Source organism: Melanaphis sacchari, unplaced genomic scaffold, assembly GCF_002803265.2.
Source record: "Melanaphis sacchari strain LSU unplaced genomic scaffold, SCAv2.0 Contig72_pilon_pilon, whole genome shotgun sequence".
NCBI classification, from domain to species: Eukaryota; Metazoa; Arthropoda; class Insecta; order Hemiptera; family Aphididae; genus Melanaphis; species Melanaphis sacchari.
The window spans coordinates 975387-1047475 of record NW_020271519.1 but is presented as its reverse complement, the minus strand read 5'-3'; the positions used below and the strand labels follow the sequence as shown (position 1 = coordinate 1047475).

Below are 72089 nucleotides of genomic sequence, written 5' to 3'. Positions count from 1 at the left end.
GCACATAACAAGTGAACAACGAATAAAAATTAACAGTAGTCAACAGTTATTTTTGGTTAACAGTTATATTAAATTTTAACATTTTATAAAATGTTTTAGGAATTATGGTTAAACCCATCATCTATATTATGTAATATGTATGTTGTACCGTAATTATTATTAGGTATAGTGTATAGCGGGAACCCCGTCGTATTTATAAATAAACGTTGAAGATAACGATTAAATGCAAATCAATCATTCATTTCAACGTCGTGCTTGGTACTTAATCATTATACTATCTGGCATTTATGAACATAAATTACGAATAATTTATCATAGATTTACTTTGAATTATATAAATATATTGATGTTATTATTTACAAAGTTATAAGGGATTTCTGCACACTACATTACAGCTAACAAAAAAAAGAAAAGATTTCGGGGTGGGGACTTGTCTCACCACCCGTGGTTACGGCGTCGGAAGTGGATGAAAAATGTGCAGTTTGGAGTTGGTTATTTTTCTTTTGGTTTGGAGGTTATTCCAAGATATTTTATTTCGTTTTATACTGACATATTTATGTTATTCTATACAATTTTGGGGCATTCCTCTGGACGAAAAGTATAACTTGAAGTGATTTACGTACTTTTGTTGATTTATAAACAAAAGTTTCTAGGCCAGAGTGCGATAAGGTTGACACGTTCTAACAGAAATTAGGCAGCAGTATTAATTATGTATCAATATAATAATATAGTAATTTCAATTTATTTGGAACCATTTAAATTGTTTTTACGTTAATTTATTAATTAATGCGTTAGTTAAAAAACAAAAATTAATTTTAATGTGCATTTTTCTAAATTGGTAGTTATAAAACTTATTCCCTTTATGGCACATTATCTACTAAAATTTGAGGTAGGTACATTTCGATAAAATTTTTGTTGTTATATGTTTAGGTTCTAACCTACTTTTAGTTTCAGGAAAATTAACCACCGACTGACCTGATTACAATAATTAACAATAAAACATTTAAATAAATTAAAACAATTTCCTAAACTCTAAAAATTTTAGATTTTGATCTGAATGATAAATATGTTGGATTTGGTTGATATAACTATTATTTTTAGCAGTAAAAATGTGGCAATCTTAAACTTCGATGGTGGTTTTTAGTAGAAACTTTGATCTAGTTGGTACTTTAGGTAATTCTTATTCCTAGTATTTTGATAATTTGTAGTCGCTGTGACAGAAGTCTATTACATAACTTTATATTAATCACACAATTATTAGACATCTTATAAGCTTAAATTACATTTTTTTAGAGGGAATTTTTGTTATTCTTTACATCGGCGAATGGGACGATTTGATGCCCACCCTCTAATCTGATTCCTGATTACATAATTCATTATACTATTAATATACGTATATTATATATATATATATATATATATATATATATGTATGTATTATGTAGGTATAGATAATTCCTCTCTTTTTGAATATTTCGCGGTAATATGTATATCGTTGTTACGTGAGTTATTTCAAAATTATTTATTTTGTTTTATAACTTTAACTGATAAAATCATTTATTCAATCCAACTGCTGACGTATCACGTATACACTTTCATAAAGGGGATACTTGTAAGTTATAAAACCGCTTAAAATATAAAATATTGAAATCGTTAACGCAAGTTACTAATTTCATATACAATATACATAATATATGAGATATTACGTCATACAGTACAGGTATACATACAGGCGTGTACCTACGTATGCTGCGCATGTATAATATTGTAGTGTAGAACCATACTATAATATTATAATGAATACAAATAATAATATAATATTTATTCGTTACCTACTTTGGCCATTTTAATTACAAGTCCAAAGATTATTATCATTTAACTGTACTGAAGACGGCAACACTGCGAACATCATTTGAAATTATTGTCCAGTCACACGAATGTCATCTGCATAAAAAATTCTACCTGTTGCGATAATCTATTGATATGTTGTTGCTAATCAAAACTCCCTGTACATACATACATGCATAATATTTATATTACCAATGGTACACCGATAATACGAATAAAACGAATACACTTGTTCTTTGTTCGACAAACAATTGTACAAGGTTTTTGCTGCAACGTGAAATTTCGACCCACGTCGAATATACCAATTCGAATTTAAATGACCCTGTATGATCCTATATACATATAAATGTGCGGGTAATCGTGAAATATAATAAAAAAAAACACGCACACCCATAAAGAGAATATCGTCATTCATCATCATCATCACGACCACATATCACCGAGATGTAATTATTTGTAGCTCAAGTAAATAATGTTTGAGTAGTATAATGCTGAGGGTGGTGGATGCGTTTGTGTATTGCAGGTGTAGATCAGGCCATGTTTAAGCGAATATCTATTGCGTGTCCACACACGGCACACTGTTTTTAAACTTTAAAATAACAGTAGAAAAACCAAACCTCCGCTATAACCACCCCACCATGCGCAGTTACTCGCCACCTTTGTTGCTGTATAGTTATTACATGCAGATATCGAGTGTATTTCGTAATTTGCAGACACGTCTCTTTTTATAAGGATATTTTATACCTAATATATTAGTTATAAATTATAATACTTTAATTAATTATTACCTATAGAAAATAACTTTTGACAATATTATCGAATATATTTTATTATTTATTATTGTAATATTGTATTGTACAATATTATTATTAACTTATACAACTTAATATCTAATTAATAAGACCTCAATAGATGCGGATTTTAGTTTTCTTTATTATTTCAAAAAGTAGATATTTAGAATTTTTTTTTTTTATTGACCTGATTTTTTACCATAAACCATTCTTAAAGTTTTTCATTGAAATATTTTTACTGCTCCAAAAGGCGATGACAGATTGACAGACACAATTATACAAAATAAAACACACATTATCATTGTAACACCAATGCATTCTTAACTCTGCTCAGAATCATAAAAAAAAAAAATTTAATTTTTTCTAGTCATGCAGTAGGCTCTAGGTTTATTAATATTTTGTAATTCTATTGTCATCCCGGTTATTGGTGTACATATAACTTTATGATTATTACTTTCATTGAAAAAATAATATTAGTTATATCATTTTAATGTCATTAGTTTATTATTACTTCTAATGATAAAGTATTCAAAATTAGGAAAAGACAAGAATTTTTGCGCATAACCAGTTTTTGAAAAAATTGATTTTGTTTTATTGTTGAAATTATAAAAACTTGAAATTATTATCAAATGTTTAAAATAAGTATGCATTTAATAAACATGTTATAATTTTCAAAATATTTTATCATTTTTTATGTTATATATATATATTTACAATCATTTTCTTAGGTACCTTTTTCAACGTACACTCCCCCATTTTTGTCACCGAGTTTTTTTTTCATATCATTTTTAAATATTTTTGTTTCTAAGTAAAAAGTATTGATAATTTATTAAAATTTTCACATACGTTTTCTCATAGCAATTAACAAATATAAAAAAAACATATTTACAGTTTTTACTTAAAAGTATTTTCATCAACAAATCCATCAAAACCTAAGGGTTAAAGTTTGAAAATCTTATCCAAGACTTTGAAATGGGGAATCCTAATAAGTTTTATTACTGAAAATTAGAATATTAGTTTAGCGTTGTCATATAATTGTTGTATGAAGAATTGAAGTTCAAATGTTGACAATATTAGATTATATATTCACGTGTATAATAAATAAATTAATAAATTAATATCAGGTAGGTAATAAGTAACGATTAGTTCTCTAATAGTTTTTGCTATTATTTAAAAAATATTAATCGTAATAACTTACAACATGTTATCATTACTTAAATAATCAATTTTTGGACATATTTAGACCATTTTTAAGTTAATTGATAGGTTTACATTTTTTCAAAATTGGATATTTAAACAATAATAACAATATTATAGTTATTTTGTTTAAATTGAAATCGTTATTATTAGCGGAGAATTGAAACTTTTCGCCATTACTATTTATGTATTATTATTTGCTTAACACAATAAATTTATAAAAAAATACTTTGATTCATTTTATGTGATTTATACCTCGAACTTATTCACACCATTCAGTGGTATTGATATATTATAGGTTGATGACAGTCAGTAATATTATAATAATTGACAATTATTATATGGTATATAATATTGTGTGATTTGATCTTGGCAAAACTTAGTTAAACACCCTTATTATTTCACTAATATAAAAATAAATTACTATAATAGCAATATTTAATAAAATATTCTTAGAGATAGGCTAAGAGACGGTTTCAGAATAATTATTTTCTTTGTATATAATTATTTATCAGTGAATTCAAATTTTATACATTTATTATAGTGATCTACCCAATGGTGAAGTAACGTACAACAAAGCGATTTTACTGGTTTTTTTTTCTTCAGTTTATCTAAAAATTACGGCTATAGATACTAGATGCTATAGTAACTATAGCCACGCTTAAAATGTATGTAATAATTTTACATTATAAAGATTACAAATGATATGAGTACTATTTATTATAATTTTAAGCTGACAAAACTATGGGTTCTATATGTACGTGGGCTCCACGGACATCAACCCCCTACCTATACCTCTCTTAGGTCATCCTTAATCCAGGCCCGTAGGCAATTACGTTTTTTGTATATTATAATAAATTATTATGTCATAAAAAGATTGCATAGTAGAGGAGACGACTTTTAATTTTTAAGTTTATCAAGTAAAATATTAAATGCTTTTTGTTATTGAATGTTTGGATATTCAATTATACTTTAAGGTTCTCGGCATTTATATTATCAATGATAAAATAATACAATAACATTGATGAATAATCATTTCATTTTTATGACTTAGTGATCTATGTGTTCGTTAATTCATCGATGTACACGTTCTAAGAATGCTCGCATAGTATATTGACCATTTTGTTATTACATAAAATAATTACTTTTTTATTACATTGTTAAATTATGGTAAGGTTGAATAAACATGAATAGCGGCTTAATAATATAATATAGCGATAGGTACTACCTCTTTACTCACAGATTTCTTCGACCTTGAGCGAAGAACCTCTCGCATTCATTTTATTGAATACATTAAGTTTAATAAATAATAAATATATTTAAACGATTGACTGAGGTGTTTAGTGTGTGTGTGTATTTATATAGGCTAAAATAACATGAGATATAGAATTATATAAAAAATATAATGGAATTTTTTACAAATAGTTATTACATTTTTCTCGACTATTCACACAATAATATCGTGATAATTATCTGATGTACAACATTATACGCGTCGGAGTATATTATACAGTGATTAATGGAGTTAAATAAAAAATTCAGATTAATCTAATCATTTAACTGAATTCAGTGCGTTGTTACTTATTAATTGTTATAAATGTTATAATATACTTAATCTCGTTGTCCACCAGTCGTTGGGGAGTGTGTAATAATACATTACAATTGATAATTTTGCATATCATTATTATATCTCGGGCGTGAGTTTCATCTATTGCGTATTGTTGTTAATTAATTGGTATTGCGTTTTTATAATATATTTATATCGAGTGTGTGTGTGTGTTTAATAACTTGATATAAATATTTATTTTATATAATATTTTATTATCGTTGTTTACTTGTTAGTACATATTATAAATAATAATACTTATACATAGAATAGAATATTTTTTGATTTTCCTGAAATACGATCTAAATGGAAAATAAATTAAATTACTACTTTTTAACTATGAAATGTAATGAATATTTTTCGTTTTCAAAGGTCACTGATAAGTTATACATCGAATCATAGGTAAGCTGGTAAATATGGTATAATATCAGTCACTGAAGGTCTATTAGCCGAAATAATTTTAAAGTTTTAGGAGATCATAATGTAGATATATTGGCAGCAGTAGATAGAAATTGTGTACACTTATTAATAAATTACTTTTTTAAATTTCTTGCTTAATTTCAGATTTACTCAAGGTCATATTATTACTAATTGATTAGCTTCACTATTTTATTAATTATTACTGACTAATTAGATCCATTTTAATATTATTTATTACCAACTGATTATGGCCTCAATATATTGATATGATTACTAATGCAATGTTGTTGAACGTATGACTATTGTTAATTTTAATAATTTTTGTATCATCGATGACCTAGAGATATATAGTTGGTGTGTTAAACAAGAATCAATTTCCTTTAACATATTTAAAATCGATACTGTAAATCAATACAAAGTTTATTCTATAGATATCTGTATTTTTAAATATTTTACAAAGTATGAATCATATTTTAAACATCTACAATAAGTGATAGTTGTACGAAACATAATATGAAGTAAATAAAAAACAATTTATTCATTATTCCATACTTATTGCATTATAAAAAAAGATAATATTGCTATATTTTTGTGTTTTAAAATTAAAATATATTTAAAAGAGTAGACGTTGAGAACAAAACGAACTATGAATTAAAATTGTTGGGTTATAAATTATAATAGTTTGAAACTCATTAAATTTTGCTTTAAGAGATCTAAAAAAAAAAAAAGATCCATTAAATGTATAACAGAATCACCGATTCGAACATGTACAAGACGTCGGATACCCAATCAAAGTTTGCAATACGATTGCGCTTCGGGAGATGCTTACACAACACGTGTAATTAAATTTCAAACAAGTTATACGGACACTTTATTGAAAACAATCAGTTAAAAACACGGATTTCTATTGAGAGTTAAGTTTAAGGACAAAATAAACAGTGGCGTTGAATTTCACAATATTAACGACTATAATATAATAATAATGCTACAACTATAATTTATTTTTTACTATCATATAGATAGGTATAATGTCCATATATTAATAATAATAATTATTATAATATGAGCTTGGCCCTCACACGTGAGTGCGTTTTTGTGTACACATCGTTATTCCAAACTATGTAATATAATTATATAGCTGCAGTCAAAAACCAAATAATTTTGTATTGTTAGCAACAGTCATTTTAACTTTTCACCGATTGTTTGTATTTTCATTACCAATTGTTTCGAATGTATTTAAATACAATTCAATTGTCAATGTCACAACTCGCTCGACACCATGTCCCGAGTTGTGATGTCTCGACGGACGTCGTAATTTTTTCGAATGAAATTCGAGGAAATAAAAACGACGTCGTAAACGTAGCAATGGTGAATGATTTTCGCGTTAATTATTTATATTTAGGCATAATATATCGTAGAGTGTAGACTATATAGTAATATGGCTTTATATAGTTATTTTTGATTCTACGTAACCGTGAACGATTTAACCCGTCGTTAGTACACATATAGTTTGTAACATGATTGTTACACTGTGAGCGTGGCGCTCACACTTCACTTTTTATATTATTATTAATTGATCTATTAACTTAAAAAATCAAACCATATCTAGAATTATGTATATTTTTATCCTTCACTAAATAGTATATAAATACTTTTTATGTACATTTCATAATTTATAAAATAAAAATAAAAAACAGTATATACAAAACTGTGTACGTAATCAACTACGGCGGTGGTGATAAAAATATTGTGCGGTTAGTACAGTGGTAGCGCGACACTCACTTAATAGTTAATCGGTACTGTCGACTTTGTATAACGATAACTGATAGGCAATGACAAATAGCGTAATTATTTATTTTTATAAATATTTATAGACATGTTATTTGAAGGTATTTATAGTATCAGATTAATTCAATAATATTTGTAGGAATAACGCTCAAAATTCTATCTGTGTGAGCGGCGCGCTCACATGTGTACCAACGACGGGTTAAGTTTAATGTTACACTGATAAATAAAGAGAAATAATAATGTATAAAATGTTAATACATTTAATATCTCAATTCAATTGAATTTATAATATTTTAAATTTAAGTTTTAATTTTTGGTATTTTGTGATTATATTGAAAGGGCTTCCCGCTCGTTAAATTCATCAATAAATAAATACAAGCACGCTTATATTACGCATAATATTATGTGATTTCATTTCAATATTATTATTATTAATTATTTTAAAATAATATTGAAATACATTGCGCACGATAGCTGTAATACATATATATATATATATATATATATAATATCGAAAACACGTATCACAATATTATGTATATTGTATATAAGTGGCATAACGTAATATTATATTATATTATTACCTCCTGTTTTATATTTTTAGTTTCAGTAACGAATGTTGTAGTGGGTATACCTTTACACATAGACACGAGTCACGTTATATTATTAATGGTTATTACTATATGGTAATGTGGTTACGGTGCGGGAGACGCGGTAGAGGGGTGTTGGTCCAGGGAAAGTTCTGGTTCGCGCAATAAAACGCGTTTGTATATTATATGTATAAATATATTAATTATATATATATAAATATGCTATATTTACGATAAGTGCAACGCGTATTCACGTTTCTGGTGAAAGAAAGTACACTACGGAGCAAGCCACATACACACACACACACACACATAATCAGTATAATATATTATACATGTATACAGATTACAGAATGAGGAACAAGTCGAATTTTACTTTTTTTTTTTTTCCATACTCGTGTACCTTTATACGTATTACATTATTATTATACAAACATAAAATGGAATAAATGGAATAAACCCAAACTTGTTCGTTTTCCCTTGGCCTTCTCGGTATTCTGTGTGTATTATAATATTATACGTCACGTCTATAATAACAATAATTATTATTATATACACGGCCCTCCCATAAACTTGTACGTAAGGCCGAGCCGATTTTTATAATAATACATCATGTTACAAATTTAATTTTATAATAATTTATCATTATCGTATGATATTATGCGTACGCCTGTGAAATACGCGACGCAATGCATGTTATGCAGTCTAATGCACTATGGTACAATAATTTTGTGTGTATATATTAAAACTAAAAGGTTATGATATATCGGTTATAGCTAGTCAACTGTGTTTCGGAAGTTGTATAGCACCGAAAAGATGTACCGTATTAATATTACGTCTAAAATCTTAAAGTATACTCAATGTGCTTTTATATTGCGTGTAATAAATAATAATCGCTTGCTAACAACTAATAAGCATCAATTGACAATTACTATCAAAAACGGATACATCGAATTTTTTTTATCAACAATTCAAATAAATTGTTATTTAAGTAGTGTTCATTGTTGCAGCAATTAATAATTTGTACAGCAGTAATCATTTGATGTGTAAAGTTACTAAAATGGTTATGAATTATAATGATATTTATACCTACCACAGTTATCACAGAATATTTAAAACACAAGTTAGTTACTTAATACATCGTATTGTTTATTTTTATCCAAAATGAATATTAAACGAAATGTGTTACAGACTTACAGCAGTATATCCGTAACACACTAACGCAGCAAGTAAAGTAATATAATTAATGGATGATGGTGAAGATGATTGTATTGATGATCGCGGTTGGAGGAGGATGGTATTGAACGATCGATTTCATAATAAATGACATACATGCTATTTTATTATATTATTATATCAATATCTATGCATTACTTGAATCGGACATATTTAGACCGTTGTCGTTGTAACGATCGATTTCTTTGAATTTTTATTTTATAATTTCTCATATAATATGTAACTCAAGGTTACTCTACTCTCTTGCACAAAGGAACAATAAATTATAAAAAAAAAATTCTTACAGTGGATGGTGCAGCGTAGGTACATACATGGCATACATAGTATGATATATTATATTGGTAGTATCTACCTAATAATATAATAATATCTGTATTAAAACGCGTATTATATAGATAGGCCACACGTGTATTTGGTGGGCGCCGTATTGTTATCGTTTATAATGGACCGCGCGATTGAGTAATATTACTATAGACTATAGAGGCTTCGTGCTGAGAACACGTAACTACTACGTATATTGATCGCGTTCATAAGAATTTTTTTTTTTAATCGCATATTGATATTTTATTATTATGTGTACCAACCTGGGTATTATTATAGGTAGGTTACCGAAACCTATGGTCGACGACTGCAGTGTACTTATGTCGTATTTGTGCGACATAACGGTTCTGTTTTTCACTAGCGGTAAGAAAAAAAATTATGTTTACACGGAAACTTGAAACATTAGAATCGATTACATGACGTCGTGCTCACACGCGTATTGCCACAATGCATTTGTACAAAAAAAAAAAATTTCCAACTCGTTGTCATCGTTCGCGATTTTTTTTTTTCATAGCAATCCGGTCGCTTGCAGAAACAGAATACAAATCGTTTAAAAACACAATACTTTGAAAGTTTATGTGCTTATCACCTGCTGGTTAGTGATAGACAAAATTTGTATAATGTGTACGCGAATTTTGTGTGGCGATGATAATCGTTTAAACCACAAACCATGATAGGGATAGATAAGTCGTATTAATTTCCTCAAGTTTATAACACCCGTTGTTTATAAATCGTTTGATGATCAACTTTTTATTTTATCCATTTTCTTTGTACAATTACTTTTATTGATTTTATCGGAAGATTGAAGATTATTATTTATTAGTTATTGCATTGTTAAATTTTAGAATAACTAAGAAATTCGCAAAAATATTTTATTATTCTTTTGACTAATTTTTTAATAGGTTATAAGTTAAAAGAGTAGATATTATTATATAACACTTTAGTCCTGGAAATAACTACCAAATTAAATTATAGATTTATCATTTATAGACTATGATATTACATTATATTATGATCATTATTATTTACTTTTGTATAAACATACTCAAAAATAAAAATAAAAATTAGGGAGTACCTAATAATAATTGTTACGCAGAATTTAAAAAATAAATAGATTTTCAGTACAATGCAATGTTATAATTTGTGCGATTTATTCGAGAAATAAATTTGTTACTTTAAGTCCACATACATAAAAATAGGTTTTATTAATTATATTAGTTATTTAATGTTAATGTGCAATGCATTTGTATCATTGTATGAATTATTTTTACTCGAGGTTCATAAATGATTGGATTGTGAATTGTATAGTTGTGTCAAAATAATATAAATACAAGTTGTTCGTTTTAATAAAAATGAAATTGGTGTTATTTTTAGTTTAGATTAAAAACATTACATTTGACTTAGAATATCAATCAATACGTACATAGTGCATTATTTGGACATAAAAATAAATTAGGATTTAAAATAAGCCATCCATTATAAAAGAATTATGAACAGTTTACTTTTAGCGCCAATTGTGGGTCGTAATAAACTCTGATCTTAGGACCTGTCGTACACCTGATGATTGGTAAATATTTATAACATGCATTATATACATCTAACTTATCAATATGTGTGAAATATATTATTATAACGGCCATTGCCCATTAGTACAAATTGATTTAATTTTCCGTGAGGTTTTAGCTCCGAATATTAATACATAGAAAAAAATTGGGCAAGACTCACATACATCTGAACTAATGTTTAACTAATTAGTAATTACTTACCTATATTTTATTTTTATGCAATTGTATATTTTTTAATTTTCAAATTTTTGGATTCTTATCAATAATCTTTACGAATCATAATAGTTTGATGTTAATGGAACTTTTTTTTTACGTATTTAATATTAAGTCTTAATGGAGTGTATGAATATATTTATATTATATCTATTCAGTACTTAAATAATTAATTAAAAATATCTAACATGGTATTAAACTTTGGTACAGATGTTTTATTTTATATTTTTACGTATAAATATAAATTGTTTAGCACAATGATAACATTTTATCTTTTATGAAAAAAGTGTTAAGAACTTTTTCACTGTCAAAAATGTTATTCTGTTCTGTATGTAATATGGATGATTAGTAAATTTAGTCTGTCTCATTGTATATTCTTCAACTAAGTTTTTAACTCAGTGCTTTACCGAAAACTTTTTTCACAAAACGCTGATGACTTGGACAATACAATAGCATCTTTCAAAAGAATATATAGATTTGAATACACATTTTTGCTTATTATTTTTTTTTTAATCGACAAAACCAAAATTTTCGTTTTTGTTAATAACACAGTTTTTACCTACTAATATTTTAGAGTACCAACAACGCTTTAGAACTGATTGAAAATAAATCCTAAAAATTATAATTAACTATACAATAATTTATTATTATTTTTTAATACTTATTATTTACCTTATAGTTGGTCGACAAAGTATAATGCTTCATAATAATCAAGTTTAAAAAATATTCTGTTGAGTTTGCTAAAGTTTGACTCATCAAAAAATCTAGTTTTTAAGTGAATAATAGTCTAGAATAATTTTATCAAAGTGATTATAGCGTAGGTAAATACGTAATGCATTGCATTCATTGACCATCGTGAAAACATTAACGATAAAAGCTTAAATTCTAAAATTAGAATTGGGAAAACAACAGCCGATAACGATAACTATAACAATAATAATAATGACTACGTCATACCATTTCGCTAAAATATGATATGATAAAATTATAGTGTGTTGTAACTTGTAATGTATGAATTATACGAGTTAAAAAAAAAAAAAAATGTAGGTACCTTAATTAAATTAAAAAATGTTGAGTTTTTAATGATTTATGAAATAGTAATAAATTTGTGACGGGAGGGGGCAAAGCCTCCTTAGCTCTTTAACGATTTTGTGTCTATGATAACAAGACTCGCTGTCATTTCCGTTACAGGTATTATTTACAAGTCCACACTCATTATGACAAAAAATATTTTTTTCTACAGTATTAACTTATAAGTCATAAGTATCATCCTTAATATGCGTAGTGCACGTATTGTGTGTTTATATTTTATTATACGTAATAAGATGTATACAAGCACATATCGCGGTAGTTGGAAAACAAATTCTTAGTAAAAAAGGACATCCAATACTAAGGAAAAAAATTCCCCGCAGTATAAAATTGAAGGAAATAATAGAACAGGTACGTTAAATTTAATTAAATACCGAGTTATCATATTATTATCCAAGTCTGTATAATATGTTTTGTATTATTGTTAGTTTTGTTAAGATCAAGAAACGTTAAAAATTACATTAGTTAAACCATTGTTGAATTGACATTTTTGATATTTTTTAGGAGATTTAACCCCGGATCTTGATTATCATTAAGCAATTATATCAATTTTTAATTGATATCAATTGACTAACTTTTATACTGTGGATTTTTTCCGCAATTCCACACACACAACACGTCACTCCGATAATCGTATTATTGAACTGTGTAGATAAACGTGCATTGTGATGTCTTTGACGATTTTCCATTAGAACATAGTCTATAGCTGTAGTATGGAGAGTAGCTAGACACCAATGCAAAGCGTGTAAAGAAATACGAGACGTACACTATTTCGTCGTACCACTGTGTGTATATATCCATCTTCTCGTATGTATTACACTATAGACTATAGTCTATACAATTATAATTTATTTACGTGCGTAGCGTATTAAAAATTTTAAACACCAAAAGTTTTTTTTTTATGAAAGAAAAAATGTAGATATTCACATTTGTTTAATGTAGTACAGACAGTACAGTTATTTAATTGCGGCGATGTTTCATTACACGAGTTTAAAGTTTAAAATTCGCATATTACAGTAGTTATATTGATATTTGTGTGTAATATAATTTACATTTATTATTATATAACAATAATTATTAGAGTTAAATAAGTTCTTTTACGTAAATCAAATATTGCTCAACTAATTAAGTTCATCTACCTTTATGACTTTTTAAATTAGATAAATGTTTGTTTAAAATTCTAATCGTTGTAACTTAAATGTTCTAAAAATGTCGGATCAGCACCATTTTACATTAGAATTTAGTATCAAAATTGAATTATACGTATCTATTGGTACAGTTAGCGTGGTCGGTTATTATTTCGAGTTCGGAGTTCCTGGTTTGAATAATAAATAAACTTAATAAAAGTGGGAAAATTGGTATTATTCTGCTATACAGTAGGTGTCGAGAGGGATACTGTAATAGATTTTTTAAATTTGAATTCAATGATAAATCATTGTACCTATACGAAAAACGATTTTGAGTAGAGACGGTCTGCCAGCCTACATTACTATAGAAAAAAAAATAAAAAAAAATAAGAATATTTTATAATAACTTAATGCTTATTGTAATATTGCTATTAAAGTAATTTATTTTTGTTTTTAGATGAAAACGTTGCATTGGATATAATATTATTAATATTTAATTATTGTTCTAATAATATTTATACTCAATACCACTTTATTGTAAAACGTGTGAACAAATTCATGGTTGGTATAAATGTATAATATTTTAAAACTAATCGAAATATTATGAAAATGCTATTGTGTATACTGTATAATGAAATTCATAATATATATAAGAGTTTCAAGTCCTGGCGAAAATATTTTTTAACTCTAAACAAAATAATTAATCGTTTTCGTCAAACTTTAAATGTATAAAAAATTGAAATTTATAAAAACTCGAAAATTTGAAAACTTAATAATTTGAATAAATACACTATTAAAGGTCACAAGGGTATAATTTGGTTTAGCTTGCTCAATAAATCACCATAAATGTGTGTAAAAAATGTGTATTTTTATCCACCAGCAACAGTAATAACAGGATATTCAGTACGTGTATTGTGTATGTAATGAAATATTGAAATGTAATCTAAAATTAAAGTTCTACGGTAAATATGGCAAAAAAAAAAAATAATAATCATACGAGACGTATTCAATTACATAAACGCGGACGTTCATAGGTATATGTATCACATCGTGGAAACGTACTCGACGTTTTGAGGATTCCAGTGAATAATTGCGTGTAGAGAAAATTCAGTGTAAAATCAGTAGTTAGCGTCAAATAATCAAAAATTAAAATAAAATTTGTGAGCCACGATTTTTTCCGATCATTTCACGCGTGTACGAATAATATAATTCCGTGTTGACAGATAATCGTTAATATTGTCAAAACGATCAATAGTCAAAGACTCGTGTGCTAGGCAGAGTTCATAATAAGTGACATTTATTGGTGCGTGCCGTAAGACGTCAGCGTGTACAACACTGGTATATACCAGATATACGTGATGGCTGCAACCACACCGATTCGCATATATGAGTTGAATTATTACTTTCTAATTAAATATTGATATTCTAAAATTATTATTTTTTTACGTACGAGTATATGCGTAGTATGTACTAATGTACTATACAGTGTATATTATATATTACGATTTGTGTTATTGTGTTATGTATTACATAAAAGTGGTTGTTGAATACAGTGAGTCATGTACGTAGTATTGTAGGTAGGTACCTACGTGTAATCACAAACGATTTCGGCAAAATATTATTATGCCCACAAGACTAATGCTAACATGCGCCCGTTACACCCGTGCACATTTTTCACGCATAATAATTCGGTTAATAATTTGGCTTAAGGACACGTACATGTTTGGGATAACTTACCTATTGTACATTTGTGAGCGTTGTACAATGTTTCGTGTACGCGAATGTATCATTCTCGTATTAATATATTATATATATAGAGAGATTTTTCAGACTTCTCGGTCACACGAACGTCATTGCCAGTGTCTGTACCGATTATATTTGAATAATAAAAGTATATGTGTGCGGCGTGGGATATTACGATAATAATGTTATTATGTCTTATCTATATAGGTATTGTGGTATACAGTCGTCAGATCATTGTGTGTGTCATCGTGTCACTAGGCCGTCCACTGTAGCGACGGAATAACATACTAAATCGTTTTGTATTCGCGCATATTATTATTAAAAAATATGGCACTGGTCCATATGCATTATGCGCGCATACGTTTGTCGTAGATCAGGGACGAGGAATAAATTATTATTATTATTATAATTAATATTGTGATTTTAGTCCATGTCGCTGTAATAACCGTTAATTATTGCAGTAATACTGTGTGTTATTATGCTACTTATGTACAAGCTGTAAACAATTGTTTTTTCATCGTCTATGAATCATATAACGCATTTGTATGGAACAATAATAATTATTATGGTTGTTACGACAGTAACAATATTATCTATGTGAGAACTGAGAATGCTTTTCTTTTTAATTATCATGATACCAAAACTGAAATATACTTTCAATAAGCGTATAAGGAAATAGTCGTATCTACGTAATATTATATTGAGTGACGACTTAACTAAACAAAAAATGAGTAATTTTTTTTTCACGAGAACTATTTGACAGTTTTTCCGGGAATAAAATAAATTGGTGAAAAAAAATTTTGTTTGTTATTCAAAAATTTAGTTGTTCTTGTAGTAATTTCAAAATATCGAAAATGCATATAGGTACAGTTTTTTTTTATGATGTTCCGAAGATGTCTAAGTAACAATATTTTGCAAACTACTTTTTCGCTAGGATTTTAAAATTTAGGCATGTACAGGTTTTAATAATTGGTGTCATAATAATATGTTCAAGATGAATTGGTGTTTTTTTAATAATCAGTAATTCTTTTAATTTTGAGCATGACAAAGTACGCTGAAAGTTTTAGAAACATTAAAGTGCGAAAACCTTGTGTATTGTCATGAAAATAATCGACAGGCACTAATGTACGTGTAGACAAATTATTAAAGCCGAGACGTCCTTGGATCACGTGCGCGGTCACCCGTGTCGCCACCGCTGTAGTCGTCGTTGTGGTGTTATATATGTCTTCTATAATTATAGATATAATATATATACCTACTATTACAACAGTTAATGTTCCGGCCTTTAACAGCAACGCACCGCTCTATAACTCACGAAGCCGCGAGGACGCTATTTCGATAGGGGTTGCAAACAAGTTATTTTGTAAGTGAGGGAAATTTTCACATTGTTTAAAAATTTAACAAACCAGGATTTATATACTAACGGGTGTGAACATGTTTAGTGAATTACATTGTACATCGGTAGTAAATTCTAAACAACAGTACGTTGTTGTTTTAAAACCATTTTTCACAAGACGACTATATAGACCTGTTCAATCCTGTTTAAATTTAAATTTTTCATTCGAATAATATCATGTATTATTATTATAAAGAAAAACATGATAGATATACGGAGTGCTAATATTCTGGCGAGTATGAAAATTATTACGAACAGAGAAAACAGAACCTCCAACAGCCACCACCTCTTTGCTACCTTCGTATACCGAAAATTGGTGTCGCATCTCATCTAAATAAACACACAATGCATTTAAGACTTGAGCTCCGTGTATTATTAACTTTATTCGTTTATGCTATTACTATCGTTGTCGTCGTATTACGTTATTCTCGTACTTATTTGAACGGTTGTGTGATGTAACTATGTAGGTACTAATTCCCTAGGAATGTATGGTCGGCCGGATGATGGATGGACGGAGCAGAGTGCCGCGGCTGACCGGTAAAAGTGACATAATAATGGCCGCGTTCGGCTTGCCCTCCTGCCGCCCAGTGAGTTATTTTTCATTATATTTTTTGAACGCGTACACATATTACGCGGCGACGGCGGCGGAAGAACATCACGCCATGGAACTCCCCAGATACACACGGATATACACTTACATGAGCTTTGCACACATAATATATAGATATCGTTGAGATTGCGCAATAGTCTATAAAAACGCACTCGCGGGCGGCTGCACAAAACCGTACATTATTTTGTGGCAGTGGCTGATGGGTATGGGTATATACATAATGATCATACTATTTGTTCGATAAAGACAATCCACTGCAAAGGGAGGTAGGAATGGAGAAACAGCAGTGCGACAGACGGAGAGGCGTCAGCGCGCGAGAGGTACGGAATGTGTGCGTATGTGTGTATGAGAGAGAGAAAGACTTTGAGAGAGAAAGAGAGAAAGAGACGGACGTGTACACACCACACACTACTGTACCGACAAGACGACGACAGTCTGTACGAGCCCCCGCGATATACTTTCACTATCGTCGACAAACCGATCGCACTCGTCGGCCATAACGTCGCACCGTAACACGTCGCCGTCTTCCGTTCTCATAACATCATAATACAACGCAGTTATTATTCACCGTTGTAACGCCCACCTGTAGAGGTATACATTACTGTCGCGTAAAGAAGGAAAAAAAGCCAAAAGGAGATTCCAGACGAATTCTACGCTCCTTTTCGCGGTCTAAACGCCGTATACCCGTATAATATATATATATATATATATTATATATCCAACGCGCGTAATATCGTCTCTCTTAGTGTTTATTTATTTGTATTGTTGATCAATTCGCTTTTATTTCTGTTAAATCGTTCACAATGAATCGGCCGGCGCATCCATCCATGTGTGCGGGACGATTGGCTTAGAGACGACCGATTTAAGTTAAGACGACCAACATCGCATTACGCACGGCAGCGTCGTAGTTGGCCGAACACTGCAGAGCACGACACGATCAACTGCTAAAAAAGAAAAACAACACGTAAATCCATTAACAAGCCCTATCACGCGTGCAGTTAGGAGGATGGTGACTCAGTCGTACACAGCCACCGCCGATCGTCCGATGTCGCTGACACTTATCATCCGGACGTCTCTGTTGATAACGACAATCGCTACCTTTTCTCGGCCCGTCGAAGCCGTTCTTTCCGTGAACGCCACACGTGAGTACCTTATTACCTGCAATTATTGCAACGATTATCAACAAAATATTGTTTTAATAATTAGCGTGCTATCGTTAATACTATATTTTATCACCACCCATACTGTTTGCGTACTATCGGACTTTTTCCATGCTAAAATTTTGCTCGGACGGATTCAATAGTCTGTGTACATTATTATGATTACACGTATGCACAGGCATACGCGTCAAGTCGTACGGAGTAAAACGCATACGGGTCTGCTGTATCCGGCGGTCCGCGAACATTTTTCATAGAAAGTACTTTATTATACTTACACTTGTCTTACCTAACCTATTGTTGGGATCGGACGGGTTTTCTCATTCTATTTTGTGTACCGCGTTACGTCGTTTGTGCTTTAACATAACATTAATAAATAATAATGTATCGATAAGTACCTAGTACTACTATGTTACTATGTTCGCCGTTCGGTGTCATAAGTCATTACGTCTAAGTAGTTTATTTGTTTAGATTTAGTCTTTATTCTAGTCCACATATGGTGAATAGGTTGAATGTATAAGTAGGTCTGCATACATATTACATAAATCGCTACTGTTCCGTGAAATGATTTGTTTGTTTAATGACAAACAGTAATAATAATTACGTGTTTTTACTTTCATAACATAACATAAAAATATAATATAATAACGGTTCTGCAGTGCACCGGTTATCAAGTATATTATTTCATATGAGTTTTATTGACGATTGCTTTGATACCAAACGCACCTATAAATTATAATTCAGGCTGTTGTTGCATATTGTGTTCACTTATTTTTATTCGACCGATCTATATCGTTTTACGACTCGTAGTAGGATTTAATTCGGAATATACAAAGTAAATAAACTTATAAACTAAGCTATCAGTCGTCAATTGACGAGCGTCAATGAGCATATATGGTAGGTATCTCCTCATAGAGTTCAGTGAAATTATTGTGCTTAATTAATTTCATTAATAATATACACACTATAGGTATGAATCTGCCGGGTTTTATGGAAAATTGATAAATTCAATAGATTAGTGGACCACTAAAATTTTACCACGGATCACTAAATCGTGTTTGAGGACCATAAACTTGCAAGTCACTAGGTATATTGACTTAATTTTTTTATTCATCAAAGTTTAGTGATTGTTTATGCGATTCGCGGGCAGTAGTTTTCATTTTTTTAATGAACCGGTCGATTAGTCTACATATAAATTTTATTTTATATTTCGAGGTTTTACTTTCAGCCTTGTGGCAGAATCAGTATTGACCATAAGCGTCTGATATTAAATTGCTGAGGTTTGGTAGCGATCGCGTGTCATTATCAGTCATCACTAAAACGCCACTGCAGCGAGTCGTAATGTTACATACCTACTTTATTGTACAATTGTTGTGCCTACACCTGTTATATATATAGGTAGGTATCTATCTACCGTTTGGCGGACTCGTTCGAAAAGTTGCGTAAAGAAACAAACGTGTATACCTACGTAAATAATAATGATATTATTGCGGTGTCGGTATTATTAAACGCGTGACGCGCCAGAAATCGAATATATTTGCTATATCATGTATTATCATTGTAAATGCTGCAGAGACGAGTGATTATCCAACAGCGGGCGACAATAATGCGCGCGTTGCTTAATTTTTATTTTTGGCGCGCGTATCCACTTATACCGCATCGATGACGTAATGTATATAATACACAATAACCGTTGGCTTTCGTCTCGCGGTCTCCTCTTTAGCCGGTTGTCCACCGCCGGGTCCGGCCGAACCATTCTCCCTCGGATACGGAGACAAACTAATGTAATCATTATCATAGCTGGGGCTTGAAATCGGAATAAAAAAACTTTCAAATTTGATTCAAATTAGTCTTTTCCGATTTCAATTTCAAAATAATATATTGAATATCAATGTTATGATTTTATGATTTCTATAAATTGCTGCACTAAATCGATTTAATAATTGTGTTCTGGTTATTCTTTCTTTTGTTTTGATTTTAGTTTCAATTTTGATTAGCTAGATATGATCTATAAACATTCTTTGAAGCTTTTAAATTTTGACAAATAACTTAACCTAGTGATGAAACACATTGTAGGCCTGTTCATTATTGTTTAATTTTAACTTTTAATAACATTTTCACATTTTTTTTTAAAATTTAAAATAGATTTGTATGTAATAATAATTTTAAAACATCTATTATTTTTTTTTCAATTCCAATGTACCTAAATTTTGAAGATTTTTTACAAATATATATCTATATTACTGTTGATTTGCTAAAAGATTTTTAACGATTTATCAATATTTAAAATCGAAGTCTTGATCATAAAAATATAAAAATTATATAGCACGACCGCCATCGCAACACCGATGACATCAGGTGACAGCAGAGCCTGTATAGATCCATTTATAAAACGCAGTGTGTGTGTACAAATCTTTCTCTCTCTCTCTACCCGTTTGAAAATCTTCACCGCCGTAACGTGTAAATAATATTATTACATTTATGTACATACGACATATAGAGATGTACATGTAATAATAACGGTCACGACGTTGTTGGCACACACACTATATGTAATACTCGGTGGTATATTATTTATACATTTAAAGTGTATATATTTTTTTATTTTTTTATACTTGACCGAACGGGGTCAAGGGCTCAGCGAGTGAAGTATAAAACCGTTTTTAACCGATCACATTAAAATATGTCAACTGCGTATTAAGCGTACACATATTATAATATTTCACAGTGCTACTTACGTTACCCGTAGCTAGAATTGAGCCCAAAAAGTGCACATCGTTATTATTATTTTAACAGTAGTGGTTAATTACTGTATTTCTTTGATTAAAAATCTCACGATGCCGCTGACCGGAAACACACCGGAAATACGGTCATAGACCGGACATTCGTAAAGTGAAAGCGCGCGCGATTACGATACAGCGTGGTTATTACTTAATACCTGGTGCTGCAGCAATCCGTGGTAAAAGAAACCGACGACCACATAGCGCTGTTGTAGAAATTCGGCGGAGGCGGCGGCGATAGCGTCGGACTGGAGATGTGTGTGATTAACTTACACATGATATCTTTATATACATAATAAATACATTAAATACGTGTATATATATATTATATCTGTTAGTATTATGTACGAACAGGAAAATGCCAATTTTAATAATTATTATTGCGAACACCGCTACCTATATGGATATGTACTTAAAATTACGTGTGTCACTTAATAGATTGATGTTAAATAACCGACTGGATATTTATTGTAGGCGGCAGGCGCTGTGTTAAAAAAAAACCTCAGCCTTTTCCACTTTTGAACACTTCATAAACGCTCATAAAAGAAGAGCTTTTGCATGGTTTCTCATTTCATACGAGTATATTACATGTATATATTGTTGCAAAATCAAATGCTGTATAACGATTGGACTAAAAAAATAATTTTAAAATTGTTATTTTTAATTTAAATGAACACAAAACGTCATGTACTGATTTAGTTTTTATATTATTGATATATACCTAATGTAGATGTTCTAAATTGCTCATATTGGATGGTCACTGGTTATCAGTTTACTAACTGCTTTACCCATAGGCGCAATTTAGATTAAATTTATGGGGGTGCTAGATTTTGTTAACCAAAATGATCTGTGGGTGACTTTTCCTCCACACCACTTTCCTACAGCACCATTCATATATTCTCGTTACGCAACCTTATTATTTATTAATAATTTATAATAAAATAAAATATTAATAAAGAAAATAAAATACAAATTTTAAATATAACTTATAAGTAATTACATTTTTTATTTTTATTTAAATATTATATTAAAGATATACGTCTTGGAGACATACTAAAAATATTTATTATTTTATCTTTACCAATTTTAGTGCTTAGATCTCTTTCAATATAAGTAACTGTTTTCCATTTACCAAACAGTCGAAAGACGTTTTGGTGTAATCGTTATCGACTTATCAATAATCTTTTTATAAAATCTTCTTGTGTAATTAATACATAATAATATTTTATTAATCATAATTCATAATATAAACAATAAATTTACAATAATATTTTATTATTATTATATTATTATGCAGATGAAAAGTTCTAGATCAAATTTATCCTAATGTCTATGACATAATATCAAAATTCATAATTTATAACAATAAAAATTCGATGATGTTATTAAAAATTTGGTGGTACTAATATGAAATTTGAGGGTGCTATGCACGCTCAAGCACCCCCCCCCCCCAATTGCGTTTATCGCTTTACCACACGTCTATTGAGAATTTTTTTGCTGGTAGTCATTGACACCCGGTAAACTGATCCTATAGAGATGTAAACTTTTTAGGATCTTGCTGAAATCACGTAATGTTTCTAGTACACCCCTTTAAAATTATAAAACACACTACAATCATTTGCATAAATAATTATAATAATTGGTCGGTTGTATAATTTTACGTCCTTAATTTATCCTATCTCGTTTATCAACTATGGAGTGTCAAGCACCCTCATAGTCATAAATCATAAGTCATAAGTTTATCTAAGTATATATCTACATTTGCATTTTAAATGATGGTACATGATAGTTCAGAGTTCAAGTTATCCATGGCAATGAAAGTCTTTACTGTAGTTTCTACTTTGATTTTTCGAATTTAATGATTTGCGTCATTTTTGAGTCTTATGATAACTGTAGTCTGCATTGATGTCATTATTTGATGTCATAATTTAACTAATGCTACAAATATTTGAAAGGATAACATACATGTGGTGTATAAAATCATAGTAATAAACACTTAAACCAACTGCTGGAAATGCCCAATAAGTAAATATTATAATTTAATTTAAAGTATGACTAATAGTAAAATTAAAATAACAAGTAATATGCACAATTAATGGGTTATGACTGTATATATAAATAATTGTATAAATTAAAATTAAAAAGATTTATTATTAAGCATACATTTATTTCTAACATTTCATTTATTGAGTAATTTTGTACTGAGTTTCTTAATATTATATTTTCTGTTATTAACGCAAATGCGAAGAGATTATATAGGTTCAAATATAGTTGTAAATCATAAAGATTATTGGAAATTACAGTATTAATGTATTAATGTATAGAGATAAATAAAAACATAATTATACGTTTTAATTCTCGAAGTCATATTTTTTAAGAAATAGAACATTTATAAATAGTTGTTTTCAAACTTTTAAAGCTACTTCAATGTTTGTAGGTACTTAACATGTTCACAAAAAATTATAAGCTACTTTAATTAATTTTTGATTTGTATTTAATTTATATTTTCCAAATTAATCTTCAATTTTGTAAATTTAAATTCAATATTTAAACTGTTGTTTCACAATGTATTTCTAATATCTCTTTTTAGTTAAAGGCAAAATATGGTAAAAGTGATATGATTATTGTTTTTATAGGATATTTTAATTTATTTCTGATTCTAAAATAATGTAACGTATTCTATGAGCTATTTAATTGTTTTATAAATGTGTACGTAGTATAGTATTATTTTTAATTACGTTACCTACGGTATTTGATGTAATATTACTGTTAACGAGCAACGTGTATCACTTTACTATTGATAAGAAAATAAAATAGATATTAATTAGTTTAACTAAACTTTAATACTATGGTTACTATATTTTATTTATCATTATTATTTATTAGAGAATAAATATCAATTCAATTATATTCGTATTAATCTAACGAGAATGAAATGATTAGAACATAATTATTGGTTTCTAATATTTTTGATAAGCTGAAATCTATAAGCAAAAATATTTCGATTTCAGTAAACTTATAGATATTTAATTATAATTGGTCATGAGAGATTACAATCTTAATATTCTAAATAGGTAAACAAAAATATACTATAATAAATTATTATATTAAATATTTAAATTAGATTTCAAGTTCATATTAAATGTATACCTATTTATTAATAGGTTGAAATACCTAACTATATTTATATAAATTCAGTACATATTTGGTTATTCTTTGATCATGTAAAAATATTTTTAGGGAAAAATTGGTTTATATATGCACATACTGTGCATTAGTATAGTAAATTAGTAATACAATTATATTATACTTCGAGTATAAAAAATATGATTTTATTAGGTAGTACTATTTTTTTAAATTTCAACTATAAAAATTAATGGTTAATATTTTAAAACACACTAATAAAATATAATTATATATATTATTTGCATTGTTTCAGCTGAATACATTCATTCATGTCGTAAGGCGGACGTTCAATTCAATAGTTGCATAAAAGAAACGTTCAACCATCTTCGTCCTTATCTCATTAATGGTATATTATAATATCTCTAATATAGTTCATAATTATAAATAATAATAATGCATATTTTTTCACCTATTGTTAGTAAAATAGTTAAATGCACTTTATTGTTGTACGTACGTACATTATACGACTAAAATAATATATTCCTTTACCCGAGAGACATCTAACGCAAACATCCCGTAAATAACGGGGCTTCCTCGAAATCAGACTATAATTTCTGTTCGATTGGTGTTCATGTTATTCAGAGGTCCCAGTCATCACTGTAGGTCGTAAATATTATATTTAAGATTTTTTTTCCTTAGGAATCGAAGAGCTTACCGTGCCACCGATCGAACCATTGGTTATACCAAAAATGCAAATGGAAAACGGTCATGGTGCAGTCAGAGTGAGGGCCATACTCAGTAATATGACTATACACGGCGCGAGCAACTATACAGTTTTAAACGTCAGGTTAGATTTAAAGCTATGTAGTTTTCATACTATACTCGTACAATAATCTTCAATATAGTTCAATACAACTCAATTTTTGGTCATACGAGTGTGATAAATCGGTGAACCAAGCGTTTTGCGAATCTTTTGTTAAAGTTATTTTTTTTAAATGCAATTATTATGTATTGTACAAGATTTAAAGATGATTTTTTAATACTGATTTATTGTGCTAATCTATTTAGTCACGTAAATATAATTAATTTTCGAATTATCGAAATTTTATTATGAATATTAATTTTAGATAATTATTTATAAAATATTATTTGTTTTTCATTATTTAGTATTTACTAAAGATGATTAAATATTTATTCGACGATTCGATGACAATTGTTCATGACAAACGATTGGCTGCTGGGCAATTGTATAGTAACTACAATAATTTTTGACTTGTGTAATAACCTACAAGATTTCATTTAAAAAAATTTTGATGTTAATTGTTGACAATAAAGTTGGTAATATAATATTATAGTAATATATATTTTCATTTTTTCAATGTAGTATGTTATATAGGTATTACGATTACTTAATCAGTTCAAATGTTAAATAAAATGAACTACATAAACCTCAAATTTAATAATTTAATTTATTTTACGTGTAAATCGTATTCTTAAATTAACTGTTTAATTATCTTTTTAAATTTTAATCTAAAATAGAAATTTTTGCGTAACTGATAATAGATTGAATATCATCTTACGCAAAAAAACGTATGAATAAGGTCATTAACATTTATTATCTATATTGATTTTATTATTTGTGTATGATTTGTTAAGCAATTTGTTATAATAAGCGTATGAATATTAATATATTTAATGGAAAATAAATTATTTTCATAGGAGTGATATGAATAAGTACCGCATAGACTTAGGACTTTTTATACCGCACATCGAAGCCACTGGAAACTACGACGTCAATGGAAATGTGTTACTGTTACCCGTTAGAAGTAGAGGAGAATTTTGGGCGTCCTTCGGTCAGATAACATTTAATTATACATTTTACAGCTGATGAATTAATTTGATGCTTATCTATATCATTTTTGCATTTAGAAAACGTAACGGCCTTAGCAAAATTATATGGAGTTGAAGTGAATAAAGAAGGAGTGAAATTCATGAAAACTGAAAGATTAGGAATTGGTTTCAAATTGGAGAAATCTGATTTTAAAATCAAAGATTCCATCAATATGCAAAACGTCATAGGTTAGACTACAGAAATACATGCTTTTAAAATTATTTATAATATAAAATAGATATTAAAATTATGCTTTTATTTAGGCGAAGCAATGAACGTATTTTTGAATGAAAATTCAGCAGAGATTATCGAAGAAATGAAACCCGCCGCTTCGCAAGCCATCGGCAAGCATTTTAAAAATTTCTTGAACAACGCGTTTTTACAAATCCCACTTAAAGTGTGGCTAAAAGACTCTGAATAATTTTCATGTCTATTATTTGTTTTGTAATTTCCTTTACCTTTCCAATACTATAGTGAATAGTTTTATTTTTAAGCATTATATTACGTATAATTTTATTCTCATAATATAATATATACTTTTATACTCGTATAATATTTATTTAAGTTACCACATTCTAAACAAATATTAACATAGAATTTCTATTATGTAGACTATTTACCATTTATATTTGCCATTTTGTATATATAGGTAAATTATGCATAATAATATTATATATTATGTCGTCGTATTTTTTGTACGGGTTATTATTTTAAGTTTTAACACTTTAGAAAAAGTGTTATTGACAATATTACATTAATTATATATTTATAATCTCCTATTGAGTATTATTTTAGTTTTGAACTAATTGTATGTATATTATAAGTAAACATTTTTGAAAATTATAACGCGCTGCCGGGTAACAGTGCAATACTGAAATGGTATGTTTAACATTGCATATAAATAATTGTATGTGCCAAAAGAAAATATAATTCGTTAAATTATAAGGACGAAATTTTTCTCAGGGATTATCACTGATGAGACATTTTATAAATATAATGTTTTTTTTTTATTTTAGTTATGTAGGTTTTTTTTAAACAAAATGTCAAAATTCAGTTAAGATGCTGAAAGAGAAACGTAATACATTAAAACTATTAACACATACTACTATATATAGTTTTAGTTATATTTATGTGTAAATTCAAATAGAATGAATGAAAAATAATTTTGTTTTATTTTATTTTATATTTATATATTTAATAAGATTATCAATATTAAATACTAATAATGTTATAAAAACAAGAATGACCTACTTAAGCAGTTTAATTTCAAAATCTTTATTATATTAGAATACTATAGTACAGATAATTTATGAATGTACACGTTTCAATTTAAAACAATTTGATTTTTTTTTAGTATTATAATATGATGTTTTTACATGATTAAAATACATTTTTTTTTTTAAATAATGGGGTGGTTTTATAAAATATTTGAGAATTGCATACGAATTTCACTGTAATTATCAAAAATACACTAATCTTTGTAAGTGATCACAAGATTTGCTTAAACAATATAAATGCGTGATAAAAAAAAAAAAGAAAAAAAAGAGGAACAAGGTCAGACATAAACAATCTAATCTTGGTCAGGTTACTTACGTGTTGGAAATTTTGTGGTAGCCGGTAAGTAGTTAAAATTAGCCAATTAGTAAAAATAAAGAGAGTAGTTTTAATTAGATCAAATAGTATAATCAAAAGATAAATGATAAGATAGTACGAAATACGTATTTAAAAAAAATATAGTAACTCAATTATTATTACAAATGATTTTTTTTAATTTTAACAAAGAAGATTTTTTTAATTTCTGTTTATCTTTAAAATTATTTTGTTGTGTTCACTGAATTTTTCCACGAAAATAGACAATAGTTTTCAATTTTTATATTTTATAGGCATACTGAATATAGTTTATTGATATCTAATATCGTTTATTCTTAAAAATGATTATAGTTTAGTTGAAGTTGATTTATTATGCAAATTTTATATTACATTATTTTTTAATGTATAATTTATAATATATGATGCATTGATATCTATAAAACTAAAACACTTTTTATGTTATTATAAATCATTAGTTAACCAGGAATATTGAAAATACAAATAAAAATGAATAATTATGTATCATGAAATGTAGTTAGTACAATTTTAAGCTATAGGTATATCTATTCTACGAAGAAATGGATTTTTTTCAATAAGTATATAAGGGGTATATTAAAAAATAAAACTCCGTAAAAATAGGCAAAATATTTTAGCAATATGTAATTTAATAATTTATTTTATCCATTTTATGGTATACAATATCTGTATATATTATACATCGAAATAAAAATATTTAAATTGCGTTTTAGATATCCTTCTGAACGAAGAAGTTATTGGTTTTATTTGAACACTTTTATTACTCTTACTACCATGTGATTTTATGTATCAGAAAACATTTATTGGGCCGCCAATATATGGGAGTTTCAGAAGTTTCATAATGTAGCCACTTTATCGATTGAAATGTGAACAGAGATAACGGAATAATGTGTATGACGCAATACAAGACACATAAGTTGTCCAATACATTCAATCTATTTATCGATTGTCCATTAACTGAGAAGCCATCAATCTTAACGTATTTTTTTAATTATTTCTAGTTTCAGTAAAATAGGCGTTGTTGTAATATTAAAAGATAATAGAGACATTGCATTAATATCATTTTTCAACGATATTATCCATAGAGGGGGGAGAAACGTGAATTTGATAGAAAGGGTACGAAAAACTTTTGTTTGCAGAAAATGAACTGAAGCGGTGTAAATGTGAAAAGTAATTTATCACGGCCTATAATTTTATATTTTAAGTATTTCTGAATGACCATCTACGAGTACGTAAAATCAATACATTTATCGGCCCATTCGAAATCTAAAATATAAACATTTGTTAAAACAATAATATTAATATCAAAATAATTCTTTGATAACTTTGGTTACCTAAAAGTTAGACAGTTTTCGTTTAGAATTGTTTTTCATCAAATAAAACGATTAATCATTAAATTCAAATATATAACACATCCATTACAGACATTAGAGTGGTTGTTCAATAACAAGGTAGGTACACTCGAAAACAGAGCGATTATTTAGTATTTGGATTTTTACTATTGATACCTACTATAAAAATACTAGATACGTTTAATATGTAGTTTAATTATAATGTTATTTAATTTTTATTTAATCAGTACCGTAATTAATTTTAATGTTATTTATTAGTTACTATTAATTATTAAGTAATAAACTGTTTTCATTTTACTTTCTTTAATTGCAAAACATTGATATAATTACCTATTTCTTTTTTCTGTTTAGTTTTTATTTTGTATGCAGTTCCAACGTGCCAATACATTTTTTTTTTCTAGTTACTACTATTGTTTAATCCAATTAAATTTTACTAAGCTACGCATAAATTAACTGCTCTGTAGTTTCTGAGATTTTATTATCGTATGTAAAAACAAATTTTAACCCTTAAAACACTGTTGTTAATTTTATTAAATTATCATTCAACTGATATACATATTAAACGCTGATCTACAAATAATATAGAGCAGTTCCTCATTGCTTACATTGCCTACATTGCTTTAATTTGTAGTTTTATAGATATTGAGTTTGATTATGTAATAATTATTTTAAATTTAAAATAACGCATAGAAATCAGAAACTTTGTATGCTTGAAGAGTGTGATTTTGCATTCCTCATTTCAAATTAAAACTTGTATTTGTCCTTAAAAATTAATACATATTTTTTTTTTATAAAATATAATTTTTAAGTTTTTAAATTTTTTTTTAGAAGTGTTGTACAATTTTTGTTATATAATTATGTAGTACAGAACATTGATAAATGAAAAATATGTTTATTAGTTAAATCGCATAAGTCAATAAACATAAAATTAGGGCAAAAATATTTTTACTTCTTTTAAATTTTTGAAATAGTTTAGATTTGTTAAATCTTAAAAAAAAAACACAACGGTTTTTGATTTTTAACAAAAATTAAGGAATCTATTGGTTCAACATAGATTAAAAAAATCCATTTCAATTGCAACTTTTTTGGGTTCTTATCATTTGTACTAAACAAAAATCGGATTTTGGTGGTAATATGCAAAAAAAGCCAATTAAAGGTTTTTTCCTCGGAATCTGAAAAAAAGAAAAACTTCCAACAACAGTAAAAACTATAGGTAGGTGTGATTTTAACAGACTTTTACTTAGTTTAGTTTTTTATATTAGCTTTCACATTAAGAATAATGGTGATGAAATAATACAATACATCCACGATAAATTGTTGTGACAAGCGGGCAAAGCAATGTTTTGTCGTAAGTTTAATCCGTTTAGATTTTTTTTTTAAACTTTGTCTGTACATATTATTTTGTTGTTCACCAACAATTATTTACATCTAAGTTATTATTCGATACGTTTACAGTGAATAAATAATATGTGAACTAAGGTTAAAATAAACAACTATATAATATTAATATAATTAGCACGATTCAAGAATAATTGAATGATATTCATTTATTCTAATTTATGTCTATAAAATCAGTCGCAGTATTATCAATACACGAGGTAGAGATTATAGTACATTAGTTCACAATAGATATTATGAGAATTTTCTAGTATTATACAAACAACGAAACAGTTTTTATTTAAATTTTTTATTGATAATGCTTATTGGTAAGGTTAACTTGAAAAAAACCCTGATTTTTATTTGAATAGATAGGTAGCTTAAAAATTAAGATGTACAATTAATAATATATTTTTTTGGGCTGTATTTTTTATATGATAATATTATAATATTAATACCACATAATTATTAAGGTTGAGTTATTTGTTAAGAAAGAAAATATATTACCCAGTTTATGTGATTATTAATGTTTTATGTTTGTATAAGTATAATATAGACATCATGTCCATGTTAAATAATTACATAAATGTTGTTATTTCAATGTTACATTATCAGTCATTTCTGTAACAGTTTGTACCTATAAATGCATTATTATATAAATTGGATGCATTTCTTCATTTTAAGTATTCGTATTAATCATTATCATGTACAAAAAATAAATTAAATACAACTAAACGTTTAGTGATGTTTTTAATTTTGTTTATTAATATTTTAATTTTTAAATACATTTAAAAAACAACAGTATCACATATTTACAAATCATAAATAATTTTTTTTTTTTTAGTTTTTTTTTATTTATATCTATTTTTTAAATGTAAGAGAATATTTTAATAATATAATCTTCTTAAATTACATTATTTAATACAATTATTATACATACTTTATTTAGTTGTTGTTCAACAGTATACAGATCGTTAGGGTCCGCTATTGGACATCAGGTTAATTACCTGTGTTAATTCACATTACGTACGGTAATAATCACTATTTACTTTTAGTCAAATTATAATCTCTAAATAAATAAATTGTTTAAATATTATACCTTATACATAGTAAAGTTGTTTTTTATGAAATTATTTTCATATAGTTTTTATTTTCTTTATAATATATCTAATCTGTGTATTATGTACATGCGTAGTTAACTAAAATCTAAACCTACAATATAGGTTGGTAGGTACGTGTGTATGCTACACCAATTTATATTGTTCTAAACTGAGTCCATTTAAAATTTATTGAGCGATTGAAAAAATTTAAGATGACTATAATAGCATGTCTATACACGTAATAAAAATATATTATACAATTTTGACAAAATATTAATTTTAGTGATAAATAATAATAATTGCAAATCAAATAATTTGCTTCTGAAAATTAAAATATAAGTTATTTACTTATATAATTTTGTTTTCCCAATAGTGGTCAACACCATACAATGTTATCAGTTGGGAGTAGGTATTTAGGTTTTTATAAAACGAGTATATTATAATATACTATTTTATCTATATTATTTGATTTGTTTTTAAATAATTTATAGTAAAACTCTGTAAATATCTGAGCAAAATGCACATCAGCTGTAGTTTACAATAAAAACATACTTATTTATTGAAAAATATTCTTGATAACTTATTTTAATAATATATATTAACTCAAATATACGATATGTCCTGTGAATTGTGACTTTTCTGCAAGCGTTTTAAATTTTTATTTTAATATTTTCAAACTAATAAAATACTTGAAGTATTTTATACTGTTTACATTTAAGTTTAAAAAAATATGGTTTATAAAAAAAGAACACATTTAAGATAAGCGCATAAAATATCGATTAATCAAAAGAGTGACTTCTTTCTTGAGAAAGTCAACTAAATAAAAAATTGCAATTAGCTAGGAAATTAAATTTGCAGCTTTGTATCTTACATCAAATACGCATAAACTAATGCATTTTTCATTTATTTTACAGTAGATTTTTGTATTATAGATTAAGATTAATAACTAAGATAAATCATTTTTATATACCCTTAGTTTAAGGTATATAAATCTTGATTTTTGAATATTAAAATAAATCATTTTTAAATGTTTAAAAAACAATTAGATTGTTCAAAAATTACTTGCGAGTCATATACTCATATATGAATTTATAGGTTCAAAATCAATTTATTTTAAGTAGATATTTTAATTTAAATAAACTATTCATTCATTTTAATGAACCATGTATTCAAAATTCGTATACAGTATAAATTACTGTATAAAACAAGGTAGTAAATTAATTACTGTTGAACGTGACCTATTGAATGGTAATAATGGTAAGATGGTACCTGATGAATTAAATATCTGTATATGTTGATAAAAATATAAAAGCCATTCAAAACTTTATGATAACGCAAAGTGCATGCGAGTATAAATGCACTATTATTGGTTAAATTGCACTATTGCAAAAGTATATCAACATGATTCATTAATAATATAACATTAAAGAGCTGCGTTTAAATATATTTTATGAATAAAATGATTTTTTATGTTGACCCTTTGTGAATTATTATTTCTTCTTTTTTAATATTATTTATACAATCTGTTATGTAAATGAACGTTAAGCATAATTGATGTAAAACGTAAGAAAACATGAAAAAGTCATTATTTTAATATAAGGGGCTTCCCATCGGGGATACTTTGACATGAGTTATTTTGAATTATTAATGCAAAAAAGTTACTTTATGAGTTGCGATGAGTGATGACTATGAAACTAACTTAAAAAAATAAAGTCAACACATTATAATATTAAAACATTATAACTTTTTCTGTAATTATTATTACAACAATTCGTATAAATCTATTAAAACAGCGTATATTATACTGATAATAGAACAAGATCAAAATATTAAACTATTTACTGCAATTATATGTCAAAAGTATAATATGAATAGGTACTTAACTCGTGTTACTGTATAATATCATTCGAACGATAAATTATGTTCTACTTGTTAATACTAATGATATAAAAAGTTAAATTACCTATTATTATATGTATATTTTTCTTTTGTTTAAAAATAGGAAATGTTTGTTGATTTTCTTATTTAATTAATATTTTTAATAATTTTACAGTTTTATAAACAAAAAATATTTAATTTTTTATGTGGTCATGGTTGTTATTATATGAATTAAATGTTTGACAATTATAAAATGAACAAGTTTAATGATTTCCAACTACTACAAGATTATTATATTATTTTATAATTATTATACAAAACGTTATACCGTATTTATTTTTTTCGGAGAAAAGTAAACTAGTCGAAAAAATCGGGTTAGTTTATATATATATTGATTATTATTTTATAGAACATTTCTTTCAAGCGGATTTTAAATCCTTATACTATAAAATAAAACGATTAAACTTTAATATACAAAATTGAAAATAGAATACAAGCTCAGTTGTACACTCTTATTTTATTATTTTATTTTCTGTATATTGTTTTATTTTTTTTTTTCAAATCCAAATAGTAAATATTTTATGAGTCGATAGTGAAGTTAATTAAATTTTACTAGTTTTAAAATTGTATTTGCTGTTTCTCGGTATGCTTTAAAAAAAAAAATGTCATTTCGGTTGGCTAAAAAAATGTTAATATTACTTTATTTCTCGTTTTATAAATATGAGTTTATATTGTCCCAAAAGACTTTAAATCAGTGTTGTCCATTATAGGATGCCGCTCATTTACAAATTTAGTATGTCCTGCAATACAATTAAGTTTAATGTACATTTTAAAGTATGAAAAAAATAAAATATGTATTATTGTGGTTCTATTATATACAATATATTTTGTGAAAATTAATACTAGGCCACCAACGATAAAATAAGTCAAATTAAGTATTAAATAAAAATAATTATAAAATATATATATTTTTTTTATTTGATGCTAATCAATTTATAATTATTATAAATTGTTTGTAAAATTTTATACATTTTTTTATTAGTTTTTTCATCAATATCTTTGATAAAAAGATGTGTGCTGCTCACAATTAATTTTTAAAATTAATAATTGATCCTTTTCAAAATCCTAACGAGGTTCGCTGCATTAAATGGTATAATAATATATTTTACTAAATTTAAAAATCCATAAAATAAGTATTTGAATAATTACATTATTCAAGTATCAAAAAGGGGCTATGAAATTAAGTGAAAATTCTTAGATTTATAGCCTAACCGTGTATATAATATTGTCTTACTGCGTATTATCAAATACCAGACAGATGCTTTTTCCTCTTTTATTACTTAACAAAAGTAAAATCTTTTTAAATAATTAAGCTTGGTTAATAAAATATGCATACAAAAATCATTACACGTAATACGTAGTAAGTAATTAATAAGTTCGTAGTATAAGTTACTTTTGTAATTGACATAAACACGTAAAAGTCTAACAGTATTATAACTATTATACAAATTTACTGTTGGCGTAAGAATTTATACTTTTTCGATCCAAACAATGACAATACGTCAATACCTATTAAAATGGTAACACTACTAATACTCAAGTAGGTACTTTAAAATACGGGCATTGTACAAAAAATAGAAATAACACCTTTATTCATGTGCGTATGTTAAAATAATATTGTATTGAGAATTCGTTACTAAAAAAATATATCTGCATTTTAACGAGAGTTCCTGTGAGGCAATTATATTTAATACATAATATTATGTGCAATTTATCTACTAATATGTTATTATAATATTATTAAAATTACAAGATTTGTACCATTCCAAATCCTAAAATATATATTATATTTTACATATGATATCGGCACGCGCGATGGCCTTTGGGCGATAAGACTTCGTGCCTCATGAGCATATATTTCTGTAGGCTATTTTTAGTTACTACTTTCGTTTAATATATTATATCTAAACGAAAAATGAATAATTAGGTACGAGTATCCACACATTGGAAATCGATGGGCGGGTGAAGCGCGAGTGGGTTTTAGCCTTTCTGAAAAATTGTTGACAATTTCTCTCGACATTTTCCCCTATGGATGTTAATTGTCCCCAAAGAAAAGTATTCAGAATATTTCCTCAGTAGAAGTGGTAAATATTTTGCTTAGAGAAAAACATTTTTAATTATCCGCGAATTGCCACCCCCACCTCTCCTACCCTATAATAAATATACTCTATTTCTACCTATACACATACATTAGCTGTTTGTAACGCTTTTTATCTGATAGCCGATAGCCGCAAGATAAAATATTATATATACGTATATACAAATGTATAATAGGAGTGTACCTATAGGTACATTCCTATAGGTCTACATTGAACTTTGGTCAAATATAATAATAACCATGAAAATGATGTACGCATTATTGGTGTATAAGAGGCATTCGACAGTGTAAGCCGTGTGGGTACGAATTCAATATCCCCCACCTTGGCTACCCCACGGCGTGTGTAGATAACGAACAACTCGGTGATATAACGTTAATATTTTTATTAAACGTACACGCGGATTCACCTCTGGTCTGGCCGTGTGCCGCGTGTTTGTTCGGTTTAATAACAATAATATATTTTTATTTATTGAACGCCAATAACGCGGTGGTACACGTCGATCATTGACACGAAAATCGGTGCACGTTCGCGACACATCATATTATCGTTATTTGTTGTATTACCTATATAGTTTTTACCTGCGGTCGTAATCATCGTTGTTAACGTCGCGCCAGCACCCGGACCCGTGTGCCGCCCGTGTCGCCGCTCGCCGAGGAGTGAATTTCGAAAACGGTTTTCGGGCGAGTATCCGTATCATACCTGTGGCTGGGTTTTACGCGTTACCGTCACATGTCGGATTTGTCGCCGCCACCGCACGCAGATCGCACGAATTGACTCGACCAGATATTGTACAAGTGAGTGTGCACAATCACATATTATATTATAGGTATTATTAATAAATAATATTATTATTATTATTATTCGCGAATTTATTTCGATATCCATTTCGGCACACCGATGCGGGCATAACCTCCGCGCGACTATTGGCTGGAATTATTAGTCTGCGACAAAAGTTTTTTTGAACGCGCTCGCCGCCCGACGGACGTACCGGCGCGGACACGTTATCAAATTTAATAAGAAAATCGCACTTTTTGTGTTATTTTGACGGCGGCGTCGCGCTGGTCTCGTCGGTCGCTATTCGATTACACTCGTGGTTGACATCGGTGTCGTCGGCGATAGGCGGACGGAAACTCGTACGGTTTTACCTTACCTATCGCGCACACACGTTCAACGCGCTTAGCCTAATCCACAATAGACGTATTTCGTCGCTTTTCGATACGGCATTCGGTTATACGATTTACTTTGGCTGCTTATCTCTACAAACCGTCGAATTATCGTTATTAACTATCGCAATACCAATAACAGGTAACAACGAAAACCATAACACTACGCATATTACGTTTGGGCGGCGAGGTCCGTACGAGTTGCACGCTACGCGACCCGTCATCCTTAACGCATACGCGATTGGGCACGACTGGTGGTAGGTATTACCTATACGGCTAGGTTATATATATGTATAAATGCATATTTTTTATTGTACGCGTTTACGCGTATGTCACGTCGTGTGATGCCGTTTATGAATGAAAGGGATTTTTGGGCCAAAAAAATCAAAAGAATATCAATGTTTTCAAGTAGTAGGAACGGTTATTTTAATACGATTCGACCGTGCGCGATAATGACGACGATAATACGTATGATATGACGTTCATTAATCGGTCTAGGACGCACGAGCGGCGTTACTGCTCGGGGTCATCGATTAGGGGACGCACAATAATTATCTTTTTTAAATGTAATGTGTGTGATCGTGATGAGTACTGATGACTGATGAGTAGCGCACGCGTAACATACAAATATATCGGAAGGGCGCATTATTTTATCATTTTTTTTTTTTTTTTTTTTTTGTTCCTCTGTAGAGGGTTTTATTACTTACCGCAACGTCCGAACCGGTTATTTTTCGTCGCACAATCGACGTGCCACGTCTGCTCATCATCGACCGACTGATAATAATAATAATTTCATAAAATCTGTAGTGTAAACAATATTACATATTATTACAACGTGTATACGGTATTGTCGGTATTAGTGTATTTACATATTGATACGGTTGGCCCGCCGAGTCACCGACCCCGTTAATGGATTTATTACATTTTTTTATGGATATCTACCAATGACGATGAAACTCGTATTGCATAGATGTCGGTTATAATACATTAGATCAATGTTTTTAATATTTTATCACCTTTACCAAGTTATATTGTGGTCAGAAATTTCGTTTTATTTCCTTACGTGTTTTATTCTCTTATTGATTTCTTGTACCTTAATTTTATTGTATTATACAGATTAATGGTTCAACAACAATCATGTGACACGGGAACCGAATGAAAACCTGTTTTGCAGTCTACTCTCTTGAACCCTCCGATCGACGGTCATATTTTATAGCGTTGACAACAACGAAGACAAAAGCTCTATCAGTTTTGCGACAGCAGTGTAACAGCATCATCGGCGCATCTACGTGGTGGACCGTCCGCATTTAATATGCTACGCATATCAAATTTCAGCAAACGACAGTGGTTGACGTTAATCGTTTTCAGTATCGCTGACTTTTGTAACGCCATCTGCGTTTCATTACAGGCTCCGTTTTACCCCCTAGAGGTGAGAGGACCGCATTTAATATTAAACATATGGTTCATTGAACCTGGAAGCAATTGTGGCGTACGCAGGGTTTGTGCGATGTTGGTTGATGATGTTAATGAATCATTGGAATTAATATAACTTATTTTCTAAATTTCAGGCAATTTATTTATGATTTTTCGTAATTGATATTTGATATGAGAAAAACAAAACAAAATTTAAAATTCCACCCGAAATATGAGCAACATTAATAATCAACACTGGTTAGGTGTAGTTTATAAGTTATTTGACCTAAAACCCGTTAAAATTCACGTACGTGAGCTGCCCCTTCATGACGTATAAGTCTATGATAATATAGAACTACGACTGTAGCTTTAAAATATTGATAATCTCCGTTTGACTTTTCCATCCTATTTTTGGCCTAAATTTTTATAGGTGTGTTAAGTTTTTTCTCAAACATCGATAAACTTCTAGTCACGGTTGCTTAAAGAAATCGACTCGGCACTCCTTCAAGTTTCATTATATATTATTAATTATAGGTCACGTAACCATATTATTGTGTCTTACAAACGGATAAAATATAAATCAAGAAGCGCGTGTGTAAAAAAGTGTTCCAATTTACAATCTCGACCTAAATACAAAACCTATATTATTATATTATGCTGCTCTTAGGTCCAAAGTTTTCATAATACTTTGATATTTTTGATTAGTGTTAACCTCGGCATTATTTTGTTTGTAAATATTATAAAAATCAATACCTACGTTTAATTTGAAAAAAATAATTACAATTACAGTTATACACGTATAATTGATTTTTATTTTTAGAATTTTTTTACTAGGTACTACAAACGCATTTGTTAATATTATGATAATCAGATAATATAATAGTGTAATAATTTAATAATTTAAAGCAACTAATATATTATTCATTTCATGATATAAGAAAAGTGAAAGACTCTTAAATTCTTTATTAGGTTCTTAAAAATTATATTTACATAAAAACAAACAAGACTCTTAACTAATGTAAATATAATTTATATATGCATAATGTACATAGGATTTATAAATATGTAAACACTATTTAAGTAGTATATAATATATATGTATTATATACAGAGTGATTCATCTTGCATGCTTAGTGTTCACCCATATTTTCTTTAATAATGAAGTTATTCAAAATCAGATTATAAAAATTTTCAATTATACAGTATATTATATTATATATTGTATATATTTAAAGTAAATAAATAAATATAGTATGAATATAATTGCATAAATACAAATTTTTTTGAAATTTTTTGTAACTTATTTTACTATTTTAGGAGTATCCTATGAAAAAACAAACTTTTGTTTTTACACGAGAACCCCTTTTTTACTGTCAATTATTTGGCTGGTAATTTTTTCTGAAAATTTTGATTTTACAGGATTAAGTTTTAAATGAGTAATTTTTTAATTATTTAATTTTGTACACTTGTAAATAATAGGTCCATGACAATGAGTTTGGAAGATATTTGGGCTATAGTTATTTGAACATTTAAATAATTAATATAAATCAATCAATATTTATAATTTATAAAAATGATCCAAATAAATTAATACTAGATCTAATAAGTCATTTATTTTATATTTTTGTAAAATTATTTTTAAAGACTTATGTTTATGAAATTATTTACTGTAAATCACATCACAAGAGTATCTATTCATTAAGTAACACAAAAAATCTAAAATATTTGAAAATATGTTAATTGAGTATATTTAAAAATTCCAAAAATTAGAATTTGAATAAAGTCATTATTAAATGTAAAAATAGGGATATCACTCTGTAGATACATATTTTTAAATACACATATATTTTTATAGATAAAATATTCTATTACAAGTTTATAGCAGTACGAAATAATTAATGCAAAATTAAACATTTTTGAAAATAATAAAGTAACATAATTAATCAATGTATTTTACAATAATATTGTATGTTGATGAAAAATATGTTCAATATTATATTATATTTAGGCTGAAAAAAAAGGAGCCACTGCAACCGAATATGGTTTGGTATTCGGTGTTTTTGAACTGGTTGTATTTTTAATCAGTCCCATTTATGGAAAACACGTGAGTACAGTTTAAAAAACAGGATTTAAATATTGCAAATTTTTAAAAAATAATTAATGTTTTAGTTAAATAGAATTGGGCCCAAATACTTATTCAATGGAGGGATATTCACAACAGGAATATGCGCAATCTTATTTGGGTAAGAAAAAATTACAGCTAGCTATAATAAATATAATATTTTTATTTTACCAATTATTTTTGTAAAATGTATAAAATAAAACACATGGAAGTTACTCAGTTATATAATAGGTTTTGAGTAAACCTCGTCATTAGGTATAAAATCCGTAAATTATTGTAGTGGACATTGTATTAATAGGAATAATTTATTTATATTAATTATTAATTATAGTATACGATTGGTTGAATACAATGAATACAATTTTTTTACAAATATTTTATGCACCTATTATTATAACATTTTATCATTTATTACTGTTATTACCAGATTTATCAACAACTATGTACAGTATATTATAACGGTGTGAATAGGTTTGTGGCATACATAGTATACCTAAAATGTTAATTTCTTATAGAAAATAAATTATAATATATATTACGGCAAAAGGTTTAAAGTTAGATAAGAGTAGTATGATTTGGGGAGTTCAAATACCCTAGTCCCTAGTCGATGCACAGCATGACATGGGTGGGGATGGTAGCGCGCGACATTGACTCGTAGAGACAAGTAATGTAAATATATACATACAGTAGAACCTCGATTATCCGGGGTAATGATGGGGAGAGGGTCACACGGATAAATGAAAATCACGGTTAATCGAGACTTTTTATAATAATGAAATTTTAAAAATTTTGATTCAATTGTAATTAGAAATATACATAAGAAGACGTATACATACAATAATGTTATACATACGTCCTACATCCATAATATTGTATACCTACAACAAGTTATTAGGGCTTAAAATATGAAGTTATCGTCAAAAATGTCATTAATACGATTGTCGATATCGAGTATTATGTTTAAAAATGTTCGGAAGAATGGGCACGGTTAATCGCAAACACGGATAATCGAGTCACGGATAATCGAGGTTCTACTGTATATATATATATATATATATACTTTACACTGATATTTTTAAAATATTTTAATTAACTTTAAGCTAATAATATCACGAATTTATTCACAATGTTATATGATATGTTGGTACTGACTTACAAAATACTGTATTGTAAAGTACTGTACTGTACTATATTGTTTTTCGTGAAAGTACAAAGAATTATCATTGCATTCAAATTTATTTCATCCATTAAAGATACCAAAAATAGAAATACGACGTATATTCGACATCTACTACTCAGTAGATTGACTTACCCGGGGTTTTTTTTAAATTTAAAAACGTTTATTGACTTAGAAGTAACACTAAACAAAAGTTTGAAAATAAATTCAGCTGTTTAATAATAATTAAATGTGTAAATATTTTAACTTTGTACTACTTATTTATTTGAGATAAAAAATAAAAACGAGACAAATGTTTTTAATAAATATTTGAATTATTAATGACTATTATTATTATTGTTATAACTTATGATAATTATTATAATATAATTTCATTTTATACTTTCATAAAAGTTATACTTAACTGTTCTTTAACGGACATAGTACGCATGTTTTCTGTTTGTTTGTACTCGAATTAATGATTCGTGACATAAAATCAATACTTTAAATTTGATGACGTAAGACCTAATGGATTCATTAAAACGGTGGATTCTTTTATTGTTTTGGTACCAGATTTTTGGACAAGGTGGAAGGTCATTATCCATTCATCATATTATCATTCGTCATACGTATTGTTGAAGCGATGGGAAATGCGGCGTTCTTGACAGCCAGTTTTGCCATTATTGCTATGGAGTTTCCGGACAACGTGGCCACCACATTTGTAAGAATAAAAACGTATAAATTAATTTTATAAATTTTAACACGTGCGTAATATAAAATATTATGATAATTTTAGGCTTCTCTTGAGACATTTTTCGGTCTTGGGCTGATTGTTGGACCAACTGTTGGCGGAGCTTTGTATCAAGTTAGAATACAATGTTTATAATATAATGACATTAGAAAAATATTTCATACTAACAAATTTTATTTTTTCAGGTCGGAGGCTTTGTAACCCCATTCTTGATTTTAGGTTCTACACTATTCCTTTCGGCTGTCATGACTGCTTTTGTGTTGCCCGACCACCCCAACCGTAGAAATGACATTACTAGTGATGGTAATTTTTAATTAAAATAATATTATCATTTAAAATATTTGAATTTCTTGTAAATTGTATACTATTTGAGTAAATTCAGTAATTCATAATATTAATTTAATAAATAGACTTATTGTTTACTTGAATGCAAATAATAACATGCTTATAAAATATATTCATGACCATCTTAAAACCGACTTTTTTCTTATAGTAAAATGTCTTATGAACTGTTATTGTATGAAAAAATAAATACATATTGGCTTATTATGCATTACGTAGATGATAACATAAACGATTTTAAATATTTAAAACTCTAGGTATGTTTTATGACGAATGCTGTTTCAATGCCCATGTACGGTGCGAAAGTTAAGAAAAATAAATGATATTTTTAATGTTTTTTAAAACTCTACCATAATCTCTGGGTGCTTAGGTGTAGTATTAGATGGAGATATTATAATTTTGTTTAAGAAAAAAATTTGATTAAAACATGTTTTTAAGCCTGCATTATATACAAATTTTACAGCTAGTCTGTTGAAAGTATTGAAAATTCCTGGTATAATGTTAGCGGCCGCTAGTATTATCGTGACGTCTATGAGCATTGGGTTCTTGTCGGCCACCTTGGAACCACATCTTAGACAAGTATGACTGCCGTCAAAATAACGTCACTCTTATTACTATTTTCATCTTGTTTCTTTATTTTTAAGTTCAAATTGTCTCCAATGGTCTTGGGACTGATGTTTGTCATTAATGGCGGTACTTATGCATTGACAGCGCCATGGTGGGGTTGGTTGTGCGATAAAGTGCTGCCCGCTAAAGTGGTAACGTTGTTGGGGTGCATTATACTCATGATCGGATTCAGTCTTATCGGTCCAGTGCCATTTCTCGACAGGCCGACGTAAGTATACGCGGGTGTTCGCTATAAAGTAGTTTTTAAAAAATATGAAAAAATGTTCATATTACGTTACATAAATGTTATGATATTATGTCTGAAAAATAATTTATGTTAAATGTCTTTCGCACATTTCCAGAGAATTTTCCGTCACCATACTAGGGTTGGTGATGCACGGCATGGGCATCGGCGCACAACTTGTTGCATCGTTCACCGACGCTCTGCGGACCGCCATGTAAGTATTTGTAGAGGTTTAGTTTCCAAGTAATCGAGAAAAAAATCAAATAAGCCATTCGTTACTTTTAAATTGAATGTGACATTAGGATTATTTATTTACATGCTTGCTCATGTACACAAAACGTTTCGTTATTTAAACTTTATGTTCGTACATATATACATGGTGAACCGTGTAAATAAAAGTTCACCAAAAATATGAGATGGGGAATGACAATTATTTCTCATTCTAAAGAATTTTTCGGTCTGGAGAGAAATGTCTCGTTTTTATATAAGTGGTATAAATAAACAACAATTCTGAGTAAATTTGAATGATAATATGAGATGCATAAATGTAAAATATGCATAAATCATTACGTTGAATATAGATATAGGCATTGATAGATTTTGGGTTTTAAAAATTGACACTGATATAATACATTGTTCAATTAACTAATAATAAATTAAATTATAAAAGTATAATATCTTATCGAGTAAGTTAAAATAATCCCAGTCGATTGTTTTATTTTGTGGTGTTGGTTTTATAAAAATTATAATTTAGTCTTTTTGATTTTTCAGTCAGCACGGGTTTTCTAACAACCTGGAAACTTATGGTCTGATATCGGGACTTTGGACATCAACTTTTGCACTCGGAGCTTTTATCGGTCCTTCCATTGCTGGTATACTATACGATATCGTTGGATTCAGTGCAGCTACTTTATTTGTTATCATATTATCCGCGATTGTGGTGAGTAAAAAAATAAAAATATTTAGCGCCATTTATTTATCATTTTATTATAAATATGATTTTAGTTTTATTTTGTTATTACATAATATTTAACATACTTTTATGAATGTATGCACAAATAAATAGAATCCTGGATTTAACCTTTACATATAATTTCTATTAATGATCTAGACGAGTAAAATGAATTTGAATTTAAAAAAAATTAAATTAAATTATTTATGACTGGTACTGCGGTTTACGTTTTGTTATGAAATAATTACAAATGTTAACACGATAAAGAATAAAGTACAATTTTCAACAATATTTATGTAAAGCTATTTACGCGCAGTTATCGCTGATCGAATTTTCATTGTTTACGCGAACTTTTGTTTAAAAACTTAACAAAAACTAAATCAAATACTAATAATATAAATATATATTATAAATAAGTGCAAAAACTGCTTTGAATAACAATATTTTTCAATTTGTTGATTTATGCTATCGCAAATAAATACTAATCATTTAAATTTCTATTTTTTTTTTAGTTTATAAATAACCTGTTGATAATATATTAAAAGGAATATTAAAATAATAATATTTAAAAACTCTTTTGTAATTTTGATAATATTTATTTATAACCTTAGTGCCATTCATGTATTTTTATTTATAAATAATTTTGTTAATTAAATTCAAAACACGACTATCAATATTCTCACTTATGTTTATTAAATTATTATTCTAAATAATTATCAATTAAACGGTCATTAACGTCGATTGATTTTAATACTATTCAAACTGATTTTTTTAAACTAGTGTTAGCAAATTAAATATAAAGATAAGATTATACCACGTGTGAGTGTATTATTACTTATTGCCTATTAAAATGTTTAATGTTATAATGAAACTATAATTAAGACTATATGATGATTGACTTAATACCATAAACTAAGAACCAAATAAATGAATTGAATGTTTATTTTGGCTATGAGATAAAAAAAAAATTGATAATAAATATAACGAAAATTACAAGTGAATATTACCATAATTTTATACTAGATTTTGATTACATCAATGAATCTTACCTTAGTAAAAACTATGAATTACAGCAACTTTTATATAAAACTGCATCATTTCTCTTTGTATTCGTACAGAAAGAAAATAGCTGATTATTGTTTTATCAATTCAATAAAGTGAGATAAGCATTAAGATAATTAAAGTAGGAATATATGACTTACGAGTACGTATAGCGTTCTGTTGCATTCAAGGCCAAGGAATTTGCATCCGTTTTACTGATTTCAATTCGACAAAAAGAATTCTATATTTTATTATTATTTATAAGGTTAGTTATAAGTTATAACTTTAGACACATCATAAACGGAAAGCATTTGGCTCTGAGCGATTAACGTATTTTCTTATGACTTTATGACTTACGATATTATGAAAACCATTGGAGCACAGTTTTCACAGTATTGTATTGTAATAAATACATCGTTTGGAGGATCCACAATCACGATTTGGTTTAAAGCATGTTGATTGATGGTACGTCGTAAGAAAGTTTAATACTTTAACGACTAACTATATGTATATATATATATATATATATATATTTATATATAAAGGAATGTAATGGTAGCTTGGTCACATTCATTTCTGCACGACAACAACGATTACACGTTGATACTGTTTAAAGGCGTGCCTTAGTAATTCGTCAAACGTCGATATAAATCTCGATTTTTCAAATCGAAAAGATCAAATAAAAGTTTGAGAGTTGCGTATGTCAATATGATTACAAAACGGAAAATTTAACCTGTATACAGTACGATTCATAAAACATGGTTGTCTCCTTTTTAATGGATACTGTATATAATGTACCTATATTTTATTCAAACTTCGATTTTTGTATTATCTTAGTATACTTAAACATATTCAAATATTTAGATTTATTTTACTAACTATTTAAAGACTGAATTGATACAAAATACTATTTTTTTGTTGCTAAAAGTCAGTTCTGCCTACCATATTATCAATAGATACGTTTTTCAGAGTATTTAATATAAATATATTATAAAATATCCTCAGAGATAAAAGCTGAAATACCTTTACTACTCAGAATCGTTTTTTGTATTTAATAAATTACCATTAAATTCAAATTTAACACATCCGCATAAATGTTTTATTCAATGACAAAGTACACTTGAAATAAACTATATAGCATAGCCGGTATCCTTTTTTAAATTTATTACCCGACGTCATGCCGTACAAAATTCTAACGTAAATGATTACGAAAACTCGATTACGAAAACTCGATTACGGAAATTCAATTACGACATTCAATTATCTACAGTAGCCAGGAGGGTTGACGATACTCTTTTTTCTACAAAAATTAGTATTTCTCCAGTGTTCATATTTCTCAAAAAAATAAAATAAAGTCGAGTCTATTTTTCTTCACTTTTATTCTATTATTAAAATCTTCTTTATTATCTAAATACCTACATATATTATTAATATTCTGGTCTGGAATTCTTTTTATTCGTTATATTTTTATATTGAAACATCAAATATTAAATTAATTTAAAATAGTATTGTTGAAATATAGTACAATATTAATTTTTTTAAATAATAATTTAGAACTATAATGGTGGCATAAAGTTAAAATACATTGCACAAATTATTGTTATTTTCTATTAAATATTACTAATACTATGAGAGTTTTATAAATATTATACTTAAATATGAATACTTATTAAAAAATTTGTGTCATGATTTAATATATGCTATTATTACACAAATAAAACGAGTAAAAAATTTTAAATCAAAGAAATAATGCCCAAATGCTGTATGCCATCTTTTTTTTTCACTTAAAATAATATTTAATTTCAATAATTAAATGTTAGTAACTATACCGATAAATAAGTACTTGTTCAAAAAAAAAAAAAAATTCCACATTAACATTTGATATATCAAGAAATAACTTTTATCCTATTCAATTTATTTAATTTTTTATTATTATATAACTATTTGTTAGCTACTTTGAAAACTTAATTTTTGTAAGACTGTTGTTGGGTAAAACTTTTATGTAATAAGGTTGATAAAAATATTAAAAACGTATGTGCGTAATTTAGTTATTATAGTCTCAATCAAAGTACAAGCTTATTGATTATGAACGCACTATTATCATTCAATACAGTACATAACAACAGTTACAGCTGTCGGTGCCGGCTAAAATATCGGATAAATGCATTATTAGTATGTAATCAAAAATATTAATACTTAAAGAATAACAATATAGACTCGAATTCAGTCTAAAAAAATAAATAAACGAGCGGAAGAAAACAGTATCTGATTTTTTGAAGAAATTAGTCAGGTTTAACTCTATTGACACCTTTTTTTCTTTTTTTTTTCCGTCGATTTACCAAACATCGGCCATTGTCAAATCGAAATTTTGTACTCATTACCACTATATTATATCATACACCGAGAAAAAAATATGACAGCTCAGGCGTTAACCGATTAATTTTATTTCTTTTCCGCAGGGTGTGGCCGTAACGCTGTTTTTGATTTTCTCCCGGCCACCGAGGTTGGTCAAAGACGTGCACAGCCTGGACAACCTGATGGATCCGCTAGTCAAGTCCGTGACGGAGAACGGTGCCGGTGGCACGTACACGAGCGGTCTCATCACATCAGCGCTCACGTGCCCGCCGCCGGAACGGCCGCCCGGCATGGACGGGATAATCGCATGCAGCAGTTACAAGAATCGGTTGGGTACGTGGAACCGGAAGGAGAGCGAATTGGTCATCGGAAGCCACATGGGCAACAGCTACGCCGACGAGACCAGAGGTCTGCTGGGCTGACCCGCGCCGCCGCACGTGGTCAATAATTATTATTATTACGTTGTTATAATATCATGATATATTATTGTCGCTGCTACCCACATGCCATCAGCTGCCGATGTGCTCGTATGATATTTTGTTTCTCTCTTTTTAAACGTATATATATTATTTTTTTTTCGAGTTTTTGAAATATTGAACTACGATATTCATGTGAGGAGTTACGAGCCAACCCCTTTCCCTCTTCAGTTACCATTTTTTACACCTTTTATAGAACTATTTTACCAGCAAACATCACATCATGGATTAATATAGATTTTCCGGTATGGCCATCAAACCACTACAACCGCCTCCACCACTACAACTATTATTTAGGTATAGCCACCATCGTCAATACTGTTATTGTTGTGCCATTGTTACTTATAATTACAATTGTTTTGATTTTTTATTCACTTTTTTTTTTTTAAGTCCAATCATCGATGCATATACTTTTATTGATTTTATAATAATAATACAAATAATGATAAGTAATAATTTTAGATATTATATTATATTGTTATACGCCTACATATTATATATTTTTAATAGAAACTTATTTTTATAATAACATATAGCTTTTTCAGTCCAGGGCTCTAGTTTTTAGCCTTGACGAATTTATTTGTATGTATAAATATTTTATGTATATTATTTAAATATATATTCATGTCGAATTGCTTGTCAAGCAAATATGTTTATATTATACTATTGCTGAATCTCAAATTATATATTTTTTAAATAAAAACTTATTTGTATTTGTTCTTGATATTTGTAATATATATTTGTGTATGTATTTGTATAGTAGTTTTGCGATTGGTATGATTTACAAAAGCAACAAAGTAACGTTGGAAATTATAATTGACGACTAAGAATCAGAAACAAGATACACATTAACTGATGGTAAAAAAAAGTAAATAAAGAAAAACAAAACGTGAAGTCTTCCAAGATAAATTTTTTAATATCATACTGAAAACGAAGTGGTAGGTATACTGTCAAAAACAGCCAACCATGATGATAGTGTACCTAAATTGCCGATCTATGGTGCCGTGTTATACCTAGCCATATTTTATTATTAAATACATCATCATAATATTATAATATGTTGGTTTATTATACATTATGTTAACCACACTTTCTATTGTACATATTTGTTACCGTTAAGTTTAATGTAAGACATTTTTAATAGTTTAAAATTTTAAATGTATTATTTAGCATAAAGATATTAAAGAAATTGATTAAAAATAAAGTTCCCCTAACAGTGTGATGTAACGAATCACTTTAAAATACAGGTTATTAATTTATTAATTAATTAAATAATTGGTATTGTTATAATATTATATTTTTAAAAAACTGTATTTATCGTAAGTTATACTTTAAAGCGAACCAAATCGACTGATGATTTGTACGGAAATCAGTTACGCAATATTTCATCACGTTTCCTGTTATTGGATGTAACTATGTACGTCATTTATTAAGAAGAAGCCACACCAAAGCAATCTGTAAAAAACGTTCAATAAATAGGTACTTTGTGTTTTGTGTTTCGGCAGTGACGTCGGAAAACACAAAAAATACGTTTACTATGAAATATTAGTGCCTATAGCTGAATAAATTAATATTATCCATCGATTTACATCACAAAGAACTAATATGAAGTAACAGAATAATGTTGTAAACTTGCAGTAATTTATAAATGTTTGATTCTTTTTTAGTTGTAACTATTTTTTTTTTATTATACAGTATCATAGAAGTTCAGCGTCTACTACAATAATATTAGTATACTACGTTTTTAAATTTATTTCAGCATCTTTCAAAAACTTAAAAATCTAGAATACGTTATGTAATAAGTACTGATGCGTATACAAACTGAGTATTGTTCGTATTTGATATACGGAGTTCTATAAATATATATGACATGTTTTACAGTAAGATTCTGATGAAATAGAAATTTTCACCCAATTCATAATTAAAAAAATATATCTGAATTATAAATTATATGTTATTTAATATACTCACCATTGTTGATAATGACGTACAGTTTTATACTATAAAGTTTAGTTTAATATAATTTACTTAGGTATACTTATTTGAATAAACAGGGCAGAACAACAAAAGTAATTGCAAATCGATTTTACAGTAATTGATTTTTGAGTGTTATTTTTAAAACTAAAGTAAATTAAACTATTACAAAATTTAAAAGTAAGATTATTATCTTAAGCATTTTAGAGGCTTTTATTGATATTTTAATTTTAATTTTGAAGCTTTTTTGCTTTTTTTAGATTCACAAAAAATTATAAATTATTTTATAACTAAAATATCAATAAAAGCTTTCGAGATGCACTAGGGCTTAAATATTTTTCTAACTTTTAAATTTTAAAATATGTCAACTTATTCTAATTTTAAAAATAACCGAGTAAAATTATTGTGAATGAGAATTTGCTGTGTTGTACGCGTTTATAAGATGATGGCGTCTTCATAATCGATAAATGACTGGGAATATAAGGCTGAAAGCATTCAAGTTCAATATTGTATAGAACTGTTAACTTCTTTATAGGTGTCAGTTACATGACGTACAAAATGCTCTCGCATTGTAAATTAATTTGAATTATATAATTTTCAAATATTTCTAAGAACATTCAATATTAAATTACCTGAATATAATTACATTAATAATATTTATAAAAATGTGTTATGTACTTTAGCAATTAATCAAATAAGTAGTCATTTTCAAGATCTCAAATAACTAAATAAAATAATAATAATAATAATAATAATAAGATCGATTTTTTTAGGAAGATGGAATAAGATTATCCGATAAAAAAAAATGAATAACAGTATTTTCCTAAAGAAATTTAAAATAAAAATCATTGCTGTTTTGGTTTCAGGTTACGTATTTTATCTTATTATGATAATATGCGTATTGTAAATAGAATGGATAAAATCAATTCAAATTAAAAATTGTAATATTACACCAAATAATTAAGTTTATTATATCTTAATAAATCAAATACTAATCGGGCGTGAACTCTACACTGGTTCATGGACATCTGAACATTGAAATATACTAATTGGCAGCGAATAATGTACAGCTAGGGGAAACAGAAGTAAATTTCATCAATTATGTTACCATTACTTACTCCAATAACGTGATCGATATCTTAAATATAATAAATATAAAAAAAATATAAATAATATTGAATTGTATGTGAACCAGTAATTAATATAATATGAACCATTATTAATATGTATTGAATATATTTTATCGTTTCGTAAATCATTATTGTAGTTACACTACTTCCAACGCGTTCTTTGCGTACACTGTTTACCTTCACAACGTTCTTATCGTTAAAGTAGAATATAAGTTGTAATTAATATCATCTAAGTCGCTCAGCTTTGTAAGAATACTATGATCATTTAAATTCAAATCTTATTCTATCATAAGTTGTAATGATTGCAGTAGGTTCCTAACTAAATATTTGAGTTTGTTGACTTATATTTTCATTTACTGTAATTAAGTCGACCAATTATTCGTACACATATAACGGTATAGTTTATTGTATTATTTAATAGTGGTGGCCATTTATACAATATATTTATTATTTGTTACATCGATCTAATCAAATTTAAAAATTAGGCCATATGTGAGTAGGTAATAGGTTTAACAGATTGATAACGTCTAGACTCATGTATTTTTTTTTCATTATTGTTATTGAGCATCAACTACAAGGTTATATAATTTAGCTTATATAGCTGACATAAAATTATTTATAATAGACTAATTTATACATTTTTACATTTATTAAATAAAATATTAATTGTTCATAATATACAGTTTTGAAAATGATTTGATTGTTTCATATAAATTTGCTGTCATGTGGAATTCGTTGTTGACCTCTGTAAAATTTGAGTAGATGATGACAAGTGTTTAATTTTCATCTTTACGTTGAATAATTAGCATTAAACACATTCAGTTTTGGTTATCAGGTACCAATGTGAGAACTTTGTGTGACTAATTATACGTATAAATATTATATAACATTAAAAAACCATTCATTTAATTCTACTTAAATATAATGTTATAAAATATATAATTAGCAATAACCGTTATTAGTTTTTAATTTTAAATATATTTTTTTATGTACGCCAAAATCAATAATAATTTTATGTGTAGGAGATCCGACTATGATATAAGTAATTTTTCTCTGATTATAATTAACCTTTAAAGAGATATATTATTAAAGAGTACTTGTACATTTTAATAAGCTATAGTGCGATAAAAAATATGAATTGTCATTCATGGTAACTCGAACGTGCATATATATTATATACATATATACACAAATGTACAAATAATAAGCTATGTAGTTGATGGATAATAATATAGTATAATTTATCCATTTTTCGTAGAAGGTAGATAACTGTCGTATACTATTAGAGTATTACACATATACTCACATTTAATATATTTATATTTGCAATTACCTAACCTAACACTGCAGGTTGGTTTCAATGAAATAGTTCCCCAAAAGTACGTACAAACTACGTCGTAAGTATTACAAACCACAATGTGCATTTATGAAAGTGCGTTAATGATGCGGATTAAAAAAGGTACCTACACATAAATTGCGCCACCAAAAAATATAACATGATCAATTATTATTAATAAATATTTTGTAGAATTTACAAACTGTTATGTAATTTTAAAGTTTATATAGTAATATACAGCAAAATCAAACCCAATGGCCCATGTTGCCGAAGGCATAAATAAATAAATAAATAAATAAAAAAATAAATAAATAAATAAAAAATATACACAGAAAAATTAATTACATTATTATCTATATAAACAAAAATAACTGTTAAAGTTTACGTTAGTAAAAAATAAAAATAAGCGGGCCTAACCCACATGGAACTCTAAGACTATACGGTCATCGGAATAATAAAAAACTATTAGCATTTATTTAGGCAGAATATAAACTGTCCAAATATTTTTCTACCCCGAAATAAATAATACAATTCGATAAAAATAATAATAGTATGAACTAGCGATTAAAAAAATGTACAGGACCGTAAAATCAGTATCAATAAATTCTTGTCGTTACCTTTATGAATCATGTAATGATGTAAACTTAGCCACTGATATTAGGTTATACTCACTCCAAGTTTCCTCTAAAGTCACTCTACTTATCGTTATACTTTTCCGGATTTAAACAAACATATTTATTTATATTTATACCTTGAAATCGGTCACAATTGATGTATACCCTTTCTACTATTGTTATTCGTACTTTTAATATTCAATTTTGTTTTTTTTACCTTCAATTATTATTTGTTGGTACAATCGATATGCGCATTCGATAACAACTATTATATTAAGATCGATAATTTTCTTATTTATTTATTTTGTTGATAACGAAAAATTTCAATGTTTACTTAATTCGTTGAGTTTTTCTCTTTTATTGTAGCACATCTAACGTCAAATCGTTTAAAATATAATGAATAAGCACACATTGTTATGTACATTATCAGACGTATCTGTGTAAATTTCTATTTTTTTCGCCGCTCGATCGTAAGATGTTAGTACTATACGCTCCCAAACCAAAGAAAAAATATTACATACGTTCATCACATCTCTGCAACAAATATACCTTACGGGCAGGACATAATTTTTCATTGTTAATAATATGATTGAGTATATTATTTATCAAAGTACGTGAAATAAATTATTATGATTTTTCAAATCATCAGATTTAATTATAATTAAACCATTGTCTTTCCATCGCTGTCCTGCGTTGTCCAATTGCGTTTTGAACTCAATTTTTAATGAAATGATTTTAATAGAATGTTTTTTACGTGATTTTATTTATTTATTATTTATTTTCAACAAATGTATTCATTTAAACCAAGGTATAATTTGATAGCTTAGTATATTACATAGGTGGCCAATTTGCGGCTCGCAAGCCACACGTGGCTCTCGTCATTGTCAGATGAGGCTAGCGTCTTATTTATAAAATCAAAATTTACTTTATAATATTGTGAATTTTACTTTTTAAGTATTAGCTTATAAATAAATTATCAAATTATATAATATGTGTCGATAAACATTTTGGCTTAGGACTTGACTTTTACTGGTTTACCAAGTTTTCGCCATGGCATTCGGCTGTCGCGAGCCCACAACCTTATGTCCAACATTGCGCTCGACCACCCTAGACCGGTTGTGGTAACGTGGATATAGATAACCAGTAGTTATAATAGTTCTATTCAAATTAACGGCATTGATTCTCTTTATAATAATATTTTTTAATTATAACAAATAAATAAACATAGTTATTTTATTGAAATGAATTAATAAAATGTTTTATTAGAATACGTAATCTCAACTAAGTTTAAAGAAAAAATATTTGTAAAAAATAATTGTTTGTACGTTTTTTAAATTTTTTTAGCTTTAGTTTGAACTAATTATACAAAATATTGCATTAAATTTTCAAAATTTAACATTAAAAATTAAAGATTTTATAAGTTGTTTACTGCAAAATTCAAATAATAAGTTTCAAGTTTTTGTGGTCATTTGTTTTTGAATTATAACAAAATAAAGAAACAAATTTAGTCAAAGCTATTCTAGAGTAAAAAAAAAACATTATAAAATAACTACTTTTATTATTCAGTTCATATCAATATAAAACGTGAGTGAATTTATCATGCCTACGTATTACGCCTACTATTTTAAAAGTTAATTTCTTACTGATAACTGAAGTATAATATTGAATATGATTATCATGATTTTTTTATTATTATTAGTTATTCATATTTTATTATATCGATGATTCAAAAGGTATTCGAATTATAACTTAAATAATTATTCATATATTTAATTTTAATAGTTAATAATCAGCAGAGCACATTACCTATTATTATGATGTAAATATAGGTCTCAAATAATTTTATGATTTAGTCAACAGTAATTTATTATTTAAAGGAATCAATTAAATTAAACGTTACTGGCAATCACTTGATAATACTTTAAAAATAAAATTGTAATAATATTGTTTTATAATTTTTTTTTTTTTTTTATTGTCAAAGTTTTAGTTAAATCGGAAATCATGTACACGTATTTTTATTGTCATGTTAAACGTTGAGTAACTACAACCTACTGCTATTCTATCATAACCATAATATTATTGTATTTATACGATTCGATATTAACTGGCCATTTTCATCGGATGATGAACTTTTTAAGTTAATCCATGCGCAGGATCACACAACTCATGTCCATGCTCTGTTTTACTAGTCACTTGTGTTTCAGACAATCTCTGTAAGTCTTAACCAGCAAAATGGTTTGCAATTAATGAGATACATCCTACCGTTACTGAAGTGTTCGTAATAACTAATAAGTTAAAAATAATAAAAATGTAGGGATTATAGCAATACAGATACTAAATCTGTATAATAAAATATAGCAGGTTATAAGAATATATTAAAAGGTACAGAGAATTCAAATTTCAATTGAATTTCATTTTGTAACGTTAATGTGTATATCAATATCTAATAATTTTTTACATTCTATTAATTATTATATCAAATATTGTTAATGGATTATGGAAACACTGCCAAAAATGTAATCATTTAAATTGTTATAATCTGATAAATTGGATAGATCAGGAAACTTTATAGGCATTTAATAACTTTGTTTGATTTGATCATAGCAATAATTGTACTTTATCACTATATTCACTATTTACTGACGTACCTACGTTACTTAATTCATATTATACAATATGTATTACTATACGTACATCTAGTTTCTTTGTCGTTGTTTGGATTTTCTCTCAAAAGATTGTACAAATGAACCATTGTATTTATTACTATTTTACATCGAAATACAAATGCCATCGTAGTTGAAGCTTATTGTAGTAAGTAAAATAGTTTTGTAATTTTGTGGCTCTTACATTTTTGCATTTTTGCATGTATGTATACATTGTGTATTGTTTCATAATAATTATCATTTTTGTCGGATCCGCCGTAATTATTGTGTTAATCGTAAAATATTTGGTAATTCGACAAAGTATTATCCAGTTAAATATTCATAAATGAGCGTGTTTTAATATTATAATCAATGTGGCATTTTATCAAAAAGTTAGGTAAATATGGTATATATATTATTTATTATCAATTACGTCTTACAGCTTTCTAAATATCTACTTATTTAGTTCATAGAAAGAACCGCAATTCAAGTACGTGACGAAGTAAAGGTTTTCTATTGTATCCGATCTATACCCCTCCCCCCTAACCCATCTAAAATCCTGGCATGAAACAATAACTGGAATTGTTATATAGCTGAGCATTCGAACATTTAATTATTATTATTTATGAATTATGATTAATAATACTCGGCAGTTTAGATATTTCAATAAAAATGGTTTTGTTTAAAATCAATTAGGTTGTAAAATACATTAAACATAATATACGAATACCGTGTTCGTTTTTAGTTTAATCGGCGGAATTCCATTGTATAAAGTTTTACATATTATTTTATAATTTCTTTTTTTTTTATGCAATTCAACTATAATATAATATACGTAATAAAATATGTTCGTGTCTGTGATAATTAGTTATAAATAGACATTTTAGTATTTGATGTAGATTAGTTGTATATCATAATTAATTAGCATTATGAAATTTTAGATGATTATTTATACACATTTACGTTGTTACTATATTCAATATTGTGATAATAATAAATGATTCATCAAATAGTTAAAGATATCTCAATGTTCATAATCGTAGTACACGTGGAAACTGTTTACATATATCTAAAGCACGAAAAATAAAATAACTGATTTGTACATTTTTATCTAATTAATTTTAAAATAAATGATTGAATTGTTATTTATTTAATACACCGAATTGTACATACTTTTAATAGCTTGATTAAGTCAAAGTTAAGTTTAATTAAAAAAAAAAAATGTAAAATAAGAAATAAAAACTTAAATTTATTAATTTTCAAATTATTAGTATCATTTAATCGTATTGTTTTAAAACTAAATAAATGTAGGTAAGTACAATTAGTAGAAAAAAAATACAAGTGATTCAGAATATTTGTTTCTATTATAACTCATAATACAGTGATCATATCAATGTTATGTTGCTTTAATTAAAAAAACTAACATTAAATACAGATATTCGATTTAAATGTTAATATAATTATTTTTTAATAAGTGGCAATCATTATTTATTTGGTATTATTTAACACTTTTGATCTATAAATTATTGTTAAACTGATATTTCTAAAATTCATTTATTTTTTAATAAGTACAATTAAGTAATATTTTTCTGTGTTATATAATTTTATATATATATATATATATATATGATGTAAATAATAATAAAAATAATATAATATAAATGTATACTGTTATCATATCGATTAAGAGCTGCCTTTTGTGATAATAATCAATAGTTCAATTTCAGAGTAAATAAAGTTCGTTTAAATGTCAATTCTATGTTTCTGGTCCAAAAACTCGAACTACTATATCTTGACATAATGGAATGAAATGTTGTCTTTCAAATAGTCAAGTATCTTTTGATCGATCTTTATATTTTTATAAGAGAAAAATATAACACGCGATTGTAATACAAATATGCATTATAAACTTCTATATGAAATAAAAATAGATTATTCATGGATTAACTCAAAAATACGATGCTTTTGTTTTATTTTTATTCATTATATTTTTTTATTTTATTTTAAAAGGCTAAAAAAATGACATTGGAAATATTATCTTCGGTTTAAATCAATCGTTTGAATATTTTAAAAACAAAAATGTTCAATCGAAATAAATAACTATCTATTTTATTTATATATACTCCGTAATTTCGTAGCCCGCGAAATATATAAATACAGAGTGTTCAATAAGTTTGAAAACGGTTGATTATCTTCCCCATATGATTTTCTATATTAATAAAGACCATACAATGTATTTTTAAGAATTTTTTTCAAAAATCTCGGTCCACTTTTATTTAACTTCCAAGATGTATCTACTTTTGATACTTAAATGGCAAACAATATGTTTTTTCATATTTTTATAGACACGGGAGAATAAATAACGATAGTTGTTGAAATAAACTAAAGGATTATAGTTAAAATATAGATTTAAAGAAAAACATAAAAACATTTCAGTTCTGTTCATACAACTTTCCTGTTATCTATATGATGTTTATTGTGTACAATATTTTATAGTAGGTAATTAAACAAAAAGTAAATATTTTTAAATGTTATCAATCATTAATAATTACTAGAGCTCAGGTGTATACGGATTTATGGGTATTGGGTATATAAAAATTAAATTATGTAAATATGTATGAAATAAAAATAAAATGATTTATACCTATGCAATAAATTGTATGAAATATATTATAAAGACATCATAATAAAAACGTCTTAGTGAATTATATAAATAGTACGTAGGCAATAAAATAATTAAAAACTTTGAAATGAATCATAATAATATAGGTAATATTTCGATTTTTGACTAGATAGATAAATGAGATACTTAAGTGTTAACAATTCACACTTTTGTGAATGACTAATTAAAATTAAACAAAAATGTTGCTATAGATTTATTTACATAGAAATCAATCAATTAACTAAATGTTAAAAGAAGAGTTCTCATGATGTATATGATGCATAAAAACACCAGTCAAATTTGGTAAACAACACTTTGTAGACATTTACATAATATTGTGTATATATATAGTATACTATACATACATGTATTATGCATAAATATTAAAGCCCAGTAATATAACCTTAAAAATATTTCACTCAAATTCAAATGAAAAAACAACAATATAATATAGACACGTTCAAATCTTGCAAAACTGAATTTAGAAATTTAACTAGTTTACTTGATTTTACTGGATGTGCGCCGTCGCCATTGTGGTCGTGATCAATGATTATTGATAGGCAAACTCATACAATATTATGTCTATTATTTAATATCGTATTATCAACGCATGACAATATTTTGAGATAAGCAGGCTCTAATGTGATAATGCGATAACATAAGACAAATAACAAAATTTTAGCAAAAATATCGGGATTTTTTTATTATCAGTAAGTACTATAATAATAATAATAATAATAATAATAATAATACCACCGTTATTAAAATTGATAGTAATGAGGCAATACTTGGAACATAGCATACCTTATTTTCCGTCGCTATATTTCGTGGATGACAAATGACTACTTAAGTCGATTTTTATTGAAAATAGTTTGTTTATTTAATTAACACGAGTTAGTTTCATTAAGCGTATAAAAACGTGAGGCGTGAAAGTGCCAAGGACTCAACGGCTCTGGAACATCTGAATATGCTGTCCCGAAGGTTTCTCGTGTGTGGCATTCCTGGTCCTCCTTCCTATACCTGAGGCCCTTTAATTTGACTAAAACCATGCTTCGAAAGTTGTCGCTGTCATCGATCAGCACGGATAGCCATAGTCCGCGCACGTGTTACTTAGTTAGAGCTTATCATTATATGATAATATGTAGATAGGTCAAAGCTGATTCAATGACCGGTCATATTTCATGTTATTCGCGATACAATATTTGACAAAACTTCGGGTGTTAAAATACTAGCACTTATTATAAAATATATATCACGAGTCTGAGAATCCGAAATCATTACAGGCACTTTTTATTATTGAAAATAATGTAATAGGTGAACAGTAGTACGTACTAATTGGTCTGGTAATCAAACAGTTGAATGTTTGTGGTGACTGACTTATTACAATATTTTATAAACTAACAATAGCACTGTCAGCACTTGCACTTCTGACCTTTTGTTTGTTTTTACGGATACATTTTTTGTAAATATAGATAATACAAGGGTAATATTAATCGATTTTTTTCTGTCAAAAAATTGAGATACAAATATTTTTTTCATCAGGAATATTTTTAATTAACCTTAAAAATGATTGATAACATCTTTAAATTTTCATTTTTACTTGACTATTATGTTTTTGGTAAATTGAGCATATTTCAAAAAGTTTTCAAAATAAATTAAAATTTCAATGACTATGATCATTATTTTTTTTTTTCATTTTCTATAGAATAATTAGAAAAATATGGAATTGCTATTTAACAATTTAAAATTGATACCCTTAATGCGTAAAATAATGAGTACGGTATTTTGAAAAATACTCTCAAATATACGTTTTGTAATCCTTGTTGATATTCAAAATCGCAATTCAAAAATTTTCACGAGGGGAGAAAAAAAATACCGTTTCCCAACATATTGAACACCTTGTATATATCAATGTATATAATCAATTTATAAATGTATAATTCTGGTACATGTATACCTACATATTGATAATTGATACGTCGTGTTATGCACATGGCTATATTTCATATCATAGAATAATTATATTCGCTATTTAATTTTTCATAAAGATTGTACAGATATACACACGTGCACGGCATTATTATCATAATACTTACATATCACTTCTTTTCTCGTTTTGTACACGAAATCCCCTTTAGAATTTATTATGTTTTGACCTTGCAGCAAGATACTTTTCGAGTATGATTAAATTGCAGCCAGGGTATTATATTTTTAAACTACTGACCTAGTTCACATAATATATAATAATATACTGTTGCAAGACTGCGGGTCGAAAAATATTTTTAAGCCGGTAAAGGAATTCTATGCATGTCGGGGTTGGTTCACTCCTATATATAAATGTTGCACAGCAAACAAAGCGATACTATGCGTCATCCCGACGGGATGTAAATAGAAGTTGTGAGGGTTGTGATGATGGCGGCTAAGAATTTACAGCTATAAAGGAAAAGCAGGTTTTGTAAACACATAATGTGTTGAAAAAATAAAAAAAATTTACTTCTAACGTGTAACAGTATATAAAAGCAAGTATCAAACAATGAATTGGATCGATTTTGTATATTTCATAGGGTTGTACGGTTTATAAATAATAACTTTGAATTTTATTATGTTTTAAACGCAAAAATCCAATACAGAAACATAAATAATTTTTTTTTTTTAAATATCTTGATAGTGTGAATACTCTTGTGGAAATCGATCATTATATCTATACTAGTATTTTAATAAAGCAAGATATTGTCAATGAATTATTTTTACAATAGTATATGTATCTATTAAGTTAGCTTCCTTAAATCGTATCGTCTTTATTTTTCAATTACATCTTTTTATTGTATGACTTGTCACGTGAAAATTAAGTATTGTTTTCAATTTTTTTTTTTTTTTTTTTGAAATCTTAAGCTTATTTTTAACAGCCCAAATTATGACCTTCAACGACAAGCCTTTATTTATTTATCATCACATAACAATTACTATGCAGGAGTTTGATATGTTTGATTGACCTTAATCTCTAATAGTTACTAATATATGACCTCGAAATTATTTTTTTTAATTACTGTACACATGATAAATTATTATAAATACAATTATAATATACATTATTTTGTTTAAATATTAATGCGTAATATTGTCATAAAAATTTTTGTAATTTTTTTTAATTTTTCAACATGACAATACCATAATAAGCAGCATACTAAAAATTTAGTTTATTTTTTATAAACACATTTATTAATAATTTTTTTTATTTCTTGATGAAAAACGATTAACTATAAAACCTTTAACTATACGTTTTATTGATGTTGGAATGCCGTTCCAGGGAAAGCTACTAGTAATTACTTCTCAGCGGATTACAGTTTAAACAAAGATTTATTGATCATATTGCAAGACAATCGGGATTATGACTGGATAAAAAAAATTGTTGTGAGGATGGCGAACTTCATTGAAATGTCAATCTTCGGTTTAATATTGTACCTAAAATCAATATTAATATTTTAAAAATGTTATTCGATTTGAAACAGAGAATGAAATTCACGTGAACACTATAAAAAAGATAATTAAAAACACGACTTATAGACATGTACCTAATATTGCTATATACATATATATACATTAAAACAGCATTAACATTTGTTGATTTTAATAAGCACTTACAACCAGACACGTAGTATGCTACATGTTTAACTAACATTATTAAGATACTATGTACAGGTAGTTATTAGTGTTATTACATAATAAAAAATAATTATGATAAGTAATTAAACAATAAATTTATAACACAATATGCCAACTGATAAAGTGAGAGCGTGAACTTTTTGTCAAGAGAACATTTTAGTTGCATCATCCACGTATTTTATTTGCACCAAACCACGGGGGTTCTTAAATCAATATCTATTTTGAAACAAATGAAGTTAAATATTCATTCTCTTAATGTTATTTTTTTTCAAAAACATTAACAAATTACAAAAAATTTATTTTTTTCTAATATTTAGAACTTAACAAACTATTTGGTACTCAATTTTAATATTTCGTTTTTAAGAAAAAAAAATCTCGTGCATGAAAAGGTAAAGTTATTTAAAGTATAAAAATATCTTCACTCTTTTAAATTAGGAGTGGAGTGATAAATTATGAATACATTGATTTCAAAATTTATATTTATGTGAGAGTTTATCTATTGGAATAGTAAAAATGCTTCAATCTTCATGTTGAAGATAATTTTTCTATTCTTAATATATTACATTTTTGATAAAATATTTATACTTAAATTTTCTATACATGATATTTTTCAAAATATTTTGACTCTAATTTATTTACAGATATTTAAAAAAATCAATTTTTTTTCGGTTTATATACCATCAAATAATTTTGAGTTTGTACATTTTTTTGAAAATTTAATTTAAGTTTTGAAAAATAAAAATAAAAATAAATGTTTTTAAAATCAATAGCTTTCAATACTTTTTGTATAATTTCTAATGTGAAAATCAGGGAAGTCACTCTGTAGTATAAAATGTGCCATCATTAAGAAGTACAAATATTTTAGCAACATCTCATTGTACATATTTATGTAGAAACGTAATACGTTTCCACCAAAATAGCTTCTGGGCAAGACCCTGTTCACCCAAAAATAAATTTTCGCTTTTTGCCCACGTCTCTTTTCGTCCAAATAATTTAATACTCTTTCCCTTTTTTCTCAAAAATAGTATAGCACTTTTTACCATATCTTTATAATACACACTTTATTTAAATTATTTATAAATAAATTAAAAATTTAATAATTATATTTTGACGATTTATATTTTTTTTTATTATTTTTTTTTTTAAAATTATTATAATATTTTCTTTCTCTTTTATTTTTAACATATTATTCTAATAAATGACAAATATTTACTAATGTACAAATACACAATATATTTTTGGCTAGTTATAATAATGTCGCTTCCTCGTGGTAATTTCTGGCTTTATAAAACTAATTTATACAAATCAATAATAAGGTTTTTCCTAAAGTGTGTATTATAAAAACATGGTAAAAAAGTGCTATAATATTTTTGTGCAAAAAAAGATTTAGATGAAAAAAGTCCCGCCCACAATTTCTATATCACTAAAAGCTTTAATACGGTAAGTTTTTTTTAAAAAACTAGCTATGTACAAAGTTGAAAAAAAATCTGTTATAAATGTTAATAAAATAATTTTTACAGCAATAATAATAAAACTTTGTGTGTTTGTACCAGTACCAATGTCATGACTCATGAGTTTTCCGGATCCCTATATCACTATATTTATTTAAATTTCTGGTAATAATTTGTGTGGAATATATCATACAACTTTAAAAATAATTAAAAATACAAAATATATTTATTTTATTTTACTTTTTATTTGACAAACGTTATTATCATTGTTATTGATGTTATTATTTTTATATGCATTTTATCAATTTAAGAGTTATTATTATTACTATTAGTATTACGGCTATTATTATCGCTTAATTATTCTTGTAATATAATTATGTAAAAACGAATGCATTAATATTTATAGTAAATTGTATTTCAATAATATTGTATAAACCTGGTATTTTAAATGAACTTATGTATTAAATTGTTGTATTGTTTTCATGAAAACGTGATCAATATTTCTTCTCTGCAAAAATTAGTGTTGTTAGAAAGAATGAATGTACGATTTTGATGGAAACGAGAAATGTAATGTATGTAAGTACCCAGTATATATTCCAGTAAGCGATTAATATGTCTGAAATTAATCAATTATTATACATCATATGCGTACCTTATTCAAATTATGATCCCCGGACATCGATACAATTATCATAATCTTGCTATAAAAACTAAAGTACAAATTAAAAATAAAAATTCAAATCGATATGGTTAATATAATTGTCTACGAAAAAGTGATAGAGAAAGCCACACACTCGAATTGATTACTTCCATTATAAATATAAAATTAATGAAAATAGTTGTGATTCTATTTACTATAATGAAGTTAGTTTAGTATAGTTTGAAATTTATAGATTTTTCAAATAAATAATTTGGTTACTTTGTTGTCCCTATATAGTTATTATACATTTTTAAAAGTTCCTTTTCTTAAAGAATTTTAATTCACGTAATATATTGATCAACTGTATTCTACTTAAGACTATATAATAATATGTAGAATTTAAAAGAAATTCTTATTTTGTATATTAATTTACAAATAATGAGCATTTTATCATTAGTCTACACTCCTAGTTAAAATAAATAGAATTTAGTGATAATGAATAAACAGAGTATTATGAGTTTACTCAACTAAAAATTTATAATAATAATTACTGATTTTATCACAATTTACAATAATATTGTTTTAATAAATAAAACATAAAAAAATAAACATACTTACATACACATAGTAAAATATACAATATTATCTAAATTCTGTACATAATAATATATCGTACAGTTAATCCATCTTTATCTATCTTTTCAGCGAGGTTCTATCATGATTGCTATTAATACGAATATTTAATATCGTATGTAATATATTTTATACACAATATATTTTTTCTTTAATCCTCTTAATCTTTTATAACTTAGACTACTTTATAGGTACTTATAATAAATTATTATTGTTTTACTCCAGTGATTTGTATATGAGCCAACCTATAACATCTACCACAAATTGTTTGAGTATTAAATAACGTAGATATATTTCAAATGTAGGTAACTACTATATTATTAATTTTCCGGAACATCTCGAGCATTGGTTTTTGATAATTTGACGTTTCGAACAAGTATAACTGTATTTTTCATCTTTACAGATGTTCAACTTCCGGCGCCTTCCCAAAAACTTAATTATCTGCCATTTTCGGTTGTAATTTATAGCGATTTACTCTACGCCTTCCACAACACTTTCATCGTTGGACAACTAATGATGATTTATCGAATATACTCTTCTTTCGATTACGCCGTCCTATATTGTGACTACTCGTTTTATCAGATAAAGTGTATAATATAATATAATGTAATGTAAAATTATACTAAATGTGTGAATTGCTGTTTTTAAATTCAAAATATATGTAAATATTAAAATATACAATACAAAAACGGGAATTGAATTGGAAAATTTATAACAGTAAATTTATTATTCAAAAAAAGATAACTGTAGAAGAAAAATTAACCTGTTACACTTCTAACAATATTGTATAAACGTAGTTTTATAATATTTTTAATTTACATAAAATTGTAAGAACATTCATGTATTTTGGAATATGAAATGAATCACCTATTATGCGTAGTACAGTATATCAATTACAAGATTGATTTACATTTTCATAGTTATTTCGCGCATATTATTTGCAAGTATTCATCAGCTTAAGCACTATGTAAAACAATATAATGAATATATCATAATACTTAAAAAACACGCTGACTAAAATTTAGTTTCCTTGTATGTATGTATTGTATAAAGTTTGCGAGATTTCGAGAATATTATACCAAGAAACTCTGAATTATAAGATTCAGAGTACAAAAATAATCAGTCACACTAATTACAGTCTTAATTACATATAAATATATAACTTATGTCTTATAAGTGTCTACTTAATATAACAAGTGACTATATTATTAGTTAATATTGTGTAAGATTCAAGATGGGAATACATTTTAGTCGACGGGAAGTTATAAAACTTTAATGTAATAACGTGCTTTTTATATGAACAGTTATTTTAAATTTTTACCCAGTTGTTTTCATTTTTGCATCATCTCAATAATTATTATACTACAGTACCTATCGTTTATTGTGGTCATAAATATGCGATCATGTTTATTAAATTAATTGCTTCGTATAAGTTTATGTTTTTTTTGTAAAACACATAAAAATTATATTTCATATTATGTATATTTTAGTTTTAATTAATGCAAAAGAAATAGAAAAAACGAGAAATGTATGTGAATTATATGTAACGTGATAATAAAATGGGTTTTAAAAACTGTCAGAAAATGGTAATGAATACATTATCCACCCAAAATAATATGTATAATGTGAACATTATCTAGCTAATTTATACACTAGTCGATATGTGCTGTGAATAAAGTATTAAGTCTTATTAATTCGGGCACTTAGATATACTGTTATACCTACGTTAAGTTATCTATGTATAGCTATTGTCGTTGTAAATTGATTATGTTGATACGATGGTCAACTTTAAATAGTTTAATAATTATATAGCCATTCAAAAATCAAATCTTACTTTTTAAAATAAAAGTAATTAATTAGATTATTATCAAATTATTAATATGTAAAAGTTATTTATTAGATTGTCATTAAATTATTAATCGTTATTTTATCAAAGAGTAAGTAACTTTTCCATAGATCATTACGAAATAAAGTACGTTATATAAATAATATTTTTAAATATTCTCTCTATTCCGGGGTGACCATACGTCCTATCTAAAACGGGATTGTTGATTTTTCAGAATCATGTCTTTTTGACATCTTGAAAAACTTTGAATGGAATACTTTTTGTCCTTTCTTTAGAAAATAGCCTCGTTATCTCGATATTATTACATCATATATGCTATACGAGAGTGAAAGAAATACCCCTCCTCCCCTTGCTGCTGTACATGGAAAATACAATACAGTTTTATAATAAAGAATTATCGAAACCACAATTTTATTAAAAGTTATAAACATCAGTATTAGATAACCACCATCACGTGTCGATGTCGATGAACAATTATTGTTAATAACTATGAAAGTATGAAACTAAGACTATAGGGACATTTTGTATTGTTAACATATTTGCTATTGCACAGTATGATTATGAACCTATACGTTTTTTTACCATTTTTAATAACTCAATAATCTATATATCTAACACACAAAAATTAATTAAACATTTTTATAAAAATATTAAAACGATGTTTGAAAGTATTTTTTATTTTAAAGAGTTAGTCAGCATTGTTTATCTTGTTTTTTTTCATAAATATGGTCATCTTTCCTTAGCCGGCTAATGTATATATATTATCTGTTTTTCGTACTTTGATCGCAACACATACATTCAATACAAAGTTAGTATTTAACTAATTAGACAATAGGTAGAAATGTATAAAGGATGTGAATGCTAGTATGGTATTTATGGTACTCTTTTTTAATATCGCACGCGAACTTAAATAGATTTAATAAAATCCTATTGTGTTCTGAATACCAATATTCAGAATATTTGAACACCATTTTACTTTTTATTTTTAAAGTAAATAAAAATTGACTAATCAGCTCACGTTCCAAACCTAGACATGTTTAGTGTTTACACAAGCACATATAGAGATATTCTTTTAACGGTGCACACTCATTATATTGAAAGTCGTAATATTTTCTTTACATACTATTTTGAGTTATAGGTGAGTTTAATTTGGTTAAAATAATGATTGTAGCCAGCCTACACCAAAATTTTCTCAAAATAAATATAAAATGTGTAATTTGTTCTAGTATTTTTTTAAATACGTCTGTAATTTGTAGCATTTTAGGTAGTAAAAAATATGAACTGTAATATTCATTAAAATTCAAATCGATTATTCTTTCAATACTGCGTACACGTTTCAATATTATAGTAGGATATACAGGGCCGTATTTACGCCTAGGCCCGTGAGGCCCGGGCCTAGGGCGGCAATTTTTTTGGGGCGGCAAATTTTGTAAGAAATAAAAAAAAAATTATATGAATATTTTATGCATTTATGTAACTGCGTGTCTGCGTAAATTAATATTATATAATATTTGATATAAGTATTTAAAAAACATAAAAGTAAATCCATGAATTTGACACATTGGTTAATTCTGTGGCCTGCGTCTTAATAAGCTATCGTATTTATCGTAATCGTAATATAAAATCACAGATTTTTATATAGAAGACAGAAATATATATTAGTATATTAGTAGTATAGATATCTGTGTGTAAAATATACGAGTGCATGACACTTAAAATATCAATAACACGAAATCAATTTTCTTGTAATGTGAATTATAAAGATAAGATACCTAGGTATATAATATGAGTTGTTCCTAAAAGTAATTACGATAATAATATTATATATATAGAAATTGACGAGAGATATTGTGTATCCACATCACACACGACCACACTTCATTTCAGTTTATTGTTCGTCATTGTCGGGCAGTGCATATTACGACAACACAATATAATATTTAATAATTAATAATTCACGTATTAAATTTACAGCAATTAACATTTTTTCAACATGAGTGACGGTCGTAAACGTTTTAGTGGTTCAGAGTATAAAAAGCGAGCCAAAGATAAAGAATATAAAGAGATTAAAGTTCTAAATAAAATACCTAAACTAAGTACTTTCTTTAAACCTACTACACCGTCTTCTTTGAATGCACCTGATAATGATCAACAACATGATTTAAAAACGATTGACGACAAAGAAATGACTAAGTGCGAATCGAATTTTGTAATTAATAACTTAACAACTTCTACTTTAAATGTGGATTCAGATACACTTTATATTGATAATAATGATCCGGCTAAATGGATTATTAATGATGTAACTCGCGATTATGTGGCAAAACACGGAATAAATCAAAATTTAAATGATGATTTTACATGTTCTAAACGTGAGTATCCTGACAAAAATAGATTTTTAAATAAATCATTATTTGTTAGAACACGTATAAATGGTGAAGTACAGTCACGACCATGGTTAGTGTTTTCGAAATCTACTGGTTCAGTGTTTTGTGCACCATGTCGACTCTTTGGAAGTACACATTTATCAACATTAGTAACTATTGGTTTTAATGATTGGAAAAATGCTGTACGAAAATTAAACGAGCACGAAAATTCTATCCCTCATAAAACTTCAACAGTTGCATTAATTGAAAGGGGAAAAACTGCAGGTAAAATAAACCAAGAAATTGTTTTGCAATTAGAACAAGAAACCAATTATTGGCGAAATATTTTAAAAAGAATAGTTGCTACTGTACGTTCTTTAGTAATTCGAGGGTTACCACTGAGAGGCAGTGAAGAAAAATTTGGGTCGTATCATAGTGGTAATTTTATTATGACATTAGAACTTTTAGCAGAATTTGACCCCTTTCTATTAGAACATATTCGCCATTACGGTAAAATCGGTAGTGGTAATACATCGTATCTATCTTCACAGACATACGGAGAGTTTATACAAATTATGGCAGAACAAATTACAAAACAAATAGTTGAAGAAGTCAAAGTTTCAAAGTATTTTTCGATAAGCGTTGATTCGACGCCCGACGTATCCCATGTTGATCAGTTGTCTTTTATCATAAGATACCTTTCAAAAGATGGTACTCCTATAGAACGATTTTTAAAGTTTATTGCCAATACTGGGCATAAATCTGAACAACTTGCTGATGCAGTTTTTGATACACTTAATCAATATAATTTGGATTTTAAAAATTGCCGCGGGCAATCATATGATAATGCCAGTAACATGGCTGGTAAATACACTGGCCTTCAAGCCAGAATTAAAGAAGTCATTCCGCTTGCCATTTATGTTCCTTGCTCAGCACATTCCCTAAACCTTGTGGGGATATCTGCCGTGGATTGCTGTGAAAAATCGACAACATATTTTAGGTATCTACAAGAATTATATAACTTTTTCACAGCATCTACCCATCGTTGGGAAATTTTACTATTTTATTTAAAAAAGGCCAAGTGTGTAAAAAGTTTGTCTCAAACCCGATGGTCAGCAAGATACGAAGCGGGTAAATCTTTATATACTTCTTGGAGTGAAATTAAAAACGCTTTACAGGCTATTATTGACGATGCCAATGAAAAACCTGTAACAAAATTTGACGCTTTGGTTCTTTTGAAACCTTTAAATACTATAGAAATGTGCTTTATGGCTGTTTTTTGGAACGAAGTATTAGAAAGGTTTCATATAGTTAATAAAAAACTTCAATCAGTTAATATTGAATTAGGAATGGTCGTTGAATTATATGGATCTTTAGAGCAGTATATATCTAGAATTAGAAATAATTTTGAAGAATATGAAAGAAAAGCTATACAAATATGCGGTGAAATACAGTATAAAAAAGACAAGCGGAGAACTGTTAAAAGAAAACGTCAATTCGACGAAACAATGAATGAAGTGATAACAGAAACAGGCAAGGAAGATTTCAGAATAAATGTATTCTTCGTTATATTGGATAAATTGAAAGCTGAACTTGTAAGACGTGGCAGTTCGTATAAAGATTTATGTGTCAAGTTTGATTTTCTTACGAATATATGTAGTTTTGACGAGGAAATTATTTTTAAAAAAACTAGGGCACTTATAGAACAATATCCTAATGATATTGAAGAATCATTTACAAATGAATGTCTTCATTTGCGTGATCATCTTTTTTTTAAATCGGACAAAAAAAGAAGCGCTCAAGAACTTTGTCAGATGTTGTATACAGATGAATTAATAGATATTTACCCAAACGTCACAACAGCGTTACGTATGTATTTGTGCACGTTTGCAACAAATTGTACAGCAGAGCGGTCATTTTCAGCATTAAAAAGAGTAAAATCGCATCTTCGTTCAACTTTGGAGTCAGATAGATTAAATGCGACATCAATACTACATATAGAATCTGAGATGCTTCGAAGTATAAATTATGATGATATTATCGACGATTTCGCGACTAAAAAAGTTCGTCGTAAAATGTTATAGATAACATAGGTATAAGATTTAAACATTTACACTGCTATTTAGAATTTAGAATTATTTGTTTTGTTTATAATGACTATTGACCTAATTTATTTAAAATTGAAATAAATTTATTGGAAATAATAACATCATTTTTTTTTTTTCTTGGGATAGGGGCGGCATATTTAAAATGGCCTAGGGCGGCACTTGTTCTAAATCCGGCCCTGAGGATATAAGATATTGACATACAAGAAACCAATATTATAGAATATTCTATTTTAGATTTAACTAACTTTTTCACACCGTCCTACGGTACGTCATTATATTGAATCATTATATAAGCTACCTAATAACAATAATATACGAAAAACATGTATAATATTATAATAGTTAATAATAAATAATAAATGGCATCTCTTTTGTCAACAATTAATGAATGTAACAATGTAATATTGCGTAATAACG

At 27.3% G+C, this 72089-nt stretch overlaps 3 protein-coding genes across 5 annotated transcripts; all 3 read left to right on the top strand.

The window, feature by feature from the left end:
- Positions 1-17946: 17946 nt before the first annotated feature.
- LOC112600852 (circadian clock-controlled protein-like) lies at positions 17947-27509 on the top strand. The gene is made up of 6 exons (XM_025348175.1): positions 17947-18682; positions 24917-25009; positions 25303-25450; positions 26323-26456; positions 26533-26682; positions 26758-27509. Exons 1-6 carry the CDS (start codon positions 18547-18549, stop codon positions 26913-26915), a joined length of 819 nt encoding a protein of 272 aa, XP_025203960.1. The 5' UTR covers positions 17947-18546; the 3' UTR covers positions 26916-27509.
- An 8845-nt stretch (positions 27510-36354) lies between these two features.
- Positions 36355-49022, top strand: LOC112600844 (MFS-type transporter SLC18B1-like). 3 transcript variants are annotated; one of them, XM_025348161.1, is made up of 12 exons: positions 36355-36780; positions 38266-38578; positions 40571-40666; positions 40732-40805; positions 42414-42561; positions 42637-42705; positions 42777-42894; positions 43397-43512; positions 43578-43768; positions 43902-43997; positions 44555-44723; positions 48236-48553. In XM_025348161.1, exons 2-12 carry the CDS (start codon positions 38462-38464, stop codon positions 48551-48553), a joined length of 1512 nt encoding a protein of 503 aa, XP_025203946.1. In that variant the 5' UTR covers positions 36355-36780; positions 38266-38461. The 3 variants fall into 3 exon arrangements, with proteins under 3 accessions (XP_025203946.1, XP_025203947.1, XP_025203948.1); XM_025348162.1 differs by lacking the exon at positions 36355-36780 and adding an exon at positions 38087-38185; XM_025348163.1 differs by lacking the exon at positions 36355-36780 and having other exon boundaries at positions 38462-38578; positions 48236-49022.
- A 20169-nt stretch (positions 49023-69191) lies between these two features.
- LOC112600801 (zinc finger MYM-type protein 1-like) lies at positions 69192-71648 on the top strand. The gene has a single exon (XM_025348103.1). It carries the CDS (start codon positions 69192-69194, stop codon positions 71646-71648), a length of 2457 nt encoding a protein of 818 aa, XP_025203888.1.
- Positions 71649-72089: the final 441 nt, after the last annotated feature.

Excerpts from the sequence above, each read along its gene's own strand:
- LOC112600801 (XM_025348103.1), top strand. The coding sequence starts at position 69,192 with ATGAGTGACGGTCGTAAACGTTTTAGTGGTTCAGAGTATAAAAAGCGA.
- LOC112600852 (XM_025348175.1), top strand. The coding sequence starts at position 18,547 with ATGGTGACTCAGTCGTACACAGCCACCGCCGATCGTCCGATGTCGCTG. Across the intron at positions 18,683-24,916 it reads TCTTTCCGTGAACGCCACAC|CTGAATACATTCATTCATGT; the intron begins GTGAGTACCTTA and ends GCATTGTTTCAG. Across the intron at positions 26,457-26,532 it reads AGAATTTTGGGCGTCCTTCG|AAAACGTAACGGCCTTAGCA; the intron begins GTCAGATAACAT and ends TTTTGCATTTAG.
- LOC112600844 (XM_025348163.1), top strand. The coding sequence starts at position 38,462 with ATGCTACGCATATCAAATTTCAGCAAACGACAGTGGTTGACGTTAATC. Across the intron at positions 40,806-42,413 it reads ATATGCGCAATCTTATTTGG|ATTTTTGGACAAGGTGGAAG; the intron begins GTAAGAAAAAAT and ends TTTTGGTACCAG. Across the intron at positions 42,895-43,396 it reads AAATGACATTACTAGTGATG|CTAGTCTGTTGAAAGTATTG; the intron begins GTAATTTTTAAT and ends CAAATTTTACAG.